At 45.3% G+C, this 72,089-nt stretch overlaps 1 protein-coding gene and 1 pseudogene across 2 annotated transcripts; one reads left to right on the top strand and one right to left on the bottom strand.

Moving 5' to 3' along the window:
- Positions 1-25,057: 25,057 nt before the first annotated feature.
- On the top strand, positions 25,058-31,563 carry LOC123125355 (cytosolic sulfotransferase 5-like; annotated as a pseudogene).
- A 13,245-nt stretch (positions 31,564-44,808) lies between these two features.
- On the bottom strand, positions 44,809-49,876 carry LOC123122504 (O-fucosyltransferase 6). Of its 2 annotated transcripts, none has more exons than XM_044542702.1 (9): positions 49,530-49,876; positions 48,997-49,084; positions 48,759-48,859; positions 48,026-48,114; positions 47,729-47,912; positions 46,584-46,765; positions 46,398-46,500; positions 45,984-46,315; positions 44,809-45,769 (listed from the first exon to the last, which is right to left on the bottom strand). In XM_044542702.1, exons 1-9 carry the CDS (start codon positions 49,698-49,700, stop codon positions 45,253-45,255), a joined length of 1,767 nt encoding a protein of 588 aa, XP_044398637.1. In that variant the 5' UTR covers positions 49,701-49,876; the 3' UTR covers positions 44,809-45,252. The 2 variants fall into 2 exon arrangements, with proteins under 2 accessions (XP_044398637.1, XP_044398638.1); XM_044542703.1 differs by having other exon boundaries at positions 48,764-48,840; positions 49,530-49,875.
- Positions 49,877-72,089: the final 22,213 nt, after the last annotated feature.

Here is a 72,089-nt window from a genome sequence, read left to right as displayed (position 1 = left end):
TCCTTGAATATCCATAGTACTAATGATGATTACACTAGTTATGATGAAAATGTCTCCTATAAACATGTCAATTTTTGTGGAGTGCATTGGGTTTGCAAGTACACACCAAATAGGGAAGATAGATATTGCAAGAGGCATAAGCACTTAGAAACTAAATGGTTGCAAGAGAGGCTAGATGTTTGTGCTGAAAATTTAAACTTTCTTAGCCGTACTTGTGAACTTTGCAATGAACGTGATCATTTCAGTACCCAATGCAAATTGTTTCATGATCGTATCGTGTCCAAAAATTGTGATGAGTTGATTTTAGTTTGCTCTTGGGTTATGAAGAAATGAAACGTATAACTAAGGACATTCCAGAATTTGCCCTTGATAGAGTTCTTCATTTTGATCTAGAGTAAATTTATATGTATTACACGGTGAATTGCATTGAAAATCCTTATATTGCCAACCACATAAAGAAAAGAAAACAAATAGAAGATGAAGAGAATGCTAACAAAAGGGAAGAGACTTCCAAATATTCTCCTATTATTTCTTATGATGAATCAGGTAACGAGGAGGAGCCTTCTATTCAACCAATCTCATTAATAAGGAGCTCCAAAAAGAGGATTGAACCCACACATGAGGTGAAGAAGAAGAAAAGAAAAAGGAAGAGAGGTAAAAAGATATCTCTCCCAAATAATGTTGCTCCTATTATTGTTGTGCCTCATGAAAATGAAGATGATGCACTTGATGATGATCTCGTTATGCCTATTGCTTGTTGTGATGATTATGATTGGGAAGATAATGATACTCCTTATGATCTTGAAAATCTTTTTGGCACTTGCTTGGAAGAATATGATAATTGCTATACTATTGGTGCTATCCATACTATTAATGATGAGAGTGATTATGCTTATGATATGAAAAGGCCCAAGCTTGGGGATGCTATGTTTGAGGAGTATGATGTTTTTGAGAATATATTTGCTGCAATTAATGTTTGTCCCAAGCTTGGGGATGCTACGTTTAATGAAGATGATATTTTTAGTCTCCCAAGTTTTGATATGCAAATTTATAATGATGATAGCATGCCTTCTACCTATGATGATTATATTGATGAAAGTGGGTTTGGAAGAGTGTCAACTTTAGGAAGTAATGATCCCGCTATTTTGGAGGATGTTGAATCTTATAATATTTATGAAAGTGGATTTGGAGAGGTCATGACTTTATTTAGTGATGTATCCACTATTTCGGAAGAGGTTTCAATTGATTATGATGAGAACAAAGTTGCTACTTATGATGATTATTGTGATGAAACTTATGCTATAAAGAGTAGTGATGATTATATTTATAAAACTTGTCATAATTATGAGTACCCTTTCTCTGAACATTACTCTTTTTAATGTGGAAACAATTTATAGTATTCAAGTCTCTTATGATACTCCCACTATTCCAAATGAGAAGAATTTTGCTTATGTGGAGAGTAATAAAATTTCTATGCTAGTAGATCATGAAAAGAATGCTTTAGGTGCTGGTTATATTGTTGAATTCATTCATGATGCTACTGAAAACTATTATGAGGGAGGAATATATACTTGTAGGAATTGCAATAATATCAAGTTTCCTCTCTATGTGCTTAAAATTTTAAAGTTATGCTTGTTTTGCCTACCTATGCTAGTTGATTATTGTTCCCATAAGTTGTTTGCTCACAAAATCCCTATGCATAGGAAGTGGGTTAGACTTAAATGTGCTAGTCATATTCTTCATGATGCTCTCTCCATGTTTCAATTCTTATCTTTTATGTGAGCATCATTGAAATCATCATGCCTAGCTAGGGGCGTTAAACGTTAGCGCTTGTTGGGAGGCAACCAAATTTTATTTTAGTTTCTTGCTTTTTGGTTCTGTTTAGTAATAAATAATCCATCTAGATTCTGTTTAGATGTGGTTTTATGTTTTAATTAGTGTTTGTGCCAAGTTAAACCTATAGGATCTTCTTGGATGATAGTTATTTGATCTTGCTGAAAATTCCAGAAACTTTCTGTTCACGAAAAATTTTGTTAAAAATCACCAGAACGTGATAAAATATTGATTCCAATTGCAGAAGATCAATAAACAAATTATTTAGGTCATCCTATTTTTTCTGGATTTTTTGAGTTCCAGAAGTTTGCGTTAGTTACAGATTACTACAGACTGTTCTGTTTTTGACAAATTCTGTTTTTCGTGTGTTGTTTGCTTATTTTGATGAATCTATGGCTAGTAAAATAGTTTATAAACCATAGAGAAGTTGGAATACAGTAGATTTAACACAAATACAAATAAAGAATGAGTTCATTACAGTACCTTGAAGTGGTGTTTTGTTTTCTTTCGCTAACGGAGCTCACGAGATTTTCTGTTAAGTTTTGTGTTGTGAAGTTTTCAAGTTTTGGGTAAAGATTCGATGGACTATGGAATAAGGAGTGGCAAGAGCCTAAGCTTGGGGATGCCCAAGGCACCCCAAGGTAATATTCAAGGACAACCAAGAGCCTAAGCTTGGGGATGCCCCGGAACGCATCCCCTCTTTCGTCTTCGTTCATCGGTAACTTTACTTGGAGCTATATTTTTATTCACCACATGATATGTGTTTTGCTTGGAGTGTCATTTTATTTTCTTTAGCTTTGCTTGCTGTTTGAATAAAATACCAAGATCTGAAATTCTTAAATAAGAGAGAGTCTTCACATAGCTACATAATTATTTAATTACTCATTGATCTTCACTTATATCTTTTTGGAGTAGTTTGTCTTTTACTCGTGTGCTTCACTTATATCCTATGAGTAAATGGTTGAATAATTTGAATGTCATAAATCTGAAATTATATATGTTTCATATGCTTATCCCATGGGGAGTAATACCTTCACATATAAGAAGTAGAGGTGGTAAATTTATTGAAGGTTAGCAAACATTGTATTGGTCACTTGAACAATTCATGAAGAATATTGAAGGAAGAAAGATTACACATATAAATATACTATCTTGGATATCTTCTATGATTGTGAGCCCCATTAATTATTTTCAAACCTGAGCAAATTCATTGAAGTTGGACAAGGAAGACAACATAATGAAATATGCTTGGGTATATTTGTATAAGTTATATTGTTTTGGATCCTCTAACATGTGGTGCTTGCTATTTAGAATCCTTTGCTAGCCAAAATATCTGTACTAAGCGGGAATACTGCTTGTGCATCCAAATCCCTTGAACCAAGTTTCTTCCATGAGTGTCCACCATATCTACCTATATGCGGTATTTACCTGCCGTTCCAAGTAAATTTGCATCTGCCAAACTCTAAACCTTCAAATAATAATCTGTTTTGTATGCCCGAATCGCTCATGTAGCGACTAGGGGCTAGCAGTATCTTCCATGCTAGGTTGGTTATTCTCACGATGAGTGGACTCCGCTCATCATTCACGAGAAAAAGGCTGGTAACTGGGATGCCCAGTCCCATGATCAAAAGATCGAAATCAAATCAAAATAATTGCAAACAAAACTCCCCCAGGATTGATGTTAGTTGGAGGCACCCGTTGTTTCGGGCAAGCCATGGATTGATGATTGTTGGTGGAGGGGGAGTAAAATCTTTACCTTTCTGTTTGGGAACCGCCTATAATGTATGTAGTATGGAAGATATCAGGAACTCTTGGTCGTTATGTTGACAATGAAACCATACCTCTCAAAATTATTTTCATCTCTGTTTTTGCTTCGAGCTCTGGCACCTCTGCAAATCCCTGCTTCCCTCTACGAAGGGCCTATCTTTTACTTTTATGCAAGAGTCAGTAGTATTCCTTCTCATTCCAACCTACTCTTTAGTTGGCAAGCATCATGTGATGGAAAGATCTAAGCATATATGGCCATTCAAATATATTTGAGCATGAATTATTATTGTTGACATTACCCTTGAGGTAAAAGGTTGGGAGGCGAAACATGGGGGAAATACTACTACTGATATGGTGGTCTACTAGAAATTTTGATCAGTCGAAGACTCCATGATATCTGCTCCAGCTTCATCAACAAAGTCATTTTCACTGGGGTCCGAGTCGGTGTCGTCGATGATGATGTAGTTATCCGGGCAAGTAGAATCGTCATCTTCTCCTCCTGGTGCTGGGTCTCCCATGAATACTCCGATCTTCTTTATCAGGTCGTCATTCTTTTCCAACAACGTGGCGATCTCCTCCTCATATCCATCGCGCGTAGACTTGAGTTCTTCCTCCAACTCCGTGATCTTGGTCAATGCCTTCTTCAGATCTATCATGTCTGTGCAGATCTGGTTCTCCTGGCGACGAATGTGTTGGTTTTGCTCCTGGATGAAAGCTGCAATTGATCCATACTTCTTGGTGCTGATCATCTCCCATTGCTCATCTCGGCGTCCACAAATCTGATAAATAGTATCCTTAAGCTCCCTGTGGTAGACTTCTGCAATGCGTCCCATAGAGATGTGGGCTGCCATGCTCTTCCCTAAACTCCAGGTTGGTGCATCAAAGGAAAACTCTCTAGGTTCAGTGACTGGCGTAAACGTCCTTCCTGGAACTTGAACTTGAATCTTCCAGCCCTCCTCTTCTGGTAGTGTGGCTTTGTAAGTCCCGATGAAGCTTGGTATTCCAATGTTCAGGTACTTAGTGACTTCCTTCAAGTGTTGTCCAAAAGGTGTATCTTCATCCGGTTGCATGAACTTGGTCCTTGCATCCGCCATTCCTAAAAGAGTAGAAAGTGGAGAGGAGTCAGAAATGAGAAGAGAGTAGTGTTCTAGGGTTTAAGCTTAGTGGTCGTGTCCTACAGTCAGCGTGTGCTCTGATACCATCTTTGTAGCGACCAGACCTCAAACAGTCTGTGCTGCTGTGCACCAGTGTCATCCCGGGATCAGTAATGCTGACACGCACAGTACAAATGGAGGATTTATAACAGAGTAGCAATCACACACTTATTACAACGAGTATCTCAAGAGAGAAATAAGTATGACAAATATGGCTTAAGGCCATCTAAAAACGATAACAGCGGAAGACTTGGAAGATGAGTGAGTCGATCAACTCCAATGGCATCACTGAGTATAAGACCACGACCTAAGGCACCTTACTCGTCGTCTGAAAAGTCTGCAACATGAAACGTTGCAGCCCGAAAACGGGTCAGCACATGGAATATGCTGGCAATGTAACACATAGAGAGTAATGAACAGAATGATGCTATCACTACATGCATATATGGCTGGTAGAAGGCTCTATGGTTACAGTTTTGCGAAAGCCAATTTTTCCCTACTGCAAAGGAATAAATTTTATTTAACTATCATGGTGGTTGTTAAACATTGAGAATGGTTGACAGCATTCCCAATCCCAATTAAGTATCATCATTAACCCAACAGAATTAATTAGAGTAACATGATGAGATTCACATGATAATCCAAATACTAGATACTCAAGATATCCATAACGAAAAACAAGCTAAAAGATAAACTAAAACGAAAAACACATCAGAAATCGCGATCTGGGAAATCGCGGAAAATCCGACGAAAAAGAAAACTGACGAACCGTCAAACGAACGGACGTTCGTTAACTGCGGCTAACCGGTGAACACGTTCGTTAAAACGAACGGATCGGTGAACGTTCACTAAGTAACTAAACCGAAAAAAATAAACCGATCTATAAAAAAATCTAGGGTTTCAAAAAATAAATAAACCGAGGCGGTTTTTAAACAAAACCGGACGGTTCGGCGGCGGCTGCGGCTACCTCGTCGGGGCAACTCCGGCGGGGCTCGGGACGGGCTCCGGCGGGGCTCGGGAGGTGCGGCGAGGGGCAGCGGGGCTCAGGGAGGCGACGGGCGACGGCGAGGGGCGGCGGGCGGCGGCGTCAGGGCTTCCCGAGGCGGCGGTGATAGGCGGCTCCGGCGCGGCTCCTCCGGGCGGCGTCGGGTGCGGGGCGGGGTCGGGATGAGGTGAGGTTAGGGCGGCGGGGCTGGGGAGTATATAAGGAGGGGGGTGCCGTAGGGAAGGGGTAAGGCGGCGGCGGCGTCGTCCCCGACCGGGACTCGGGCGGCGGCGGGAGCTAGGTCTCCAGGAGGGAGACGGCTCGGGCGGGGCAGCTGGGCCGTCGGCTGGGCTTCAGCCCAGTCGGCGCGCTCGGGATCGTTTTTTAAAAATAATTTCGCCGAACCTAAGAAAAATCATAGAAAAATAAATAAAAATCCAAAAATGCCAAAACAAATTTTCGCCGTCTAATTAAAATAATTAGAACGAGATGAACATTTTCTTGGCCCAAAAATGCAGTTTTGAAAACATGCAATTTTCTAATGCAATTAAAATTGCAAATAAAATCCGAATAAAATCAAATATTTGATTTTAATATTTTTCCTCCAATATTTCAATTATTTTGGAGAAGTCATATTTTCTCCTCTCATTTATTTTAACATGAAATATTTTTCGGAGAGAAAAATAAATTAAACCAAAAATCCTCGTTTCATTATTTGATAAAAATCAAATATGAAAACCGCGAAAAATTCCCCAACTCTCTCCGAGGGTCCTTGAGTTGCTTAGGATTTTCGAGGATTTTGCCAAAATGCAATAAAATATGCTATGCAATGATGATCTAATGTATAACATTCCAAATTGAAAATTTAGGATGTTACAAACCTACCCCCCTTAAGATGAATCTCGCCCTCGAGATTCGGGTTGGCTAGAAAATAGGTGAGAGTGGTTCTTCCGTAGATCTTCCTCTCGCTCCCAGGTGGCTTCGTCCTCGGTATGGTGACTCCACTGAACTTTGCAAAACTTGATAACCTTGCTGCGGGTGACTCGGCTGGCATACTCAAGAATCTTAACTGGTTTCTCTTCATAGGTCAAGTCACTATCCAGCTGAATCGCTTCCAATGGCACCGTATCTCTCAGTGGTATCTCAGCCATCCCTGCGTGGCACTTCTTCAACTAGGAAACGTGAAATACATCATGAACTCCTGACAATCCTTCAGGCAATTCCAGTTTGTAAGCAACTTCTCCCATACGCTCCAAAATTTTGTATGGTCCGACAAAACGTGGCGCTAACTTTCCTTTAACTCCAAAGCGCTTCACTCCTCGAAGTGGTGATACACGAAGATAAACTCTCTCTCCGACTTCATGAACTGTCTCCTTGCGTTTAGAATCCGCATAACTCTTCTGCCTGGACTGGGCTACCTTGAGCCTATCGCGAATCAACTTCACTTTCCGTTCAGACTCTTTAATCAAATCTGGTCCAAACAACTGGCGGTCTCCAACTTCGTTCCACAACAAGGATGTTCTGCACCTCCTTCCGTACAAAGCTTCGAAAGGGGTCATCTTCAAACTGGATTGGTAACTGTTGTTGTAAGAAAACTCTGCATACGGCAAATTGTCGTCCCAACTAGATCCATAATCTAGCGCACAAGCTCTCAGCATATCTTCCAAAATCTGATTGACTCTCTCGGTCTGTCCGTCTGTCTGTGGATGAAAGGCTGTACTAAACTCTAGCCTGGTACCCAAAGTTTCATGTAACTGATTCCAAAACTTTGAAGTAAACTGGGTTCCTCTATCTGATACAATGGTCCTCGGAACTCCATGCAGACATACGATCCTGGTCATGTATATCTTTGCCAACTTAGCACTGGTGTAAGTGGTCTTCACTGGGATGAAATGAGCTACTTTCGTCAAATGATCGACTACAACCCATATTGAGTCATAGCCTGAACGAGTCCTAGGCAATCCCGTGATAAAATCCATGCCTAGTTTATCCCACTTCCATTCGGGTATCGGCAATGGCTGTAGCAATCCTGCTGGCTTCTGATGCTCTGCCTTCACTCTCTGACATACATCGCAAACTGCTACATACTCTGCAATATCTTTCTTCATTCCGGTCCACCAGAAAATATCCTTCAAATCCAAATACATCTTGGTATTTCCTGGGTGAATCGAATACGGTGAATCATGGGCCTCTTGCAAGATCAACTTCCTGATCTCCGGATCATTGGGCACATAAACGCGGTCCTCAAACCATAAGGTATCGTGCTCATCCTCACGAAATCCCTTGGCTTTTCCTTTGCTCATCCTTTCCTTTATCTCGTCAATCTCCTTGTCTGTCTTCTGAGCTTTTCTGATCTTTTCCATCAAGGTAGACTGAATCTCCAACGTTGCTAAATAGCCTCTTGGAACTATCTCCAAACATAGCTCGCGAAGATCCTTGGCTAATAATTTTGGTAACTCTCCGGTCACGAGTGTGTTGACATGGCTCTTGCGGCTCAACGCATCTGCTACTACGTTAGCCTTACTGGGGTGATAATGCAATCTCATATCATAATCCTTAATGAGCTCCAACCATCTCCTTTGCCTGAGATTCAACTCCTTTTGCGTGAAAATGTACTTCAAACTCTTGTGATCCGTGTACACCTCACAGTGGTTTCCGATGAGAAAATGTCTCCATGTCTTCAATGCATGCACTACGGCTGCTAACTCCAAATCATGGGTGGCATAATTCTTCTCATGGGGTTTAAGTTGTCGTGAAGCATATGAAACAACTCTTCCCTCCTGCATTAGCACTGCTCCAAGTCCTCGACGTGAAGCGTCGCAATATACTTCATAATCCTTGCGTTGATCTGGCAGAATCGCCACTGGTGATGTAACCAAATGTTTCTTCAACTCTTGGAAACTAGCTACGCATTCCTCAGTCCAATTGAATTTGGTGTCCTTCTTTAACAGCTCTGTCATGGGCTTAGCAATCCTCGAGAAATTCTCAATGAACCTCCGGTAGTATCCTGCAAGTCCAAGAAAACTCCGGATCTCTCCAACTGATGCGGATGATTCCCAGTTTGTCACAGTGTCGACTTTGGTGGGGTCTACTGCTATTCCTTCTCCGGATATAACATGTCCGAGGAATCCAACTTCCTTCAACCAAAACTCACATTTGCTGAATTTGGCGTATAACTGATGTTCTCTGAGCTTCTCAAGTACCAAACGCAAATGTTCCTTATGCTCCTCTTCATTCTTTGAGTAGACCAAAATATCATCAATGAACACTACGACGAACTTATCCAAAAACTCCATAAACACTTTGTTCATCAGGTTCATGAAATAGGCAGGTGCATTAGTCAGACCAAATGACATAACGGTATACTCATATAGCCCATACCTGGTGGTAAAAGCCGTCTTAGGTATATTCTGCTCTCGAATCTTTAACTGATGGTATCCTGATCGTAGATCGATCTTGGAAAATACCTTAGCTCCTTGTAATCGGTCAAACAAATCATTGATCATCGGCAGTGCGTACTTGTTCTTGATGGTCACTTCATTCAATCCTCGATAATCAACAACCATCCTCAACGATCCATCTTTCTTCTCCACTAGAAGTACGGTGATCCCCCAGGTGAAGAACTTGGGCGAATATAGCCTTTATCCAGTAACTCCTTAATCTGCTTCTTAATTTCTTCCAAATCCTTAGCGGGCATCCTGTACGGTCTCTTAGATATCGGCCCTGTGCCTGGCAAAAGTTCAATCAAAAACTCTATGTCTCTATCTGGTGGCATGCCTGGCAACTCTTCTGGAAATACATCCGGGTAATCCTTCACCACTGGTACTTTTTCCTGTACAACTCCTGATAAGGAATTTACTTGAGTCCTCTTCGGCACATGCCGGGATACATACTTAATCCTTCTCCCTTCTGGGGTGGTAAGCATAATCGTCTTACTGGCGCAATCGATGTTTCCCCCATACATCGATAGCCAATCCATACCCAATATTACATCCAAACCTTGCGACTCCAAGATTAACAAGTCTGAGGGGAAAACATGCCTACCTATGGCCAATGGCATCTGAAAACATCCTTGGCTTGCCATATACTCTGCTCCTGGCGAGGTTACTAACATAGGTGTTTTGAGAACTTTGGTGGGCAACTTAAACTTATCCACAAATCCCCTTGATATGTATGAATGCGATGCACCAGTATCAAAAAGAACGATTGCAGTAAATGACTTAACCAAAAACTTACCTATTACTGCATCTGGCTGAGCTTCAACCTCCTCCACGCTAACGTGGTTCACATGTCCTTTGTTGAAAGGGTTCGGCTTCTTCCCAGAGCTTCCATTGCCATTTCCATTCTGGGCTTCAGGACATTCATTGGCATAATGTCCAGTCTTCTGGCACTTAAAGCAAGTGACTTGGCTCAGGTCTCTCTTAGCTGGGGTTGAAGGGTTGGTACGGTTCTGGCCGTTGCTTCCTCCATTCCCATTACCATTCTTGGGGCCATTATGGTTGTGCGAACTACCTCCTCCATGGGTATGCTGAAACTGTCCTCCCGATTTCGGGGTAAAACGTGGCTTCTGCTGAGCTCCAGAATTGTACTTCCCTTGTCCATACTTCCTCTTACGGTTTTCAATCTGCTGTTGCTTCCCTTCAATCATGAGAGCTCTATCTACCAATTCCTGGTAGTTGTTGAAGGTTGCTACCATCAACTGCATACTCAGCTCATCATTCAGTCCTTCCAGAAACTTCTCCTGCTTGGCTGCATCTGTAGCAACGTCATCTGGAGCATAACGTGCTAACTTACTAAAGTCCTCCACATACTGGCCTACGGTGCGTCCTCCTTGGCGTAGGTTGCGAAACTCACGCTTCTTCATGGCCATAGCTCCTGCTGAAACATGGGCAGTACGGAAAGCTTGCTGAAACTGGTCCCATGTGACAGTGTCAATAGGGTGTGTGGCTGTGTAATTCTCCCACCATGATGCTGCGGGTCCATCAAGCTGATGTGCGGCAAATCGCACTCTCTCCGCATCTGTGCATCCTGCAGTGGTCAACTCCCTTCCAACTTTGCGGAGCCAATCATCTGCAACAATCGGCTCGGTGCTGCTGGAAAACACCGGCGGATTTAGCCTCAAGAAACGGGCTAAGTGATCAACAGGTGGTGGTGGATTGTTGTTGTTGTTGCCTTGGTTCTGTACTAATACTTGCATCAGGGCATTCTGCTGCTGAATCAACTGAGTGATCTCCGGTGGGAAAACAAATCCGGTGTCGCGTCTCGGAGGCATCTGATAGGTTTAGAAAAGATGAGAATTTAGAATAGAATGAGGTCTAGAGGGAAAACACTACCCATATGCATATGAGACAAACACAAACAATATCACTCAATCAAACAAGGCATACAATCGATCTAACTATCGTTACAAAGTGCTCGGACTATACTATATACATGGGGGAAATACTACTACTGATTATGGGGGTCTACTAGAAATTTTGATCGGTCGAAGACTCCATGATATCTGCTCCAGCTTCATCAACAAAGTCATCTTCACTGGGGTCCGAGTCGGTGTCGTCGATGATGATGTAGTTATCCGGGCAAGTAGAATCGTCATCTTCTCCTCCTGGTGCTGGGTCTCCCATGAATACTCCGATCTTCTTTATCAGGTCGTCATTCTTTTCCAACAACGTGGCGATCTCCTCCTCATATCCATCGCGCGTAGACTTGAGTTCTTCCTCCAACTCCGTGATCTTGGTCAATGCCTTCTTCAGATCTATCATGTCTGCGCACATCTGGTTCTCCTGGCGACGAATGTGTTGGTTTTGCTCCTGGATGAAAGCTGCAATTGATCCATCCTTCTTGGTGCTGATCATCTCCCATTGCTCATCTCGGCGTCCACAAATCTGATAAATAGTATCCTTAAGCTCCCTGTGGTAGACTTCTCCAATGCGTCCCATAGAGATGTGGGCTGCCATGCTCTTCCCTAAACTCCAGGTTGGTGCATCAAAGGAAAACTCTATAGGTTCAGTGACTGGCGTAAACGTCCTTCCTGGAACTTGAACTTGAATCTTCCAGCGCTCCTCTTCTGGTAGTGTGGCTTTGTAAGTCCCGGTGAAGCTTGGTATTCCAATGTTCAGGTACTTAGTGACTTCCTTCAAGTGTCGTCCAAAAGGTGTATCTTCATCCGGTTGCATGAACTTGTTCCTTGCATCCGCCATTCCTAAAAGAGTAGAAAGTGGAGAGGAGTCAGAAATGAGAAGAGAGTAGTGTTCTAGGGTTTAAGCTTAGTGGTCATGTCCTACAGTCAGCGTGTGCTCTGATACCACCTTTGTAGCGACCAGACCTCAAACAGTCTGTGCTGCTGTGCACCAGTGTCATCCCTGGATCAGTAATGCTGACACGCACAGTACAAATGGAGGATTTATAACAGAGTAGCAATCACACACTTATTACAACGAGTATCTCAAGAGAGAAATAAGTATGACAAACATGGCTTAAGGCCATCTAAAAACGATAACAGCGGAAGACTTGGAAGGTAAGTGAGTCCATCAACTCCAACGGCATCACTGAGTATAAGACCACGACCTAAGGCACCTTACTCGTCGTCTGAAAAGTCTGCAACATGAAATGTTGCAGCCCGAAAACGGGTCAGCACATGGAATATGCTGGCAATGTAACACATAGAGAGTAATGAATATAATAATGCTATCACTACATGCATATTTGGCTGGTAGAAGGCTCTATGGTTACAGTTTTGCGAAAAGCCAATTTTCCCTACTGCAAAGGAATAAATTTTATTTAACTATCATGGTGGTTGTTAAACATTGAGATGGTTGACAGCATCTCAATCCCAATTAAGTATCATCATTAACCCAACAAAATTAATTAAAGTAACATGATGAGATTCACATGATAATCCAAATACTAGATACTCAAGATATCCATAACCGGGGACACGGCTAATCATGATTAGTTTGTACACTCTGCAGAGGTTTGTGCACTTTTCCCCACAAGACTCGATCGCCTCTGCTTGATTCTCGCACTACATGATGTTTGAGAAACGGATGATCGAGACACAGTCTTTCAGAAGCGTTAGCACCTTACGATGGGTAGACCGGTACACCTACATCCCCTACATCTGCTAGTCTACCACTGTAAGAGTTCACACAACTTAATCAACTATGCTAGAGCCCATAATAGCTTGTGGCTGCACACGGAAGTTTCTAGCATGAATAATCTCATGATCCCTTTGAACCTGGGTGGCGGTCCAAAAGAAAAACAGGCAATCCTGGAATACCCAGGTACCTCAATCCACCCAGATGTGAGTTTTAGTTGCCACCTTAAGGTTGACCATTAATTAACAATCTCACATCTGTCATGGTAACACTCAAACCCAATCCACGTCTACTAGCATAGCATAGCAATATGAGCAAACGTAGAAGTAACTCCCAAGGTTTGATAACAAAACAGGTAATAGGTACTACCTCAACTACTTCCCAATACCCACAATTTAATTAGATCCTAATCATGCAATTGTTTGAGGATTTGTCTAATGCAATAAAACTGGGTAGTAAAAGAGGTATGATCAAAGTGTTACTTGCCTTGCTGATGATCCGTGAAAGTTAGAGATTCGAAGTAGCAAGCGGCGCACTCCGGGTACTCTATTGCAAACAAACAAGCAAACAATAAGCACTAATCTAATGCACAGGTAAAACTCAAATAAAGATCTAACCAGAAAGTTCAACTTAAGAAATCCGGTTTGCAAAAAGAATCGAATCAAATGAAGCAACGAAAGTCAAACGGCGAAAGAAACAGGCTTCGTCCTGGATCTAAGTCAAATTTTACAGTAGCAAAAACTTGTTTGAATAGGTTAAATGGAAAGAGAATTTCGAGACGAAACTCTAGGCGCTTGAATCGCCTGATTCCGATAAACAAGCTAAAAGATAAACTAAAACGAAAAACACATCAGAAATCGCGATCTGGGAAATCGCGGAAAATCCGACGAAAAAGAAAACTGACGAACGGACGTTCGTTAACTGCGGCTAACCGGTGAACACGTTCGTTAAAACGAACGGATCGGTGAACGTTCACTAAGTAACTAAACCGAAAAAAATAAACCGATCTATAAAAAAATCTAGGGTTTCAAAAAATAAATAAACCGAGGCGGTTTTTAAACAAAACCGGACGGTTCGGCGGCGGCTGCGGCTACCTCGTCGGGGCAACTCCGGCGGGGCTCGGGACGGGCTCCGGCGGGGCTCGGGAGGTGCGGCGAGGGACGGCGGGGCTCGGGGAGGCGACGGGCGGCGGCGTCGGGGCTTCCCGAGGCGGCGGCGATAGGCGGCTCCGGTGCGGCTCCTCCGGGCGGCGTCGGGTGCGGGGCGGGGTCGGGATGAGGTGAGGAGAGGGCGGCGGGGCTGGGGAGTATATAAGGAGGGGGGTGCCGTGCGGAAGGGGTAAGGCGGCGGCGGCGTCGTCCCCGACCGGGACTCGGGCGGCGGCGGGAGCTAGGTCTCCGGGAGGAAGACGGCTCGGGCGGGGTAGCTGGGCCGTCGGCTGGGCTTCGGCCCAGTCGGCGCTCTCGGGATGTTTTTTTTAAAAATAATTTCGCCGAACCTATGAAAAATCGTAAAAAAATAAATAAAAATCCAAAAATGCCAATACAAATTTTCACCGTCTAATTAAAATAATTAGAACGAGATGAACATTTTCTTGGCCCAAAAATGCAGTTTTGAAAACATGCAATTTTTGTAATGCAATTAAAATTGCTAATAAAATCCGAATAAAATCAAATATTTGATTTTAATATTTTTTCTCCAATATTTCAATTATTTTGGAGAAGTCATATTTTCTCCTCTCATTTATTTTAATATGAAATATTTTTCGGAGAGAAAAATAAATTAAACCAAAAATCCTCGTTTCATTATTTGATAAAAATCAAATATGAAAACCGCGAAAAATTCCCCAACTCTCTCCGAGGGTCCTTGAGTTGCTTAGGATTTTCAAGGATTTTGCCAAAATGAAATAAAATATGCTATGCAATGATGATCTAATCTATAACATTCCAAATTGAAAATTTGGGATGTTACAGATCATGTTTTGTAAAAGTTATCGGCAACTAGCAGGAGCCTTATGGTTGTCACTTTATTGTATGAAATGCAATCACCATGTAATTGCTTTACTTTATCACTAAGCGGTAGCGATAGTCGTAGAAGCAATAGTTGGCGAGACGACAACGATTCTTCGATGGAGATTAAGGTGTCAAGCCGGTGACGATGGAGATCATAACGGTGCTTTGGAGATGGAGATCAAAGGCACAAGATGATGTTGGCCATGTCATATCACTTATATTGATTGCATGTGATGTTTATCCTTTATGCATCTTATTTTGCTTAGTTCGGCGGTAGCATTATAAGATGATCTCTCACTAAATTTCAAGGTATAAGTGTTCTCCCTGAGTATGCACCGTTGCGACAGTTCGTCGTGCCGAGACACCACGTGATGATCGGGTGTGATAAGCTCTACGTTCACATACAACGGGTGCAAGCCAGTTTTGCACACGCAGAATACTCGGGTTAAACTTGACGAGCCTAGCATATGTAGATATGGCCTCGGAACACTGAGACCGAAAGGTCGAGCGTGAATCATATAGTAGATATGATCAACATAGTGATGTTCACCATTGAAAACTACTCCATCTCACGTGATAATTGGACATGGTTTAGTTGATTTGGATCACGTGATCACTTAGATGATTAGAGGGATGTCTATCTAAGTGGGAGTTCTTAAGTAATATGATTAATTGAACTTTAATTTATCATGAACTTAGTACCTGATAGTATTTTGCATGTCTAAGTTGTTGTAAATCAATGGCCCGTGCTACTGTTCCTTCGAATTTTAATGCGTTCCTAGAGAAAGCTAAGTTGAAAGATGATGGTAGCAACTACACGGACTGGGTCCGTAACTTGAGGATTATCCTCATTGCTGCACAGAAGAATTACGTCCTGGAAGCACCGCTAGGTGCAAGACCCGCTGCAGGAGCAACGCCGGGCGTTATGAACGTCTGGCAGAGCAAAGCTGATGACTACTCGATAGTTCAGTGTGCCATGCTTTACGGCTTAGAACCGGGACTTCAACGACGTTTTGAACGTCATGGAGCATATGAGATGTTCCAGGAGTTGAAGTTGATATCTCAAGGAAATGCCCGGATTGAGAGATATGAAGTCTCCAATAAGTTTTACAGCTGCAAAATGGAGGAGAATAGTTCTGTCAGTGAACATATACTCAAAATGTCTGGGTACCACAATCACTTGACTCAACTGGGAGTTAATCTTTCGGTTGATAGTGTCATTGACAGAGTTCTTCAATCACTGCCACCAAGCTACAAAAGCTTCGTGATGAACTATAATATGCAAGGGATGGATAAGACAATTCCCGAGCTCTTCGTGATGCTAAAGGCTGCGGAGGTAGAAATCAAGAAGGAGCATCAAGTGTTGATGGTAAAAAAGACCACTAGTTTCAAGAAAAAGGGTAAAGGGAAGAAAGGAAACTTCAAGAAGAATGGCAAGAAAGTTGCTGCTCAAGTGAAGAAGCCCAAATCTGGACCTAAGCCTGAGACTGAGTGCTTCTACTACAAAGGGACTGGTCACTGGAAGCGGAACTGCCCCAAGTATTTGGCGGATAAGAAGGATGGCAAAGTGAAAGGTATATTTGATATACATGTTATTGATGTGTACCTTACTAATGCTCGCAGTAGTGCCTGGGTATTTGATACTGGTTCTGTTGCTAATATTTGCAACTCGAAACAGGGGCTACGGATTAAGCGAAGATTGGCTAAGGACAAGGTGACGATGCGCGTGGGAAATGGTTCCAAAGTCTATGTGATCGCCGTCGGCACGCTACCTCTACATCTACCGTCGGGATTAGTTTTAGACCTGAATAATTGTTATTTGGTGCCAGTGTTAAACATGAACATTATATCTGGATCTTGTTTGATGCAAGACGGTTATTCATTTAAATCAGAGAATAATGGTTGTTCTATTTATATGAGTAATATCTTTTATGGTCATGCACCCTTGATGAGTGGTCTATTTTTGTTGAATCTCGATAGTAGTGACACACATATTCATAGTATTGAAGCTAAAAGATGCAAAGTTGATAATGATAGTGCAACTTATTTGTGGCACTGCCGTTTGGGTCATATTGGTGTAAAGCCCATGAAGAAACTCCATACCGATGGACTTTTGGAATCACATGGTACTTGCGAACCATGCCTCTTGGGCAAGATGACTAAAACTCCATTCTCCGGAACAATGGAGCGAGCAACAGATTTATTGGAAATAATACATACTGATGTATGCCGTCCGATGAATGTTGAGGCTCGCGGCGGGTATCGTTATTTTCTGACCTTCACAGATGATTTGAGCAGATATGGGTATATCTACTTGATGAAACATAAGTCTGAAACATTTGAGAAGTTCAAAGAATTTCAGAGTGAAGTGGAAAATCATCGTAACAAGGAAATAAAGTTTCTACGATCTGATTGTGGAGGAGAATATTTGAGTTACGAGTTTGGTCTTCATTTGAAACAATGCGGAATAGTTTCGCAACTGACGCCACCCGGAACACCACAACGTAACAGTGTGTCCGAACGTCGTAACTGCACTTTATTAGATATGGTGCGATCTATGATGTCTCTTTTACCGCTATCGTTTTGGGGTTATGCTTTAGAGACGGCTGCATTCACGTTAAATAGGGCACCATCTAAATCCGTTGAGACGACACCTTATGAACTGTGGTTTGGCAAGAAGCCCAAGTTGTCGTTTCTTAAAGTTTGGGGCTGCGATGCTTATGTGAAAAAGCTTCAACCTGATAAGCTCGAACCCAAATCGGAGAAATGTGTCTTCATAGGATACCCAAAGAAAACTGTTGGGTACACCTTCTATCACAGATCCAAAGGCAAGATATTCGTTGCTAAGAATGAATCCTTTCTAGAGAAGGAGTTTCTCTCGAAAGAAGTGAGTGGGAGGAAAGTAGAAATTGATGAGGTAACTGTACCTGCTCCCTTATTGGAAAGTAGTTCATCACAGAAATCAGTTCCTGTGATCCCTACACCAATTAGTGAGGAAGCTAATGATGATTGATACGTCTCCAACGTATCTATAATTTTTGATTGTTCCATGCTATTATATTATCTGTTTTGGATGTTTAATGGGCTTTAATATGCTCTTTTATATTATTTTTGGGACTAACTTATTAACCGAAGGCCCAGTGCCAGTTTCTGTTTTTTTTGCCTATTTCAGTGTTTTGCAGATAAAGAAATCAAACGGAGTCCAAACAGAATGAAACTTTCGCGAGGATCTTTCTTGGAACAAACACAATCCAGAAGACTTGGAGTTGAAGTCTGGAACTCCGTGAGGCAGGAGGGCGCGCCCAGGGGGGTAGGCGCGGCCCCACCCTCATGGGCCCCACGGAGCTCCACCGATGTACTTCTTTCACCTATATATACTCTTATACCATAAAAACATTGGGGAGAGCCACGAAACCACTTTTCCACCGCCGCAACCTTTTGTACCCATGAGATCCCATCTTGCGGCCTTTTTCGGCGCTCCGCCGGAGGGGGAATCGATCACGGAGGGCTTATACATCAACACCATAGCCTCTCCGATGATGTGTGAGTAGTTTACTACAGACCTTCGGGTCCATATTTATTAGCTAGATGGCTTCTTCTCTCTCTTTGATTCTCAATACAAAGTTCTCCTCGATGTTCTTGGAGATCTATTCGATGTAATACTCTTTGCGGTGTGTTTGCCGAGATCCGATGAATTGTGGATTTATGATCAAGTTTATCTATGAACAATATTTGGTTCTTCTCTGAATTCTTATATGCATGATTTGATATCTTCGCAAGTCTCTTCGAATTATCGGTTTAGTTTGGCCTACTAGATTGATCTTTCTTGCAATGGGAGAAGTGCGTAGCTTTGGGTTCAATCTTGCGGTATCCTTTCCCAGTGACAGTAGGGGCAGCAAGACACGTATTTTATTGTTGCCATCGAGGATAAAAAGATGGGGTTTATATCATATTGCTTGAGTTTATCCCTCTACATCATGTCATCTTGCTTAATGCATTACTCTGTTCTTATGAACTTAATACTCTAGATGCATGCTGGATAGCGGTCGATGTGTGGAGTAATAGTAGTAGATGCAGAATCGTTTCGGTCTACTTGACACGGACGTGATGCCTATATTCATGATCATGCCTAGATATTCTCATAATTATGCGCTTTTCTATCAATTGCTCGGCAGTAATTTGTTCACCCACCGTATTATATGCTATCTTGAGAGAAGCCACTAGTGAAACCTGTGGCCCCAGGTCTCTTTCCTATTATATTGCATATCTTTTATTTACATCGCATCTCGTTTACTATTGCAATCTTTACTTTCCAATCTATACAACAAAAATACCAAAAATATTATCCTACTATCTTTATTAGATCTCACTTTTGCGAGTGACCGTGAAGGGATTGACAACCCCTTTATCGCGTTGGTTGCAAGGTTCTTGATTGTTTGTGCAGGTACTAGGTGACTTGTGTGTTATCTCCTTCTGGATTGATACATTGGTTCTCAAAAACTGAGGGAAATACTTACGCTACTTTGCTGCATCACCCTTTCCACTTCAAGGGAAAACCAACGCATGCTCAAGAGGTAGCAATGATGATCATGTAACTTCAGATCAAGTTACTACCAAACCTCGTAGGTCAACCACAGTAAGATCCGCACCAGAGTGGTACGGTAATCCTGTTCTTTAGGTCATGTTACTTGACCATGACGAACATACGAACTATGAGGAAGCGATGATGAGCCCAGATTCCGTGAAATGGCTTGAGGCCATGAAATCTGAGATGGGATCCATGTATGAGAACAAAGTATGGACTTTGGTTGACTTGCCCGATGATTGGCAAGCCATAGAGAATAAATGGATCTACAAGAAGAAGACTGACACTGACGGTAATGTTACTGTCTACAAAGCTCGACTTGTTGTGAAAGGTTTTCGACAAGTTCAAGGAGTTGACTACAATGAGACCTTCTCACCCGTAGCGATGCTTAAGTCTGTCTGAATCATGTTAGCAGTTGCCGCATTTTATGATTATCAAATTTGGCAAATGGATGTCAAAACTGCATTCCGGAATGGATTTCTGGAAGAAGAGTTGTATATGATGCAACCCGAAGGTTTTATCGATCCAAAGGATGCTAACAAAGTGTGCAAGATCCGGCGATCCATTTATGGACTGGTGCAAGCATCTCGGAGTTGGAATAAACGTTTTGATAGTGTGATAAAAGCAAATGGTTTTATACAGACTTTTGGAGAAGCCTGTATTTACAAGAAAGTGAGTGGGAGCTCTGTAGCATTTCTAATATTATATGTGGATGACATATTGTTGATTGGAAATGATGTAGAATTTCTGGATGGCATAAAAGGATACTTGAATAAGAGTTTTTCAATGAAAGACCTTAGTGAAGCTGCTTATATATTGGGCATCAAGATCTATAGAGATGGATCAAGACTCTTAATTGGAATTTCACAAAGCACATACCTTGATAAAGTTTTGAAGAAGTTCAAAATGGATCAAGCAAAGAAAGGGTTCTTGCCTGTGTTACAAGGTGTGAAGTTGAGTCAGACTCAATGCCCGACCACTGCAGAAGATAGAGAGAAAATGAAAGTCATTCCCTATGCTTCAGCCATAGGTTCTATCATGTATGCAATGCTGTGTACCAGACCTGATGTGTGCCTTCCTATTAGTTTAGTAGGGAGGTACCAAAGTAATCCAGGAGTGGATCACTGGACAGCGGTCAAGAACATCCTGAAATACCTGAAAAGGACTAAGGATATGTTTCTCGTTTATGGAGGTGACAAATAACTCGTTATAAATGGTTACGTCGATGCAAGCTTTAACACTGATCCGGATGACTCTAAGTCACAAACCGGATACGTATTTATATTGAACGGTGGAGCTGTCAGTTGGTGTAGTTCTAAGCAAAGCGTCGTGGCGGGATCTACGTGTGACGCAGAGTACATAGCTGCTTCGGAAGCAGCAGATGAAGGAGTCTGGATGAAGGAGTTCATATCCGATCTAGGTGTCATACCTAGTGCATCGGGTCCAAGGAAAATCTTCTGTGACAATACTGGAGCAATTGCCTTGGCAAAGGAATCCAGATTTCACAAGAGAACCAAACACATCAAGAAACACTTCAATTCCATCCGCGATCAAGTCAAGGAGGGAGACATAGAGATTTGCAAAATACATACGGATCTGAATGTTGCAGACCCGTTGACTAAGCCTCTCTCACGAGCAAAACATGATCAACACCAAGACTCCATGGGTGTTAGAATCATTACTATGTAATCTAGATTATTGACTCTAGTGCAAGTGGGAGACTAAAGAAAATATGCCCCAGAGGCAATAATAAATTTGATATTTATATTTCCTTATATCATGATAAATGTTTATTATTCATGCTAGAATTGTATTAACCGGAAACTTAGTACATGTGTGAATACATAGACAAACAGAGTGTCCCTAGTATGCCTCTACTTGACTAGCTCGTTATGGTTAAGTTTCCTAGCCATAGACATGAGTTGTCATTTGATGAACGGGATCACACCATTAGAGAATGATGTGATGGACAAGACCCATCCGTTAGCATAGCACTATGATCGTTTAGTTTATCGCTATTGCTTTCTTCATGACTTATATATGTTCCTATGACTATGAGATTATGCAACTCCCAAATACCGGAGGAACACTTAGTGTGCTATCAAACGTCACAACGTAACTGGGTGATTATAAAGATGCTCTACAGGTGTCTCCGATGGTGTTTGTTGAGTTGGCATAGATCGAGATTAGGATTTGTCACTCCGATTTTCGGAGAGGTATCTCTGGGCCCTCTCGGTAATGCACATCACTATAAGCCTTGCAAGCAATGTAACTCATGAGTTAGTTGCGGGATGATGCATTACGAAACGAGTAAAGAGACTTGCCGGTAACAAGATTGAACTAGGTATGGTGATACCGACGATCGAATCTCGGGCAAGTAACATACCGATGACAAAGGGAACAACTTATGTTGTTATGCAGTTTGACCGATAAAGATCTTCGTAGAATATGTAGGAGCCAATATGAGCATCCAGGTTCCGCTATTGGTTATTGACCGGAGATGAGTCTCGGTCATGTCTACATAGTTCTCGAACCCGTAGGGTCCGCATGCTTAACGTTCGATGACGATCGATATTATGAGTTTATGTGTTTTGATGTACCGAAGGTTGTTCGGAGTCCCAGATGAGATCACGGACATGACGAGGAGTCTCAAAATGGTCGAGACAAGAAGATTGATATATTGGACCATGTTATTCGGACACCGGAAATGTTCCGGATGGTTTCGGGTCAAACCGGAGTGCCGAAGGGGTTACTAGAACCCCCGGGGTAATTAATGGGCCACCATGGGCCTCATTGGACAGAGCGGAGGGGAGCTAGGGCAGGCTGCGCGCCCCCCTTGCAGTCCGAGTTGGACAAGGGAAGGGGGGGCGGCGCCCCCATTTCCTTCCCCCTCTCTCCCTCTCCTTCCTTCCCCCTCTCTCCCTCTTGGTGGATTCCTACTAGGACTTGGAGTCCTAGTAGGATTCCCCTCTTGGGGCGCGCCCTAGGGGCCGGTCGGCCCTCCCCTCCTCCCTCCTTTATATACGTGGGGGGGGGGCACCCTAGAACACACAAGTTGATTTCTTAGCCGTGTGCGGTGCCCCCTCCACAGATTTACACCTTGGTCATATCGTCGTAGTGCTTAGGCGAAGCCCTGCGCCGGTAACTTCATCATCACCGTCACCACACCGTCGTGCTGACGGAACTCTCCCTTGGTCTCAGCTGGATCAAGAGTTCGAGGGACGTCACTGAGCTGAACGTGTGCAGATCGCGGAGGTGCCGTCCGTTCGGTACTTGATCGGTTGGATCGCGAAGACGTTCGACTACATCAACCACGTTACTTAACGCTTCCGCTTCCGGTCTACGAGGGTACGTGGACACACTCTCCCGCTCGTTGCTATGCATCACCTAGATAGATCTCGCGTGTTCGTAGGATTTTTTTTTTAAATTACTGCGTTTCCCAACAGCCACAATTTTCCCTTTGTTTTAAAATTGGTGAAGTGGCAATTACACAGTGGTGATTTGGCTTACATGTAGACGCCACATTAGTTAGAGCAGAGTTAGAACTTTTGAAATCAATTAAGCAAATATAATAGTGGGCAATAAGCTTGTTTATGTGTCACTTTTGCCTATTTACAGTAGAGAGACAAGAAAAAGAAGGACGCAAGAGCCGGTCTACAAATGCTCCTAGGTAAGAGCAAGGATAATAGTAGAGCCAGCTGTTGACTATATCTTATTGTCATATTTTTAATAGCCAACACAATAGCCAACATGTATATATAGTAGCTAACATTAAAAATGTACTAATTTATTAATACCTAACTCACTCACAAACCTACATACTTTCTTGGAGTTTGTAGGAAAAAGAAATCTTACAGTGCCCTTTGGTTTGTAGGAATGGATTCCTATTCGTATGTATGATAGGTTTCTATCCTTCACATTGCAAAGGATTTTTTTTAGCTTAGGCTTCCCTTGGTTCATAGGATAGGAGTATCATAGGAATAGGAAACTTGTAGGGAACAAGATGACATGAATCCCAAGTCCTATGAATAGGAATAGGAAAAGATATGTCATTTGGTTCACATGGTAGGATTTTTTTCCATTGAGTCCACACTAATGTTTATTTTTCTTTAAAATGTGTAGGATAGGAACCAATCCTACATATGAATGTGAATCAATTCCTATAAACCAGAAGGGCTTCAAAGGAAAATTTCGTATAGCAATCCTATCCTTTAGAGTTCTTGCGAGATACCTCCAAACCAAAGGAGGCCTCAGACCTAATGGAAAAATTCCTTTCCTGTGAACCAAGTGACATCTCTTTTTCTATAGGAACCGAGATACATGTCATCATTTCGTATGATTTTCCTATTTCTATGAATTTTCTATCCTATGACCAAAGCAAGCCTTACTCTAAGAAGCGTAAATGAGAGGAACAAGAAATAGAGAAAGTGAAAAAAAACCAATACCCTTAGAGCCAATCATATTATATGAAGTGATTAATATTGCTAGCTCTGGATGGCATGATAGTCTTATACAACCAGCTGCTGGCTATATTATTGACCTTGCTCTGAGAGAGACCAAAGCACATGGCATTTACTCCCTCCTTCCTGGTTTATTAGTCCCTTCGTATCTTGTGTCAAATTGTGATCATAAACTTAACTAACGAAATGTTAATGCATGGCACCAAAAATTATATCATTGAATTTGTATTTGAACATAGTTTCTAATGATATAATTTTTTATGACATGCATTGACATTTTGTTAGTTAAATCTATGGTCTAAATTTGACACTAAATACGAAGGGACCCAATAAACCAGGACGGAGATAGTAAGAGTTGAATGGTAAAAGTATTTCACTATTTCATTTAGATTTTTTTAATAAATAACGCTTTTATTAACTTAAAATGTAGTATCAAGTGGATACAAAACACTTCATTTTAGAGTTGATAGGCCAAATCTTCACTCCACAAATTGTTGAGTATTTTAATGTCCAAATTAACAACCTTTATGCAAGTAGAGGATATAGTATACGGGGTAGACCAGGGCATAACAAAATGACGACCTGCCAATTTGTTCTCTATACTATGGGAAAATATGTCTTACATGCCCACATGGAGTATATATCTTTGTAATCATCTGGTCAACTTTGCTTAGCAAAGCGCGTAATACATTTTTTTTTGCACCGAACACAGGCTTAACAGTGAGTTGTACTTGCCTAATAACAGTATAAAAGAATTGTTGTACGATACACATTATGTTGCTATCGTTAAGGTGTTCAGGGTACTAAGTAGTAAAGGAAAACACACACACCAAAGGGTTACAAGAAATACTCCATGTGCATTTAACGACCATGTCCAGAAGATAATGGACATTGTTTGAAATGTGGCCAACTTTTTGTTCGAAGCGTGAGCTAATTTTGGTACAGTTTATTTTGTGTGAATTTCTTCAGATTTATGTAGGAGTGTGAAAACTTATATGTATAAGAACTTAAATTAATTTTGGCGCAAAAAATTACAAAATGTCTGAGCGGCAAATGTTAGTATTGAATTGGGAATCTCAAAACAGAATTGAGGTGGATGGCTGAACCAATTCAGTCTAGTCGCTACAACACGAACAGACCTTCACTAGAGAACTAAGAAATTCCATGGCGTCCTCTCTCCCATCCTCGTCGTCGTCTGCACCCAAAGCCGACGACGAGGCAGCGTCCCACAAAGAAATTTACGACCAACTCCGAGAGGTCGTGTCCACGTACCCGACGACTCCGAGGCTCAGCGGCATCGGCCGCCCGTACGTCTGCCACCCGGACGGCTGGTACGCGTTCACGCCGGGGGTGCTGAACGCCATGGTGATCAAACGGCACCTCGAGGCGCGCGACACCGACGTCCTCCTCGCCACCTTCCCCAAGTCCGGCACCACCTGGCTCAAGGCGCTCCTGTTCGCGGCCCTCCACCGTACCGCCGACGGCGCGACCGTCTCGCGGCCCACAGCCCCCACCAGCTTGTCTCCCCTTAACTCTAGCTTGATCGTGAGAGAGAGAATTCAGAGAGGAAGAACACACAGAGACACTGAAGTTTTTCTGTGCTGCGCTCAACACCTGCAGCCTTTTGTTTTCCTCTTCTTATTCATCAAGAGTACACCAACGTGCCCGAGCAACGTGCTCCACTACTGATCACGTCCATCCCCATGATCCGAGCTTCGTGCTGGGCCTACTACGACTGAGCCAAGGCGCACAAAACGCAACCAATTGGCGAGAAAAAACGCTAACAGAAAAACAACTAGCTACTGTCGAAACTGAATGTGTCTAGCGACACTTATCTGAAGAAAAAACCAACTAAATTCAGAGAAAGCCGAGGGAGACAGGGTTTAAGCCAACAATCTCCCCCTCAACCCTTGGCGAACGAGCTTGACGTCGACGATCCCAATCTTGCCAAGCAGCTCCTGGAAGCGAACACGGCTCAACGGCTTCGTCAGTATGTCTGCTTTCTGCTCCCTTGTACCGATGAACTCCACGGCCACCCATCTCTTCTCAACATAATCACGAATGAAATGATATCGAAGGTCGATGTGCTTACTGCGATCATGGAGAACTGGGTTCTTGCAGAGGGAGATCGCAGACTTGTTGTCAATGAACAGAGAGAACGGCGCCGCTGGTTGATTCATCAGCTCGCCGAAGAGACGCGCAAGCCAAATGCCTTGGCAAGCCGCCGTCGCCGCCGCGATGTACTCCGCCTCGCAAGATGAGATTGCGACGACCTTTTGCTTCTGAGATTGCCAGCTGACGGGGCTTTCACCAAGAAAGAACAGCACGCCAGAAGTGCTCTTCCTGGTGTCCACGTCGCCGGCGTGATCGGAGTCGCTGAAGCCTGTCAGGGACTCGCCGTCGCCGTTGCGGTACACGCAGCCGTAGCTCAGCGTGCCTGCTATGTATCGAAGGAGGTGCTTCACTGCTGCATAGTGGTCTACTGCTGGCGCCTCCATGAACCTGCTCAGGAAACCCACGGCGAACGAAATGTCCGGGCGAGTGTGTACAAGGTACCTCAGGCTGCCGATCACGCTGCGGTAGAGCGTTGCATCCACCGCGGCTTCCTTGCTTTCCTTTCTCAACGGGCACCGTGGCTCCATAGGAGTGCGAGTTGGATAGCATCCTGTCAGCCCAGTTTTGTCGAGCAGCTTGAAGGCGTACGCTGGCTGTGTGATCGTGGTGCGTCCACGCTCCTGCTTCACTTCTAAGCCAAGGTAGTAGCGAAGCAGGCCCAGGTCGCTCATGGAGAAGAGCTGCTTCATCTCCTCTTTGAACCCGAGGACCTCCTGTTCCTTTGCGTCGGTGATCACCAGATCGTCGATGTACACCCCGACGATGAGCAGGCTCTCGCCGGTTCCACGCGCGTACATGTCGTGCTCTGCGACGCTGCGCGTGAACCCGAGAGATGTGAGACTAGCATCCAGCTTGTCGTTCCACGCTCTTGGAGCTTCACATAGACCATACAGAGCTTTGATCAGCCTGTACACAGCCTGCTCACGCCCCTCCGCGACGAATCCAGGTGGCTGGGACACATAGACCACTTCCTTGAGGTCGCCGTTCAAGAACGCCGATTTGACGTCCATATGGTGCACTTGCCAGCCACGGTGCGCCGCCAGCGCCAGGATGAGCCGCACGGACTCCAGTCTGGTCACCGGCGCGAACACCTCCTCGAAGTCCACGCCAGGGCGCTGCACGTAGCCTTTAGCAACGAGGCGGGCTTTGTGCTTGACGACGTTCCCTTCCTCATCCTTCTTCAGCTTGTACACCCATTTGAGGCCGATCGCTTGATGACCTGCAGGGAGCGTGGTGAGCGTCTAGGTGTTGTTGTCGTCGATGGACTACAGCTCGTCGAGCATCGCCCGGCGCCAACAGTCCTCGTGCTCGGCTTCGGCGAATGATGCTGGTTCCTCCCCCGTCACTAGATGCAGCTCCTCATCATCACCACTGTCCTCCGATGGCGGGGGGCTCTCAGCACCTCCTGGTACATCAGAGGTTGAGCCGAGCAGCTCCTTGACCAGGCGATATCGATGTGGTGCAGAGACATTGTCCGCGTTGTCGAACAAGTCCGGCTGTACCGCCGGTGGTGACACGAAGGGCACCGGCGTGGTCTCTGGCGTGACCGCATCCGCTCCTCTCCCACGCGTGGGCGGCGACGTGGCCGCGGGCGTGTCGGGGACGATGCTGCCTGCAGCAGACGAGGCACGAGACGAACTTGCAGAGGTAGGTGACGACGCTGCTCTTTCTGTTGCAGCGGCCTTGGTGAAGCCGGTTCTTGCGGCGTACGCAGGTACTCGACGGTAAAGGAGCTGCTCACCGGCGACTCCCCCGGCGCCTCCCAGTTCCAGCGCGCCTCCTCGTCGAATACCACGTCTCTGGACACGTGCAGGCGCTTCGTCACTGGATCGTACATGCGGTACGCCTTGGACCCGATCTCATAGCCGATGAAGACCATCGGCATGCTCCTGTCGTCCAGCTTGCGCAGATGTGATCCAGCTGCCTTGACATGGCCAACGCAACCAAAGATGTGCAGGAACCTCACATCAGGCTTTCTGCCGTACCACGCCTCGCACGGTGTCATGCCAGCGACGGAGCGTGTGAAGCTGCGGTTGAGGATGAAGGCAGCGGTGAGCACGGCCTCCCCCCAAAATAGGTTGGGCACCTGCTTCGCCTTGAGCATGCTCCTCGCCATCCCCAGGAGCGTCTGGTTACGCCGTTCGACGACGCCATTCTGCTGCGGCGTGTACGGCGCAGTCAGGTGCCGCTGCACACCGCTCTCCTCGCAGTGTTTGTAGAATGTGGCCGAGGTGAACTCTCCGCCACGATCGGTGCGGAGCACGCGAAGCTTGTGCCCGGACTCCAGCTCGGCTGCGGCCTGGAACTTGACGATGGCGCGCGCGGCTTCATCCTTCGTCTTGAGCAGCTCCACCCACATGAAGCGACTGCGATCGTCGATCAGCACGAGCACGTAACGCCGCCCCCCAGGTGTTGGTGGAGAGACAGGGCCGCACAGGTCACCGTGCACAAGCTCCAGTGGTGCCGTCGCCCTGTACTTGGCCTTCTGCGGGAATGGAATGCCACGCTGTTTCCCTGCGAGACAGGCCTCGCACAGCTCCTCGGCGTGAGCAATGTGCGGGAGCCCGCGCACCAGCTCTTTCTTGGCCATCTTCTCCAGGCCGTCGAAGTGCAGGTGGCCGAGCCTTGCGTGCCAGCGCCAGGCGTTAGAGAGCGCCCCCGCAGCAAGGCACACTGGATGCGCAGGCATGAAGACGAGTTTGTACAGGCGATTGGTGGAGCGTGATACCTTGACGAGGAGCTGCCCGCGATCATCGCGGATGGTGAGCACGCCACGCCGGATGTGCACATCGTACCAGCTCTCATCCAGCTGTCCTAGGCTGACCACGTTGTTCTTCAGTGCAGGTATGTAGTACACCTGAGTGAAAGCGTTGTGATCACCCGTCTCGGCGGCGAACACCACCGTCCCACGGCCGCAAATCTTCACCATTGATCCGTCAGCAAAGCGCACTGTGCCAGACACTGACCTGTCCAGCTCCGCGAAGGACTCCAGGGAGCCTGTCATGTGATTCGTGGCTCCAGTGTCAAGGAACCACGACTGCCGCCCCTGATCGCCGTCGAGGGAGGGCGTGATGACGGCCTTCTCTTCGTTCAGAAAGACTTGGCCGCCGTTGTGCACCGCAGAGTTGCACGACGCGGTCACCAGTGTTGATGCAGGGGTGGCCACGTGATCCATGCCCTCGCACACTTCCTCGACACACGCCATCATGAGGCCAGGACCGCCGTCCTCCTCTGCCTCGGCGAGGTTTGCGGCGGCGCCGACGGTGCTGCACCTACCTTGGCAGCCTCGTCGCGCTTCTTCTTGCGGCAGTTTTTGGCCCAGTGACCTTTCTTGCGGCAGTAACGGCACTGGTCCTTGTCCACGCCTTGAGCCGAGCCAGGCGGAGTCGAGGTAGGAGGCGGCTGGCCACTCCTCTTGCCGCGGTCGTCGTTCTTGATGCCAGAACCACCGCCACGGGGCTGGCGCTTGCGTGCCTCCCACTGTTCCTCCGTGAGGAGCACCTGCCCGCCTGCGGAGCCGCTGCCCTGGTCACCATCCATGTGCTCCTCGATCGCGCGCAGATGGCCCGTGACCTCCTCGACGGTCAACGATGCAGGGTCGAGGAGGGTTTCCATCGAGAAGGCGATCTGTGCAAAGCACGAAGGAACTACTGAAAGGAATTTTCTCACTATTTTTTCTTCGTTGACGACGTCCCCCAGTGAACGCAGTGCAGCGGCGAGGTTGGAGATGCGGATGGCGAAATCCTGGATCTTCTCGCCGTCCGTGAACGCCACGGTCTCGAACTCAGTTCGGAGACGCCGCAGTCGTCCGTCGCGCACACAATTAGGTCCCTGGTACTGGACCCAGATCGCCTCCCACGCCGCTTTAGCCGATCCCTTCCCGATCAACATGCAGTACATGTCGGCCGGCGTCGATCGGAGCAGCGCCGCCAGGGTCTTCTTGTCGTCGACGTGAGGGACTGTATCGTCCTCGATCGCGTCCCAGAGCGACGCGGCCTGGAGGTTTACCTCCATGACCATCGCCCAGTGCGTGTACCCGCCACGCGTCAGCATCGGGAACTGCAGATTTGCGACGGAGCCACTGCTGGACTCGCGCACGACCTGCTGCACGACCACCTCGCCGCCACCACGTCGAACTCTACTCCTGCCGCGGCTGGGCGAGCGCCGTCGCTGCTTCGCGGGCGGAGGAGTTCGCGACTAGCGCGGCGTGCCGCTCTGCGACATGGCCACAGGATCTAACCGGTCTGATGCCAATTGTCTCCCCTAAACTCTAGCTCGATCGTGAGAGAGAGAGAATTCAGAGAGGAAGAACACACAGAGACACTGAAGTTTTTGTGTGCTGCGCTCAACACCTGCCGCTTTTTGTTTTCCTCTTCTTATTCATCAAGAGTACACCAACGTGCCCGAGCAACGTGCTCCACTACTAACCACGTCCATCCCCATGATCCGAGCTTCGTGGTGGGCCTACTACGACTGAGCCAAGGCGCACAAAACGCAACCAATTGGCGAGAAAAAACGCTAACAAAAAAACGACTAGCTACTGTCGAAACTGAATGTGTCTAGCGACACTTATCTGAAGAAAAACCAACTAAATTCAGAGAAAGCCGAGGGAGACAGGGTTTAAGCCAACACAGCTCGTCCCATTCCTGGAGGCCCGAGTCTTCACCAACGGCCGGATCCCCGACCTGAGCTCCCTCCCGGCGCCGCGGCTGCTGATGACGCACATCCCGTCCGTGTCGCTGCCGGAGTCCGTGGCCGCATCCGGCTGCAAGGTGGTGTACCGTGTACCTGTGCCGGGACCCCAAGGACTGCCTCGTGTCGCTCTGGCACTTCTGGAACGGGCTCGCGCCCGCACCGTGGGACCTGGTCGAGGCGTTCCGGCAGTTCTGCGACGGCGTGTCGCTGTTCGGGCCGTTCTGGGAGCACGCGCTGGGGTACTGGCGCTGGCACTTGGAGAGGCCGGCGCAGGTGCTGTTCCTGACCTACGAGGAGCTCGCCGCGGACACGCTCGGCCAGCTGAGGCGCCTCGCGGGGTTCGTCGGACGCCCGTTCACGGCGGAGGAGCGGGAGGCGGGGGTGGACAGGGGGATCGTGGAGGCCTGCGCCATGGAGAGCCTGGCGGGGCTGGAGGTGAACCGGTCTGGGAAGACCGACATGGCCGAGTCGTCGGTGCCCAACAACGTTTTCTTCAGGCGCGACGTCGTTGGGGATTGCAAGAACCACCTGACGCCGGAGATGGCGAGGAGGCTCGATGAAATCACCGAGAGCAAGTTCAGGGGCTCTGGCTTGGTGTTGCCACGGGCAACCACACATCTGGGGCGTGTTTGGTTAGTTTCTCCATCAGGCCTGGCTAGGAGAGCAAAAACGAGCCAGGCTGAGCAGGGTCTGGGTAAAGAAAAACAAGGCCAAAAACGTAGATGATCAGTTGATTGGTTGCCTGCATTAGTTGTCTTGTCATCGGGATGCAATTTTCACGCGGCGTTTGGTTACATACATGCATATGATTAGGAGTTAACAACAAAGCTTAACACCCTCCAGGTTTGGCATCTCATTTCGTCGAACACGTTGAGCGCGCCCGAGGTTCCTCTGCCCATCATGTCCACCGCCAGCTCCTGTCAGCATCAGCGCGAACCCCAGTGGGAACTTCCCCGGCGGGACGGTGCTGTTGATCCCATCCGAGCCGTGGCTCACGCCGAGAGTTCCATGGCCGGCCGGCGCCACCTCCACACGCGCCGGCGCGCTCGTCCTCGTCCGAGGAACCGCCAGGGAGCAGCGCCCCGGGCGTGACGCCGTTCGCGAGTCCCAGTACGGCGCCCGCGGCTGCTCGATGGCGAGGCCACCAGCGAGCTGGGCAGCGGGAGGCCGAGGGCCACGAGGAGGCGACGCGTGCCTGTCCTCGGCGAAGGCGGCGGTGTCGGCAGGGGTCGGCGAGGGAAGAGGCCCGACAGCCGTATTCACATCCACGACCGCGTAGCTGAGGGCGGCCGACGCGCTGCGGAGAAAGTGAGCAGCACGGCGGAGTTGAGGCTAGCTAGGGAGAGATCAGCGTCGTTCCTTCCGGCCATGGCGACCACCACGCGCAAGGAGGAGGGGCCGGACAAGCGCGTGAAGCAGCAGCAGCAGGGGGGCACCAAGCTCTACTCTAGGATGCTCTCCAAGGACGTGGCCATCGCCGTGCCGTCCTTCCGGGTGTACTACGGCGTCGCCTCGGCCGGCTCAGTGCCCTTCCTGTGGGAGTCGCAGCCGGGCACGCCCAAGAGCTCGCCCTCCGTCCGCGGTCGTGGTGGCCTTTGGGCGGCGCCCGAAGTAGAGGAGCAGCGGGATGGCGAGCGGCGTGCCGCAGGACTAAACCACCATGGCCATCCACAAGCTGCCGCCGCCCTGGTGTGGGGGAAGCGCTCGCGCCGCCGCTCTCCGGCATCGTCATCCGCGGCAGGGGGAAGGCGAGGTGCGTCCGGTCCAGCCCGGCCTCGCCGCTGGACTACAGCGCCGGCTCCGCCTCCCTCCACTCCGGCGCGTCCACCAGCGGCGGCGAGAACGGCGCCTTCTGCTTGCCGTGGCACGGCCGCACGGGCACCGCGCTGGCGACGACGACGAAGGTGCCTGCTGCCGCCCCCCGCTTTGCTTTGGGTGGATCCGCTCTCCCATGCTCCCATGGCGGACGGGATCGCACTGGAGTGGAGTAGAGGGAGAGAGGGGAGGGAGGATTAGGGAGAGAGAGGGGGATTAACTCGAGACACACGTCTTGAGAGAGCCACCCACGTGCGCCTCGATGCATCGCTCGGGCCTGGCTCTCGGGAAACTGCCGATTCGGCCGTTTTCAACGGGCCAGGCCTAGGGGTGCTTTAAGAACCGTGCTATGCAGGCTGAACAGTGTTTGCAGGCAACCAAACAACCGAGGCCCAAAAAGATGCTGCACCGAGCGGGCCTGGTTGGGCTCGATGCGGGCAACCAAACACGCCCCTAAAGATCTGAACTAGTGGATTCATCAACATCTACCAAAAATATTCCTCTTCATAGTCCACATCTCCACACCTCTCCATTTTCCACTCTGCTTGATTTCTTGATATCAACAACATATTTTCAATAGCTGCATTCTTAACGGCCAAAGTAAAGATTAACAACATATTTAAACTTAGGGTGTAGACTCACCACCTGTGTTCGATCCGCTGCCGCTTCAATTAGAGCATCCCCAGCCGGCCTTCTCAAATCCTTACACAAACACACCCAGCCGATGACCGGACAGGAGAGAGAGAAAAAATGTCTCAGTTAGATCTCTCGTATTATCCTTATACGTCTGAGCTGTCCGTGAACCTTCATATTGAGACTAAATGTACGGAGGATACGAGGGCTCGCGGACGCAACCGAACGCGTTCGGTCAGTACGCCACGTAGGACGCGGCCCACCCAGGACCACATTTTCTCTTTCTTTATTCTTTTTTCTTCCTTCTCTTCATCTCCACCAATCACATGTATGAGCATCTACAACCGGATATGTCAAATATGGCCCCTCAAACGCCCGCGGATGTGTCCGCGGGAAGTGACCGGGCAGGCCTCAAATTTCACTTGTTGCATCCGGGCATCTCATACTAGATTCTTAAATCCATACAAAGACATGCAAACGAAATAACCTACGTACTACGTCGATCACCTAGCTACTCATCGTCGGAGATGTCGACGATCTCCGTGCGCGGCTCCGGCAGGATTGACGCAGCTGCAGTTCTGGCTCCTCCGGCTGCTCCGCTCAGGCCTCCTCTGCCTCTATCTTCGCGTTGGGTTCGGCGAAGAGCGCGTCGGACTCCGCCTGCTCCCGCCGGAGGAACGCCCTGTTCGCCTCCACATAGGCCTCATCCTGGATGGACTCCAGGATGGCCTGCTGCTCCGCCATCTCGTCAGACTGGTCGACGGCGAACTCCGCCTCCGCATGGTCCATGTTGAAGCTTGGCAGCTACTGCTCCGCCTCGTCCGCCTTCTCCACCTCCATCGGAGCCAGCTCCTCCTCCTCCTCCTCCTTTGGCTCCGGCGAGTGCGGAGGCAACCCGACAGCGATGCGGGCTGCGCGCGCGGCTTGTCTCGCCCGGATCTCCTACTGGATCTCGGCGCGACGCTCCAACATGAGCATCGCATAGTAGGTTATCTTACTCCGAACCATGGCGGATCACCGGAGCATGGGCAGAGCGCCGGAGCGGGAGAGGGAGGAGGTGGATGGTTTCGGACTGGCGGCGCGGAGAGGGGGGAGGTGGATGGACTAGGGTTGCGGGACTCCGGCCGGGTTAAATAGGCGCATTTGCTCTCGAGCGGCGAGCCGGAGTGGCGCCATGCGGCGTTCACACCATGGCGATAGAGGAGGCGTCCATCGGACCGCCAGGTTTTCGGGCGAGTCCACATGGGACCCCTTCGTCATTCCTACGTGGCCATCTAGGTCACAAAAACGTGACCGGCTAGTGACCGGGCGGCCCGCCCGGGCGTATAAGGCGGGTTTGGGGCGGCGGCTATAGATGCTCTAAGTGACCGGACATATAAGAAAGAAAATAAGAAATATGGTTGCATTGACGGGCAAATAAGAGTTCAAAACGGATATGCCTAGACACAAACTTTGAGGGATAAGATTTGTTCGTTGGGGCTGTAGATGCCCTTAAGGGATGTATCGTTCTTTCTTTAGGTCCTCTTAGATTTAAAGGATTTCTAATGTATTTTCGAAGGATTCTAATCTTACGGATTTTTTGTCCTTCGAGGGTTGTTTGATACATAGGATTGGATTACAATCAATATGAATTCATAGGATTTACTTGTACTAGTTTTCATAGCTAAAAATTCATCCACTCCACCCCATGTGAAAAATCCTACGATTTTCCTGCATACAATCAAACGCTCATACTAATTATGTAGGATTCAGAATGACATGTCACTCTATTCCTCTGGTTTTCCTATTCCCGCAGTTTACAAATCCTGTGATCAAAGAGGCCCTTGACCATTTTTTGGGTGGACTCTTGTCTTTACCGTTCTCTCACACAAAACTCTAAAGCTCACACATCTAAACCCCTCAATGATGCATTTATTGAGTAGATCCAGTATGGAGAAAATTACGCATTTCATCCTTGAACTCTCTGGCGCACAATAGTTTGGTACTTCAACTCGAGAAACATTACAATACGGTCTCTATATACATGAAAATACGTAACATGTGCAGTCAAATATACAGTTCCCTTCGATGGTCCATTGCTCTTGTGCCGTCACGTGGCACAACTCTTTTGCGGAAAACCCTCTTGTTTCTTTTGGAAATCAACCCACACTCCACTGTGGCCCCCATGCATGGCCTTTTATCATCGATCCCAGCTCTACATGCCATCGTGCAGCGCGGGTGGCTGATTAGACTCACGCGCGACGTGTTGTGCAGGCAACTGGTTGGAATCTACAAGATGCCTCGCGTCGGCCCTGACGACGGCGACGGTGGAGTCGTTGACCTGGATGGGAGGGAAGAGGAGTAGTTAGTTTTTTAACGAGTTTCGTTCAAAACTTTGTAAAAAACCAAAATTTTGAATGTTTGAATGAATTGTGGAATGTTTTGAATTATTTGTTTGAATGCCATGTTTTGAATGAGTACTCGTGTCGTCGTGCGTGTGTTTTGGAGTTAGACAGGCCTGAAGGCACCTGAATGTGTAACTACCAATAAATTTAGTGATCATCATAACTATATATCATTCATCACAGCAAGTAAATAAATACAATTTGAACTAATTAAACATACATCAGGTCTTAACATTACATAGATCAGGGGCTGCCATCAAAAGTGGCACACATCAGGTTTTACCAATGTCAAAGGTAGGCCCTAGTTAATTAATTTGCATGCTCTTTCACATCTTCAATCCATCAGCTTGCAGTGGTAACCAAAACATCCTTGTTCAATTTTCATCTGTAAAACAATGCAGCTATCTCCCAGCTTTTCATCATACTTAGGGCTACCGAGGCTGAACTATTGCCACTGTGTCATAATACATATTATCAAACTTCAGTGCTACAATAATATTATAAAAATGCAATGTTTTCTTACTGCTACAAAGGTATGTGATTCACAATACTAATAATATTACTAAACATTAGCTAAGTGCACTATCTTTGGGGTTTACTAAGATTAACATTCAAAATTTAGTACACTCAATACTAATAATACTAGTAATATAAAAAATGACAAAAATGCAATGCTTCTTTCTAAGATTAGCTAAGGCCATTAACATTGGGGTTTGCTAAATCCTACGTAAATTTTTTCTAGATACGATATCAATGAAAGACTAGCTAACTACATTAACATTGGGTTTACTAAACCCTACCTACAAATTGTCTAGATAAGATGTCTATGAGGAATAAGAAGATATCTCTACCGCGCAACGATGGAGCCTGCAATCCTCAAAGAGCAGCGGGGGAAGCGGGGATAGCGACGAGGCAGGGCTACCTCCCTTGCATGCAGCCTCTTCCTTCACTGATTGGCTGGCACCGGCGTGTCCTCCTCGTGACCAACCACATCGCCATGACCAGTCGTGCCATGGCCAGCCAGTGCTGTGGGCCATCGCCAGCGCTGTGGCTGCCCTGAACCGCGCCATGACCCATGCCACAAGCCGCGCCATGAGTCGTGCCCTGTCTGGCGCCATGACCGGCGCCATCACCATACATGCGAGACTTGTAGGCCCTCTAGTGATGTCTCTGCACCGAATTGTTGCTTTTCTTCTCCATCATCGCCCAATAGACGATCTCCACCGGAAGAGCGCCCGCCGCGAGCACTCTGGGCTTCTCCTCTCTATGACACAACCAGCAATGCCAACTGCCTCCTCGTGGATCATCGACTGGTGAGGGAACCACGAGCATATCTTGCACAGTCGGGCAAGTTTCTACACACCATCGGCGGCCACCTAAACGGGGATTGCCGCCAACAAATGAGTGATCTGCATTGTGCCTTGGAGATTGGATGGCGACATATGGGTGATCTATCGACGAGGGTTAGGGATTTGGGCGAGCTCGGGTTAGGGATTTGCGTGAGATGAGGGGTTTTGGGTGAGAGAAAGATGAGGATGCGACGATACAAAGAGAGAGGAGTGGTGGAGTGGAGGCGACTAGCTTATTGAATAAGGCTGCAGCGATTTGACTATTAGACGTGTGCGACTGACATGTGGGCCCAAGACGATGACGCTGGCACGTGGGGCCATGGTGGACCATGGGTGGATTTCCAAAAAGTGAGGGGGTTTTCCGCAAAAGAGCACGCGGCGGCACTAAATAGATCGACCATCGGGGGGACCATACATGTTACATATTTTCATGTATAGGAACCATATTGTAGTGTTTCTCGAGTCGGGGTACAAAACTTTTAGGCGCGAGAGAATTCAAGGACGAAACGTGTATTTTTCTCTCCAGTATGGTATTATTTGGCTTTGTAAAGCTATGCTTATGCTGATTTACACTGTATCTCCTTCTTGAAGCATCTTTCCTGTCAAACAAACTTTGCAAAGTGACAAAAGCGGAAGCAAATCTACTCACCCCAACCTTAGGCCCTTCCTAGTGCTCCACGGTGGACAGGTGCTAAGCATGCTAAATAAACGAAAAAATGACATGACACAATAATTAAGGAGGAGAGAGAGCACTTTGATGACCCCAGAAAGAACCAATGCCCAAGCACGTTAACCTAGGAAACCACTTAAATGAAAGAAACTGACCAATGCTTGAAAGAGTTTAGGTGCTAAATCATTAAATAAAGTGAGCTTAGTAACAACAAGTAAGCACCTATGCATTGGGGGTTGAATTGCTAACCTATTTAATGCACTTAGCACCTCATATAAGCACCTTTGCATTTATGATATCTCTCCTCTTGTAGCAATCCTTATCAATGCCATAGTCTTGTGATATACATAGATGAAGATGGCAAGTTTCTTTGTTTGATCTATCACCCGCTCGTACGGCTTGACCGGCAAGCCCGTGGCTTCGGCCTCTTGCTCCATCTGGTTTTGGACCTTCAGTGGGCTAAATTTCGTGTTTTGATCCTTTTGTCAAACAAAATCAAGATCTGACACCGGTTTGAAATATTTTCGCGATTTGACCCTTTTGCTACCGCCAGGGGTACTGGCGGTAGGGTTAGACAGGCTACCGCCGGAGTCCCTGGCGGTAGGGTGTGACGGAGGGGGACGGCGGCCGTCACCGCGTGCTGACGTGGATAAGTACCTTACCGCCAGGGACCCTTGCGGTAGACTGTCTAACCCTACCGCCAGAGGTCCTGGCGGTAAGGTGTGGCAGGGGTTTTGCCGTACAGACACTCTGTAACGAAATATGCAAGGGCCTTGGCGGTAGGTTCACCCTACCGCCAACCCCCATGGCGGTAGGATCCTCTGTTTTGTTTTTTCAAGTTCATTTGGTTGCTTGTTTTCAAATTCAATATGAAAACAATATCACAGCAAGTTTCACAAATATGACAGCAATATCATAGATTTTAAACAATTAAACTTGGGCATCACATAGATCCATATTAAGATAACTTCAACTAATCAGTAAACGGAGTTCCACATAGTAGCAAACACATAGATCCACAAATACCAAACACATAGTTCCACGCAGTTTCACAACCACTAGACAAGTTCAACCAACGAAGTTCAACCAAACTAAAAGAGCCAAGTAGCGAAGAGCATAATCAGTTGCTCCTTCCCCTCTTGGAGGTACGGTCCTCGTTACTCTTTGAACGAGTCTCTTTGGTCTTCTTCTTGAGCCGTCGAGGAACCGGTCTCTGGAAAGGGTCCGGACTCAGCAAATCCTTCTTCTTCGGATTCCTCTTCGGCAGCTGAGATGTTTGAGTTGGTGGAGGTCCATGATCTTCATCGTACTCCTCCTCCCCGTTGCTCTCATCCTCCTCCTCCTCCCCTTCTTCATGTGTGGCCTCCTCCTCCTCCTCCTCCTCCTCCCCAACCAACCTAGACGACGAGGGAGCATGGCTCGATGAGCCGATGAGACCCTGTGTGGCTACAGGCTGATAAACTTCAACTGACCCAGCTCCAGCACACCCAAGCAGCCCTACCAGCTTGCGACAATGCTTCACGAACTTCTGCACTCATAATGAAACAAGGGCATAATAAGTATCAGATCGTCTGATTGCAAGTGAACAAGATGCATCTATTCCGAGGAGGCTGTAATTGTACCTTCATCGCCCCCCTCACTTTGTTCTCAGATTGTACGCTCCCGGGGAGATCACCTAGTGCATCTGAGGCTTCAAAGATGCGTCTGTTCAGCTCACCAGACTGCAATGACATAAGTCAATCACGATGACGAATAAACTAATTTAAATACAACCGTTGGTTCAAACTTACCACTCTGTTGATGAGGGGTGCAAACTCCCTAAATCCACTGTGCATGTCTCTGATGCCGGTCTGGTAGGCCTCTTCCTCGGGGTCATCCCTCTTCAGCTCCGTGATGCCTTCCGCCGTCCACCGAGGCCTGAGACAAAGACGGTGCTTCTGGCCATCATCGTACCACCTCATGTGTCGGCCCAGGTAAGCATCCCAGTCAGTCACTTTACTCTCCACGTCTTTACGATACCTCCGTCGGTCCCACTCTGTCACATGAGTCTTATGCTCCTCTCCCCAGTCTGTGATCGACTGATTCTTCTGCCGGCTCATCCTGCAAGGCATAACCAACAAGAATCATCATAAGCGCAATGAGATCATCATAAGCAACAAGAAACATGATAAGCGTAATGAAATCATGGGCACGGAGAACAAAGCGCTCACAGGTGGAGCGCGTGGCCGCCGGTATCGGCGGGCTGGCCCGGTGGGGTATGCTGATAAATCCCAAACTGCGTGGCCACGCGGTGTGGCAAGTGCCACTCGACGGCGTACACACAGATCATGGGCACGATGCACCGCCAGACACCACGGTCCGCATCGCACATCACGTTCAGATCAAAGTCCCACTCTCGGTCTTGTCGATACGGTCACCGGTTTACCTATTACATATACATTGGTAAGTTCCCACTCTTGGTCAAAAGTGGAATCAAAGAGAAAGGTGTTGAGCGAGTTCATATACATGCGTATGCGTCAAAGCATCCAACTCGTTGGTGTAGGTCTTGTACGAAGTCTTGTTTAGGCCCGTGTAGAGTTTGACAACGTCCCACTCGTAAGCTACGGTGGGGTTTTGAGTCTCGTCGCCGTCTTTGCTATAGTCTTCCCATGGGCGTGTTGGCATCTTCTCCGGACGCCCCACCGGCAGCCGCTCCCACATCCGAATGGAGAAGGCCCAGACAAAGCCACCCATATTGGACTTGTCTCCCGTCCTCTGCGTTGCGTCGTCAAGCTGCAAAACATCAAATGAGGATCAGATATAAGAAATGTCATAGACACACTTTCGTAGGTAGGTAGGCAATTAGACACTCTCTTACCGAACGGTATAGGTAGGCGAGAGATGCGGTCCCCCAACTGTACCCTGCATCCTAGTCCGCTAGGAAGAACAGATACGCCCAGTTGGCAGAGTTCCCGGAGCTGTCTGGAAACACGATCTCCGAGAGAATATACCACAGATAGGCCCTCGCGTACAACTCCACAATCGCCTCATCTGCGCCTTGGGGGCATGTCTTCCGGTGCTCCGAGAGCCAGCTCAACGGGACACCGGATGTACGGTTACTCTTGGCAACGAGGCAGTCACCGATGAGGGTGGTAACCCTCTGCTGTCAGTTGGTCCTCTCCACTCGACCGGTGAGTGCATGACCCTCGATCGGCATGGCAGTAATCATCCCCCAGTCCTCGAGGGTCACCGTCATCTCCCCGCATGGCAGATGGAAAGAACGGGTCTCCGGTCGCCACCGGTCAATCAGAGCTGTGAGAGTTGCGTGGACAAGCGTCGGCGGCTGACGCTTGAACTGCAACACGAAACCCAACAGACGGGCTTTCTTGAAGAACGGCGCGTAGCGATCGTCGTAGTCCATATGCCCATGAACACCGTGACCCCTCATGCGCATTGGCTGGAGCATCTGTCAAAAAGTGAACGCCAAAAGTTAGGAAATCATTTTCATCAATCCGAAAACTTTGATCAATATTTCATTCATATTACTTCCTCTCCGTTCTCTATGAAACGGGCACGATGACCCTTGTCGAATGCCCAGTCCAGCATGGAGTAGCGTTGGCCGATGTTGTCCGCAAGAGGTGGCCGCCTTAATAGAATTTCATAAACAAAAACAGCATAAGCATAAGCATACATAAACAAACAACGAAATCAAATCATATCAAAATCATATCAACATGCATGATATGAACAAAAAATCTTAAGCATATTCCTCCAACAACATCTACTACACATGATGGATCAAATCATATCAACATGCATCATGTAAAAAAATCCTCCAACATACATCATATCATCATATTTTTAAATATTTTTTTCCAAACAGCATCTTCATATCATCATATCAACATGCATCATCAAACTAGGGTTCATCTTCACACTAGATCATATCATCATATCAACATGCATCATCAAACTAGGGTTCATCCTCATATCAACATTACATCATAATTTTTTTAACAAAAAAAATTATGAACTAGGGTTCATCTTCAAACTAACATATGAACTATTCATTAGAGTTCATATCCAATACCACTAGTTACTAAAGAACTAAGAACTACAACTACAATCAATCTTAGGTGAAAAAAATCCAATCTAAGTTCAAAAATATGAGGGATTTCAAGCAAATAATGCGTCGAATCGGAAGCAAGTTTGCAAAAACTAATTGGAGGGATTGGAGCAGCTTACGTTTCTCTCTTCGGGGCCATCTCGATCCACAAAAACGGTGAAGAATCGGTGAAGATCCGAGGGGGAGAGTGGAGGAGAAGAGAGAGGGAGAGAGGGGCGACTTGGGCGACTTGGGGGGAAACTGCCGACGGGGGGAGGGGGAGGGGTGGGGAGATGGGAAGGGGCGCGGGGTCTCGGGCAGAATAACTGCCCGGACCCTACCGCCAGGGGTCCTGGCGGTAGGGTTAGACAGGCTACCGCCCGACCCCCTGGCAGTAGGGTGCGACGGAGGGGAACGGCGGTCGTAACCGCGTGCTGACGTGGATAAGTACCCTACCGCCAGGGGCCCGCCGGTAGCCTGTCTAACCCTACCGCCAGATACCCTGGCGGTAGGAAAAAGGGTCAAATCCCAAAAATCTTTCAAACCGGGGTCAGATCTTGATTTTGTTTGACAAAAGGGTCAAAACATGAAATTTTGCCACTTCAGGGTGGAAGCCCGCACTCCTTGATTGGTGGTCGTGCGCTCTGATGGTGTCACACCGGCCGCTGGCTTTTGCGGCAGGGCTCGACAAGCGACCGGATCTGGCCAGACTCGGGTGGATTTGGCTTGCTGGCTATCTTTGGCCGGCGCCGATGATTGGGGTAGCTCCCACTTGGTCATGGCGCGGTGACTGCACGGGAGGCGTGTGGGCCAGCAGAGGCGTGGGTAGGCTGCACGGGGAGGTTGCCGTTTTGCTCAAAGCGAAGGCCTGGTTGCCTTTTTGTCGGCCGATGGTTGCAACGTCCGTGGGCGTCGTTGTTCTCCTTGGAGGCACCACCGTGGAGATTTGTGACCCTGACCCTGGATCTTGTTCTTCGGGCGAAAGCCTAAGGCCCGGTGTTGGGTCGGGGGATGACGTCGTTTCCTACATCGCTCCCCCTTTGGGGCGTCGCCTTGAAGATCTTCGATCCCATTCACGCTCTCTAGGGGTTGGACATTCGCGACATTGTGATCGGCAGGCGCCCGTCCGACAATGAGGTTTGGCGTGTGGTGTCAAGTTTTGCAACGATGATGATGATTAGCTAAGCAGGGTCGCGGCAAGGCTTCGGTAGTCGTCTCTTTTCGGCGTGTTCAACAAGTTTCGTCTTTGTCTCGCCAAGCTGTCGCGGAGTCGGAGCTGCCTAGGTGGCGGCGATAACAGGTGATTGGTGGTCTTTGAGGAGGGCGCCCCTATATCTCGCATTCAGCGAGACGGGTGGTACCCTCGCTGAAGTGTGGCATGAGTTGGGCCGGCCCATGCACGCGGGAACAACAACCTCGGTTTTTGTTTTTGTTTTCATTTTTTGCTTTCCTTTTCTACTTTTGTTTATACTTCCAGATATTCTAAATAAATATATTACAAAACCTACTGTACATAAAAATATTTGAAAAATATTGACCAAGCATTTGAAAAATGTTGAATGTGTATAGAGAAAATGTTTATCGTATATACAAAAAATGTATACAAAATGTAAAATGTGTATGAAACAATTTGATCATGTACTAAAAAAATATTAATCAAGCATTTGAATAAAATGTTGAACAAGCGTTTCAAAATTGTTAATCAAGCAAGCATTTGGAAAATGTCAAAAGTGTACAGAAAAAATGTTGATAATGTATTAAAAAACTGATGAAAAAAAATCTGATCAAGTATATAGAAATGTTAATCAACCATTTAATTTTTTAAGAAGTATTGAAAAATGTTAATCAAGCATTTGAAAAATCTTAAATGTGTATAGAAAAATGTTGATTAGGTATTTAAAGAATGATGGAAAATTTTGATCATGTATATAATTATTTTAGTCAAGCATATGAACTTTTTGGAACAAGTATATGAAAAATGTGAATCAAGCATTTTAAAAATGTTAAATCTGTTTAGAAAACAATATTGACCATGTGTTATAAAAATGTTAATATTGCATTTAGAAAATTTTAAATGTGCATAGAAAAATGTTAACCATGTATTAGAAAATGCTATCTTGTAGTTGAAAAATGTTAATCAAGCATTAAAGAAATAAAATGTGTATGTATTGAAAATGTTAAATTTTGTATTGAAAAAAATGTTAAACGTGTATTAGAAAAATATTGTTAACATATTCAAAAAATCTAGAATGAAAACCAAAAGAAACAAAGAAAACAAAAAAATGAAAACAAAAAAGAAACAAAATAAACCAAATCAAAAAGAAATAAAAAATGAATAAAAATGCAAAAAGAATGAAAAAAACAGAGAAGGAAAAAATAGAAAAATAAAGAAACAAATAAAGGAAACCAAAGAAAAACAACAAAAAAAATGAAAACGGAGAAAACCCGGTGAAAAACCATAAAAACAAAACGAAAAAATCCTGGAAAAAACAAGGAACAACGGAAAACCCGGCTCGTTTCGACTTAAGTAGTCCAGTGGCTAGCCACGCTTGCGTCAACCAGGAGACCAAGGTTGGAATCAACCTGCGCGCCCCCTTTTCTTCTCTATTTTTCCTTTATTGTAGACCCTTCAGCGAGACGTCCTAGCATCTCGCTTAATGCGGGATATAGTCGCCGCGCTTTGAGGATGCCTTGGTTGGCGCGAGCTCTGCATATTTCTCCTGTGTTTGGCGGTCTTCAAGTCAGAGCTATCTAGGCGTCAACACGGGTGGTCGACTGTTTGGCATGAGCTGACATTGGTTCTGGCGTTTGTTGCGACGAGGACTTCGTTGATGAAGTCGATGGTGAAATTGGAGTCGCTGTCTCGTGTAGGAGTGATGACGATGGCACTTGGTGACAACCTCGATTATGGGTTTCTTCTCTCTGTGACGTGTGTATCATCATGTTGGTGGCCAGATAATAATAATTCAATTCTGGTTTGTGGTTCTATGCTACTTGAAAAGCACACATTAAAAAGGCAAGGGCTTGTATGCCGGGTGCAGTAGAAACATTCGATGCAGTAGAAAACACTGCGATGGAAAACGCTACAGTAGTAGAAATGCACGAATGAATGTTTACTCAAATCTTACAGAGCGAACATGCACACCTTAGCAAAACATGACAAAGTATAGTGCAAAGAACAATTCAGCACTGTATCACAGTATCAGTTCATAATATTTACGGTAACAACACATGAGATTTTTTCTTTTTAGAGGAACAACACAAGAGATTGAAGATGGCACATGTACGAAAGCTTGGCCAGGAGAAGAGGACAGAAATTCGAAAGCAGAACGAACACATTCCGACGAGCTACAAACAACGGCGCAAATGTTAGGAACTCTAAATAGAACTACTACTGGAGAGGCCAAATTGAGGCCACCCTTGTTGGGCCAGGAGGGGAGGGGAGAGGATGTACAGCTTCAGTCCACCACAAGATCTATATGTACACCAGAGGCAGCCGACCAGCTCTACTCTGGACTCTGGAGGGGTCAATGCGCATCAGTTTCTACCACATACAACACTTGTATTGTATGCAAATAACTTGACTAATTCCTCCAAGCTGGATAGCAACTCGGCTAATCCGAAAGGATCTCCTCCAGCTCGGAACCCTCCTGTCTGACCGAAGAACCATCGTCGGCCTCAGCTTCGGTATCAATTACCTCTTCTGTCACAGTGGGGTCGTCTTCAGTGACCATCTCTTCTCCAGCGGCAGGATCGTCTTCAGTAATCACCACTTCTTCTCCTGTCCCTGTGGGATCGTCTTCAGTGTCAGATCCATCCGCCTCTTCATCGGTGTAGACAGGATATGCTGGTTCGCCGATGGCCTTCCTTATTCCCGTGCGGTTAACAATTTCCTGATTACTACCGGGGTTCGATTTATTTTCGTCCGTCTTTTCGCATATACACGCAGCAGGGTAGGCATGGAATTCGCCTCTTCCTGGCTTGACTTCCATGGGATCTCCTATAAATCCTTTCTGGACTTTTCGCACCTGCGACGAGAATTTGTCCCATGACATATTTCCCCTGTTTGTAAATAAGTGGTAGAGCTGTTTGGCATTTGGCCGGATTGTTCTCCTGTGGCCAAAATATCTCCTGCGAGGAGCAGCATCACACGGTCAGAATTCAGAAATGTACTAAGGGCGTGTTCGGGAGCCCTCCCCAGCCACAAAATCCTCAACTCCGCCGCCGCCTGCCAACAGCCAGCTTCCATCACAGACAAAGCTGGAGGGTCCCGAACACGCCCTAAGATGAACAAAAAATACAAATGGCCAACAGAGATATACAACAGAAAGAACAGAAGCATCACCTCCGCCCAGCAAGTATTTTGGCCATGTTGCCATTATTGTTAGTCACAAAAGCATCACTTCCATCACAGACAATGAAATCAATTGCAGCCATGCGGGATGAGTGTGCCAAGAATGGAGTCAACTCATCTTTTCTTGACAATGATTCTTTTGTATGGTAATTTGGGAAGAGCGCTTTGAGGGGTGCCAAAGTTTCTTCCCCTCCATATATCTCACCAGAAGCAGCATAGATATGGACATCGCTTCCATAGCCTAATGCCCTCAACAGCAGCCCTACCTCCTCCGGAGTTAGTGGGCATCTACCTTGCCTTCTTCCTTTCTCTGGGTTACTTGTCTGAAATTTAAGAACACAACAGGTTAGCAATAGGTAGCTTTAGCTCACTATCTAAGTAACTGAGACATGAAACTGTTCATACATGCAAGGTTTTCCATCGCTTGCGAATGGCACCTAGATCTCTTCTCTCCTTTTCTCCACCACCATAGTAACACCCAGAAAAGGCAAGCATGTCACTTTCAAATCTGCCATAAAGGAGTGAACTTAGATAGATAAAATTATGACCAAAGGAAATGTGTAGATCAAGGACAGCTTCAACTAGCTGTACCTCAGATGAAGAGCAATAAAATATCTGCTCTTCTCTCGCATTCGCTGTATTAGCCTTTTACCCAACTCTTGTATTGGATCAGTAAATCTCAAAGCATGGTAATTTACTCTGCAGCGCAGTTTTTGTAGGTCAGTGTCCAACTTATTTGAGAGCCTATAGTCATATTTAGTCAGTCGAAGAGCCTGCAACACGAGATACATAGTAAATAAGCTATGTTAGTGCGGATTTTTCATTTACTGAAATCTATCAAAATTAACCTGATCCACAAAATGAGCTAAAAGAGAAATCAAACTACAGACAGGCATAGAAAGCAACACAATGTACCAAGAAGTTACAGAATGAATAGAATGCCAGCATAAATGGAAAACACCCCTACATAGGTAAATTCGGTAAAGGTTGTCTAAGTTACTAGAAAAAAAATCAACTGTCAGAGTATCAGGTAAAATAACTGGCCAGTTAATCTAACGAACGTCCATAAATGCTTAACTTTTTTTTTGAAAAGGAGGTTGAAACCCCCAACCTCTGCATCATTATGATGCACACGGCCATTTGTTATTATAGTCAACGCAAGGCAACAATGCCAAAAAAATCAACAAACAGAGTGCACAACATAGGCAACCACGGCCGAACCATTACAAGGCATGAAATTAACACCTATGACCAAAGTCAACTTCTTCCACAGCAACGCCTCCAAGAAGGAATAAACACCCTCATGTCCTCATCGCCATGTCTGGCCGGAATGGCATGGACAAGGATTTTCATCCTGATAGCTGAGAACAGCTAATGAAGGCCAGCGCAACAGCAAGGAGACACCGCCTTCAACAAGGTAACGAAGCAAGTTCATCGCTGCTGAGCCGATCAATAAAGGCCAGGACTAGAGTTTTCACCCCGAACCCTGAAGCGGTGCTCCATCATAATCTTGGTGCTGGATATTCCGATAGTTGCACAAGCCAATACTCCCCGCCAGGCCAGGAAGGCACTAGCAAATAAGTGGGACGTCTTTTAACGGAGTTTAATATGTTGACATGTTGTGGATGACAAGAAATCAGGAGAATTTCGTATAGAACATATAAAGCAGAGTGATGAGGGCTCCTACCTCTTTCTAAAATGAGGGTTCCTAGTAAGCCAAAAGGCCAACAACTTACATGTTTCTTCAGAAGTGCAGGCAAGACACGCTTCAAGTAACATTGTGGAGTACACTTTCGGGGTATACGCATTTTATAAGGTCGCACAGCTTTACCTCCTTTTTGTGGAGGTTCTTTGATAATTTTGACATCCTTCGCAAGAAATGAAATGAACCAGTCGATATCAAAGATTTCGGAAAAATTGCTGCAGCAGATATTGCATTAATTATAGAACAAGTGCAATTGGTTCACCTTAAACAATCGAACAGTCATAGAAGACCATGAGTTCAAATTTGGGAGCACTCACGAATTGCATACCTTGAATCTTTCCAGAAAGATGTTTGGTCCAATTTGGGAACAACCAGTGTAGCGTTTAAAATGCGCGCAGCAACTACAGCATCAACTATCTGAAAATAAGCAAATGCCATGACTTGACTGATACACACAGTCCAAAGGTACAAGACAGAAAAAAACACGCACACTTTAGAGTTGCAAGTAATGTACAAAGCATGAGTGCTGCGGTAAATTCTTATTCTGTGTAACTCATGAATGAGGATGGAAACTATCAACTCTATAGCCACAAGGAAAAGAAATAAGGCTCAAGAAACAAAGGAAGCTGGTGTCACATAGCATACTGGCAAATAGATCTGCTCTTCGTTTTTTTTGTTGAATGAATGAACTACGTTGGTGATTTCTTTAATGGAAATGGACAGGAGAGCCCATTGTTTCAAAAAAAAAACTGCTAAATAAATACCACATGCTTCTAATGTGTAGGTCTAGTCCGGTCCAAAAAAAAGTGTAGTTCTAGCCCAACAGAAACTTCTCAAATGTATTACGGCATTGTATCAGAAGAATGGTATTTTGATATTTTCTTGGACAAATAACACTCAGAAGGGCACAAAAACAAATTTAGATACTGCAAATATTTGAAGGAGACCCTGATGAAATATCTTAGACAATCAGTGAAGATGGGGTTAGTGCTTTTTAATCATATCCATTCACGCGCATGAGAGCATATTCATACAAGGGAGGGAGGTCGGGACAGGTGCACCTCACCCCTGTTCTCTGCTGATTCAGACCTCCACTTGTAACAATAAGCAAATATCGATCTGGTTGCGTGACAACACTGGAATCTGCAGGATTTTAAAAAGGCTTTAGGAGGGAATTAGTAAAGTTGTCGTAATACAAAGATGACACCTCAAAACTATTCCCAAAATGTAGCACTCTACAAGCACTGATACACACACAGAGAGATATTCATCATCCACACCATGTACACAAGGGCTCACCGAGAAATTTTCTGCTAGAGTGACTGCAACCATAGAAGTTGCTAGCGAGCTCCGAACCCCACAGATCTCTCGTAGTCCATCGACTTGTCTACATTTGGGTAACACGACAACAACCAATTAATCAATCAGTTATATACTGAGGTTAAACACCGCCTGCTGCTTTCATCAATCAATCAATCAGTTATATCCAGTTTAAAACATATTAACACAATGAGAATTCGAAGAAGAGTGACCGAAGGAGCCGGTGCATTCAAGACTAAACCCTCCACGGATCAAACCAGCTATGGTAGGACTAGACCAGGTTACAATCATCAATCCATATTCCATATCTATCAAACAATCCATCCGATAAATGAATCACGATTAAATCCTCGCATTGCCGGAGACGTCGCCGCCCGCCCTCTTAGCCCTGCGTTTTCCGCAGCCGAGCTGTTCGGGTGCGCACTCGCGCACAGAGAGCAAAACAAGACATCGAATCGAACTGCGCGAAGGGGCGAGGGATTGGGGGGAAGAGCCGGAGCTGGCGTCCGTACCGGAGGGTGTCGGAGGGATCGGCGGGAGATGCCGGGGTGGCGGTCCGCGAGCGGCGGCGCGGAGATGGCGATGGAGAGGAGCGAGACGGCGAGGAAGAGCAGGAGGAGCGCCGCCATCGCCGGCAGCAGGGCGCCGCGGCGCGGGTGGGCGCGGCGCCTCGGGTAGCCCATCTCCGGTCGGGGGCAAGGGGAGACGGGCGGCGGACGACACGGGTGACGCGGCGGGGCGGTCGCCGGAGCGGCGGCGGCGACATAGATCAGGGGCTATGGCATCGGCGTCGGGGATTTGGGGCTCGCGGCATTTTTGTCCCTAGCGCACCTTGCCGGAAATGGAGATTTCTATTTGAATATTGGCACGCCTGTTTTTTTTTTAATAAAGCGCTTATTAAACGTGGCCTGGCCTTGTGAGTGGAAATGCAATGGTGCTTTACTACAAACGAAAAAAGTGCCACAATGAATTCTTCTTAAACAGTGCCACAAAAAGAAAATGCACCACATGTAATATTCATTTATACGCAACGGACTTTCATTAATTCTGCTTCGAGTTGATATGTTGACGAAAAAGTTACCACCTTAATCAAATCGACGCCCAATGGCGATGTTGGGGACTCTCGACTGATAACGAGGGGTGGCCGAGATGTCGACATGTTGAGGTGATGAGGGCATGAGGTGTAAGAAAAAAAAGGAAGTGGTGAATGAAAGCGGCGACACAAATGGGAGTAGTGTGGTCCCGCAAAGATGGGTGGTCGAGACGGGGAAGCAATAGACTTAGGAGGTGAGTATCGACAATAGGGAAGGGAGTAAGAGAAAACAAATTGCACGTGTGAGTAGGGCGTTTTGGTGCTCAGGCTCATTTGCACCCGGTTAGAAAAAAATGTAAAAATTTCAAAACGAAATCAAAAAGTTCAGACAATTTGATGCGTGAGGCCCGCTACAAATTTCAAGTCATTTGAACATCTAAGTAGCTCTCAGCAAAAAAGACAAATCAGGCCACAACAGTACATGAACAGTAAACATTTTTACAGACCCCCAATTTGTCTTTTTTGCTGAGAGCTCCTCAGATATCTAAATGGTTTGAAAATTGGAGTGGACCTCACGCATCAAATTTTCTACCACACAAAAAATTGGAATATTTTGAATTTTTCTAGTATTTGTTTTGATTTTTTTCGTCAGCGCGGGTGCAGATAAGCTCGGGTGCAGAGATGGATTTTCTGGATGTTATTGAGTTTTTTTATGTATGTATGGGTGCATTTAAGAAAAGAAATTTTGATTCAAGGGGCTCCAGGCTCCCAATTTCATAGAAATGAAGTTGATAATATACCGTTCGAAATGAGCCACACAAGTTGATCACAGCCAAAACTAGTTGTGCTACCACATTTGTTAAGGTAGCACATCTACTACGATAACTAAGATGCAAAGGCAACTTGTAGATGCTACTCCCAGCACATAAACCCCTTACTATCGGGTCACTAGAAACAGAGATGAAGCTAGAAAGAAAGTTTGAACGGGTCATGTCTATGACAGTGGGGTCATCTTCAATTAATGGACAATTATTAGTACTAAACTAATGAATGATTACCTAATTTCATTGGGGTCAATTGACCCCAATGCTTACATGGGAGCTCTGTCCCTGACTAGAAAAAACACACTGGAACATAACACAAAACCACTTCAAAACACTATAACTCGAAAGAGCCACACTCAGGAGCTTCCCCAACCAGCTTCAATATCTAGGATCACCAGACCCAAAACCTGCCTATGATGAAACAATTCACTGGCCATCAATGTTAGCCCATTTGTTTCTTGGCGACAGTGTCTTGAGGCCTCTTGTCTCTACAAGTTAGACTGATATGACAACCAATACAAAATCATAAAAACAATACTTGTCGGATCATGTGGCAAGGTACAATTAAAACATGTGTTTTTGAATTTTCAAGCCCACAACACAACACACATAATAAAGGCAATCACATTTTTATAACTAACGGGAAACATTGAATCTGGCCTGGTATATCATCTTCAAAAATATGAGTCATGTGCAGACGGAATGCACATTTAGTGTGTTGTGTATAGGCGCCAGGGGAAGGAAGGGGGAGGTGGAACCCCCTTTCCTTTCTCCCTTGAGGAGGGGAAGGAAGGAGGGACTTGCCCTCCCTCTTTTCCTTTCCCTAGGGCTGGCCCCTAGTGGAGGGGTGCACCAGCCCCTTGTGGGCTGGTCTGCCCCTCCCTTGGCTCATTAAGCCCATATCTTTGCCTGGGGTGCCCAGAACCCCTTCCAGTGACCCTATATGTACCCGGTACCCTCCGGAACACTTCCGGTGTCTGAATACCATGGTCCTATATATCAATCTTTATCTCTCGACCATTTCGAGACTCCTCGTCATGTCCGTGATCTCATCCGGGACTCCGAACAACATTCGGTCACCAAATCACATAACTCACATAATACTAAATTGTCATCGAACGTTAAGCGTGCGGACCCTACGGGTTCGATAACTATGTAGACATGACCGATCGAGACACCTCTCCGGTCAATAACCAATAGTAGAACTTGGATGCTCATATTGGCTCCTAAATATTCTACGAAGATCTTTATCGGTCGAACCGTTATGACAACATACGTTATTCCCTTTGTCCTCGGTATGTTACTTGCCCGAGATTCGATCGTCGGTATCCACATACCTAGTTCAATCTCATTACCGGCAAGTCTCTTTACTCGTTCCGTAATACATCATCTTGTAACTAACTCATTAATCACTTTTCTTGCAAGGCTTCTTATGATGTGCATTACCGAGAGGGCCCAGAGATACCTCTCCAATACTCGGAGTGACAAATCCCAATCTCGATCTATGCCAACCCAACAAACACCTTCGGAGATACCTGTAGAGCATCTTTATAATCACCCAGTTACGTTGTGACGTTTGATAGCACACAAGGTATTCCTCCGTTATCCGGGAGTTGCATAATCTCATAGTCGAAGGAATATGTATTTGACATGAAGAAAGCAATAGCAATAAAACTGAACGATCAATATGCTAAGCTAACGAATGGGTCATGTCCATCACATCATTCTCCTAATGATGTGATCCCGTTCATGAAATGACAACACATGTAGTTTTATCCTTAGTAGCAACTATACATACGTGTCGGTTCCCCTTCTGTCACTGGGATCAAGCACCGTAAGATCGAACCCACTACAAAGCACCTCTTCCCATTGCAAGATAAATATATCAAGTTGGCCAAACAAAACCCAAATATCGGAGAAGAAATACGAGGCTATAATAAATCATGCATATAAAAGTTCAAAGAAACTCAAATAACTTTCATGGATATAAAAAGATAGATCTGATCATAAACTCAAAGTTCATCCGATCCCAACAAACACACCGCAAAAAGAGTTACATCATATGGATCTGCAAGATAGCGTTGTATTGAGAATTCAGAGAGAGAGAGGAAGCCATCTAGCTACTAACTACGGCCCCGAAGGTCTACAAAGAACTACTCATGCATCATCGGAGAGGCACCAATGGAAGTGGTGAACCCCTCCGTGATGGTGTCTGGATTTGATCTGGTGGTTCTGGACTCTGTGGCGACTGGAATTGATTTTCGTCGACTCCCCTAGGGTTTCTGGAATATTGGGGTATTTATAGAGAAAAGAGGCGGTCCGGGGGGCACCCGAGGTGGGCACAACCCACCAGGGCGCTCCTGGGTCTCCTGGCGCGCCCTGGTGGGTTGTGCTCTCCTCGGAGCCCCCCCCAGGCGCAGCCTTCGCCCATTAGGTGTCTTCTGGTCCATACACTACTAGGGAAAACCTTATACACAGAATTTTACCAGCAGCATTGTTTAAAAATAGACGCTACTACTAATTAGCAGTAGCAAGCTTCAGTCGACCGCGCTACTAATAGCCCAGTAGCAGTAGTGCGCTAGTTGAAAAGAGCGCTACTACTATAATTGCCAGGGCGTTGCCTCCAGGCTCGGTATAGTAGTAGCGCCCTTCTCACGGCCGCGCTACTACTAAAGTACTTAGTAGCAGCGCATTTCTCCAACACTCGCTGCTGCTAAGTATCATCCCCTCTTGCAACTAATTAAGTTTAGTCCCATACTGCTAAGCGAACAGGGTGTTTACCACCTTAAATATGTTACTTCTCAAACTATCACGAGCACTTGGTCTTCATTGAACTGTATGTGTAGGATTTGTGGCTGCAATATGAATCTTCACCTGTGCCTATACAAGTATGGTGAGGATTCATGTTGACTATTTAGATTCTACACAAAAAGATCAATGATGACCAATGTATATTTTTGATGTTTTTTTACATGATTAGCCTTATCAGTAGCGTTTTTCAGGAAAAAGCGCTACTGATATTTGGCTTAGCAGTAGCGCGCTCCCTGTTCCTGCGCTACTGCTACAGCAACAGAAAACACGCGGGCCGACCCCCCGCACGCGCTCATCTCTCAATCGTCCCCCTCCGCCCGAGGCCGGCAGCTGTGGTTAGGGTTTCTCCTTCACCACCGCGCGCCACCACCACCGCCGCCGCAGGTAATGCTCCTCCCCCCTCTCGCCCCCCTCCGCTGCTCCTCCACCCTCTCGCCGCCCACTCTGTCGCCGCTCGCGAGCTCTGGCCGGGCGCCTTTGGCCGACCGCCTTTGGCCGACCGCCCTCGATCCCCTCGCCGGCCGCTGTCGTCGCCCCCTCTCGTAGGAAAGTCACCGGCCTTCCCCTAGTCAGCACCCTCGAACGAGGTCACCATGCCATCCCCCCTCCTCGTCAGCACCCCCCGAGGGCTGCCCTAGCTAGATGCTGCGAGGGCTTACGAATTTCATATGGATAACTAGATGCTTTTGTTTTTCTGTAATAAGTTATTTTTTGGCAAAAGGTAGGTGCCAATTTAGTTGAAATGCTTTGGTAGGTGGTACCGTGATCTGCTAGATATTGGTTTTGATACAAGTATTTGGTTTGCAAGTGCTAAGTTAATCCCAATTAAATTTGCCACTTGTTTTTTTAATTAGTTATCTTAGGCAATAGTGGCCAAATTAGATGAAATGTCTTGGTAGGTGGTACCCTGACTTGGTAGATATTTGTGAAAAGTTTTTTCGGCAATAGGTGCCACTGAAATGCTTTGGTAGGTGATACCTCGTCATCTTATATGTTACTAGATCTTAGGATTATAATTGTCTGTCAAATTACTTCTCGCGGAAGAATCTCTTCATCTAGAGATATTGGTGATATATAAACAAGATTTGGCATTTGCAACCCCTCCCTCCTCCATCCACAACCCCTTCTCCCTGCTACATCTTGATTTAGTAGGCTAGTTCATATGCAACATTTTTATTTAGTTGATATGATTTACTTGATTTAGTAGGCTAGTTGATTTAGTAGATTTAGAACATTTTGATTTAGTTGATTTAGTAGGCTAGTTGATATGCAACATTTAGAGAGAGAGACAGAGAGAGAGATATGATAGTTGATATTTTTAGTTTAGAATAGTCGATGCTAGTTTGCTATCTTGGTTTGCATGTTGAGCTTGATGATCATCCCATGCTAAGTTATTGTTTTCTTTGCTCATATTGTTTTAGGAAAATGGCGCGACCACCATCACCACCATGTCGACTGTGCAAGTCAAGGTGCGCCAGCAGCCTTGCAACTGGCAAGCTGTTCGGCATCTACTTCCATTCGAGTTTTCGTCATGCGGCGGTAAGAAATTATGTGAAATGTAACAACTATTTTGTTTTTAGTGTTGGCATTAATGCATTTTGTCATTTTGCTTTTTGTACACAGATCGTCCCATGAAATGTGAGGTTGAAATTCAACAAGCTGACAGGAGACGTTGTGACATTTGAGGCTCCTGGGGGGCCGTACACTATGGAGGTCGAGAAAGGACGCAATATGTCGCAGATTAGAGGAGATGGATGGGCCCGTTTCCTCGCCCGCATGCGTCTTACTGGTGGTGAGTTGATCAGCTTCTCTTTCAGAGTAGAAAGACCCAAGATGGCTGTCATTTATATCAACCTGGTGGAAGATGACGAAGATGATGAAGATGATGAGGATCCACTTCATGAAGCCATCTTAGCTCAAAGAATGAGGCTGAGCGAGGAGGAGGTGTGCAACCTATGGGACATAATTCCGCCACGTGATGACTTTGTCGGGGTGCCATTCGTGACCCGCCTGACAAGTACCATGGTCGACCGGCATGATATGGTATGTTATAGTTACAAATGCAAATTATCCGATGATATGCTTAGTGTAGAGTCCAATGATATGCTGTGTGGAATCTAGTCGATGATATGCTTTAGTGTAGAGTCCGATCACATGCTTATTAGTGTAGAATCCAAGGAACTATTAATAGTGTAGATAACCCATATATACTTATTAGTAGAATTCATATTTAGTACAAATGTGTAGTACTGTGTCTTTTGATAGTGTAGAAATCTATACTTAATATAAATATATTTGCAAGAGTATGTGCGAGGCTATTTATTAATTGATAAGTTTTTCTTATTCAGAAATTGCCAAAGAGCCTATCTGTGAGTTGTGGTATCGAGCCTGATGAAGAAGGCTCAGCTGGACTACGCCTTACCGCAAGGGGCTCCGTCACCACCTGTACTTACCGCATGGACACGGATGGTCGCACACACTTAAACTCGGTTGGGTGAAAGAGATTCCTCGTTGGCATGAATCTTCGTGTTGGACAGGCCATCCTAATTACTATCAGGAAGACCCACCGCCCAGGCTTGAGGATGATGATCGTCGTCGATATCATCTAGAACTACATATGTGTGTGTGGCTATATCATCTAGAACTACATATGATGGTCGTCGTCGATATCATCTAGAACTACATATGATGATCGTCGTCGATATCATCTAGAACTATATATGATGATCGTCGTCGATATCACCTAGTACTGCTTGAGGATGCATGTTGACTATAATGAAATTGTTATCTAGTACTCCCTCCGTTCCAAATTACTCGTCGTGGTTTTAGTTCAAATTTGAACTAAAACCATGATACGTCTCCAACGTATCTATAATTTTTGATTGTTCCATGCTATTATATTATCTGTTTTGGATGTTTAATGGGCTTTATTATACACTTTTATATTATTTTTGGGACTAACCTACTAACCAAAGGCCCAGTGCAAATTGTTGTTTTTTTGCCTATTTCAGTGTTTCACAGAAAAGGAATATCAAATGGAATCCAAACGGAATGAAACCTTCAGGAGAGTGATTTTTGGAACAAACGCAATCCAGGAGACTTGGAGTGGACGTCAAGCAAGCAACGAGAAAGCCAGGAGGCAGGGAGGCGCGCCCAGTGGGGTAGGCGCACCCCCACCCTCGTGGGCCCCTCGTGGCTCCCCTGACCGACTTCTTTCGCCTATATATACTCATATACCCCGAAAACATCCAGGAGCACCACGAAACCCTATTTCCACCGCCGCAACCTTCTGTACTCGTGAGATCCCATCTTGGGGCCTTTTCCGGCGCTCCGACGAAGGGGGAATCGATCACAGAGGGCTTCTACATCAACACCATAGCCTCTCCGATGATGTGTGAGTAGTTTACCACAGACCTTCCGGTCCATAGTTATTAGCTAGATGGCTTCTTATCTCTCTTTGGATCTCAATACAAAGTTCTCCTCGATTCTCTTGGAGATCTATTCGATGTAATTCTTTTTGCGGTGTGTTTGCCGAGATCCGATGAATTGTGGGTTTATGATCAAGATTATCTATGAACAATATTTGAATCTCCTCTGAATTCTTTTATGTATGATTTGATATCTTTGCAAGTCTCTTTGAATTATCAGTTTGGTTTGGCCTACTAGATTGATCTTTCTTGCCATGGGAGAAGTGCTTAGCTTTGGGTTCAATCTTGCGGTGTCCTGTCCCAGTGACAGTAGGGGCAGCAAGGCACGTATTGTATTGTTGCCATCGAGGATAAAAAGATGGGGTTTATATCATATTGCTTGAGTTTATCCCTCTACATCATGTCATCTTGCCTAATGCGTTACTCTGTTCTTATGAACTTAATACTCTAGATGCATGCTGGATAGCGGTCGATGTGTGGAGTAATAGTAGTAGATGCAGAATCATTTCGGTCTACTTGTCACCGACGTGATGCCTATATACATGATCATGCCTAGATATTCTCATAACTATGCGCTTTTCTATCAATTGCTCAACAGTAATTTGTTCACCCACCGTAGATGCTATCTTGAGAGAAGCCACTAGTGAAACCTATGGCCCCCCGGGTCTATTTTCCATCATATAAGTTTCCAATCTATTTTACTTTGCAATCTTTACTTTCAATCTATATCATAAAAATACCAAAAATATTTATCTTATTATCTCTATCAGATCTCACTTTTGCAAGTGGCCGTGAAGGGATTGACAAACCCTTTATCGCGTAGGTTGCAAGGTTCTTATTTGTTTGTGTAGGTACAAGGCGACTTGCGTGTAGTCTCCTACTGGATTGATACCTTGGTTCTCAAACACTGAGGGAAATACTTACGCTACTTTGCTGCATCACCCTTTCCTCTTCAAGGGAAAACCAACGCAGTGCTCAAGAGTTAGCAAACCACGACGAGTAATTTGGAACGGAGGGAGTACTACCTAATACCTATAATGCTTTATGAAATTGATATCTAGTAGTACCTAGTATGTGGAAATTGTAGTTTATTGAAACTGAAACGGGGTAGGAGGCGGGAGGCGGGGGAAAATGATGAAAGATATAGCAGTAGCGCGGGGCTAGGAAAGCGCTACAGCTAACTAATAGTAGCGCGTTCTGGAAAAGCGCTGCTGATATAGTCAATAGTAGTAGCGCGGGCACAGACCGCGCTACTACTAACAGTTAGCTGTAGCGCCGTACTAGTAGGCGGCTGCCCGCGCTGCTGATAGCCTCAAAACCCGCGCTACTACTAGGGTTTTCCCTAGTAGTGATAAAAAATCTCCGTGAAGTTTCGTTGCATTTGGACTCCGTTTGGTATTGATTTCATGCGATGTAAAAAACATGCAGAAAACAACAACTGGAAGTTGGCACTATGTCAATAGGTTAGTACCAAAAATGATGTAAACTGACTATAAAATGATTATAAAACATCCAAGATTGATAATATAATAGCATGTAACAATCAAAAATTATAGATACGTTGGATACGTATCAACAACATACGTTATTACCTTTGTCAGATGTCTTTCCAATCGACCAGCCAGAGGCATAAGGTCTTGAATCCTGGGCTTAGTTGTCCCAATTGGCACTCCAAGGTAAGTGAATGGAAGAGTTCCAATGGAGCACCCAAACACAGAAGCTACCCTGTCTGCCTCATCATCACTAACATTGAGAGGGACCATCATTGATTTATGAAAATTTACTTTCAAACCAGTTGAAGCATAGAAGACATGCAACATGTCCTTGATAGCAATCAGTTGGAACTCATCAGCAGGCAGCAACATTATTGTATCATCAACATATTGGATGATAGGAAAGTTCTGATCACTAGAAGGTATTGGAAGAGAGATGGACCCATCAAGCAGCATTTTATTGACCACAGATTGTAGCAAGTCAGCTGCAAGAACAAAAGTAGAGGAGAAAATGGATCTCCCTGCCTCACTCCCCTCTTGCATTGGAATTGCTTCCCAGGCACCCATTGAGCAAGACAGAGGATGAACCAGAAGACAAAATCTCCCTGACCCACCCAATCCAATGATCATTAAAACCCTTGGCTTTCAGAATCTGTAAGATGGCATCATGCTCAATAGAATCAAAAGCTTTAGCAAAATCAAGCTTCAAAATGAGGATAGGCCTTCGAGACTATTTGCACTGATGAATATACTCAAAAGCCCAAGCTAAGCAGTCATGTATAGATCTAGAACGCAAAAACCCATACTGATTTTTATGAATGTACTTAAGAATAACCTTTTGCAGCCAATTTGCCAATAATTTAGTGAGGAATTTAAGACAAGTGTTGTCAAAGATATTGGCCTAAAAACATTAGGACCTTCTGGCTTTAACATTTTAGGGATCAGAGTGATGAAGGAGGCATTAATTCCTTGCAAACTAAGATTACCCTGGGCAAACTCCTCAATCAACTGCAAGAAATCCTTCTCAATGATGCTCCAACACTTTTTCACAAAGAGGCCATTAAAACCATCCGGCCCAGGAGCCCAGTCAGTATGCAGATCCTTAAGAACAACAACAATTTCATCTTGGGTAAAAGGTTGACTCAAATCATCCAGACCATCAACTCTATCAAGCAAATCTTCAAGGTTAAAGCCCATTTGTACTCCCTGGGCCTGGCCCATTCTGTTTTTGAAAGAGGTCCAAAGCATTCCCGCCATCTGATCGTGGTCAGTGACCGCAATATCATCCTCAGATCGAAGGCTAGCTATAGAATTCTTCCTCATTCTCTCCGCTGCCATAGCATGGAAGAATTTAGAGTTTTCCTCGCCAACCTTAATGTACCTGACTGTGCACCTCTGTTTCCAATAAATATACTGTAATCGGAGCAGATCCTCATAATGCAGCTTCACAATCTTCCTAAAGTTGAATTCAGGTACAGTAAGAGGACGCAATTCCTCAAGAGAGTCAAACCCAAGAACCACCATAGAATATTGCTGAATAAGTTTCTTGATGGAAGACAAGTTGACACGCCATCTCTTCAAATCATACCTCAAACGTTTAAACTTTTTGGAAATAGTGGCAGTGGCAGAAACCCCCATCATACCAAGCAGAGCTGACCAAGACTTAGCAACACAATCCATAAAGCCGACATATGCACCCAGTACTTCTCAAACCTGAAGATTTTGGACTTAGGAATGGTTGTGTCAATAGAAACCACGCAAGGCACATGATCCGAGGATTGCGAGCAAGCAGAAGAACAACAGTATTCGGGTACATGGTTATCCAAGTGCTAGAAGTAAAAAACCAATCAAGCTGCTTGAGCAGCGGTTGTTCTTGCATGTTGGACCATGTGAAAGCACGACCTTTAAGGGGTAGCTCAAGAAAGCCAAGGTGGCCAATTATTTCACTGAACAAGAAAATGTCATTTATATCTCCACTTGGCCGGTTTCTGTTGTCTAATGATCTAATAAAATTAAAATCACCCAGGAATAACCACTTGTCATCAATGGGGATCTGAAGATGATATAGCCAATGAAAAAATTCATCTCTTAACTAACCCTGACAGGGGCCATAAACAGTGTCTAGGGTCCAAGATTCAAAGTTGTGAACTGAGGTAAAACGAATGATGAGCCCATAAGATTTAACCTCAATTAATTGCCCTGTGAAAAAAGAAGAACTCCACACATCCGAAATGCCCCTGGAGGCACCAACCGATGGGGAGAAAGTATAATTATCAAAGTGTCGAGGACAGGACTGACGAATCGCATGAGTATCAAACATATCACATTTGGTTTCTTGTAGGCAGGCTATAGTGCAGTTACTTTCCTTGATTTCTGCTCGAACATCTCTCTGACGGCTTTCAGAGTTTAAGCCATGAACATTCCAACACAACACATGCCAATTACGATAGATTGTACTATCCATGGACATAAAAGAAGTAGAAGCAAAATAACTTCAATGCATAACAGAGAAGTACCACATCACCCAATAAGTTCAGATTGCCCAAAGTCCTATAGCAAGACGGTAAGTTCAGACACAAACCAGACCCACAAAGTTCAGAAAGGACTAACAAATAATAAACTAAAAAAACAAACTTCTTGGCTTGCCAGGAGACCAAGAACTCCAGCAGACTATGATGACCACTTTTTATTGGAACTATTCGTCTGCGCGTCATCATCAGAGGAAGCCATAGGTTTCTCCACGGTCAGCTTCTCAGGAGAGATACCCAACGAGGCCCCAAGATCTTGCATCATGCGAATTGGCGTGGGAGGAGGTGGATCAACAACAGCATCAGAGCGCGGCGTAGCAGAGGACGAGGCCGGAACATGATCGCCTAGCCTTGCTATCTTGGAATGAGGCCTGCGCAAAGATGAAGGCTTGAGAGGGATAGCTGAAGTGGGCTTAAATCCACTCTTTTTAGCACAACTACGCGTCATCCTGCGTGTGGAGAAATCATCATTAGGTTGAACCACAGTCACTGGCTTCTTTCCACGGCCACGTTTCCCAAGCCTCGACGGCCTAACAGAAGAAAACTCCATGGTCTCACAAGCAGAACCAAACTAAAATTTTAAAGCAGAGTCTTCAGAAGAAGACTGAACATGGCTGTTGGCAGTAGCAGAACAAGCTAGAACCAACTCCTCAATGACTGACAAAAACTCTGGTACAACATCATCAGTTCCACAGCAAACTCCATCATCCAACGAAGAAATCAATTGGGGAAGAGAAAGACCAACAGAGGCAGAAAACAACAGCTCTATTTCAGCAGACCAAAACCTTGTTGGAAAGATACCTGGGGGCAGGGCTGCAAATTTCAGACTTGGCGGCATAACTCTGACTGACAGCTCAGGTATCAGATCTTTGAAAGTTCTTTCCCAAAGCATAGCCGTAGGCAGAACTTGACCATAGAAAACTCTGACAATTCCCAGATGGATAGGCTCTAATTGAACTAATGGGGGTGGTATGGAACAATTGCCAGGTTCTGTTGAACCACATCCTCATTATTGGCTTCAGACGAATCAGAAGAGTCCATAGAAGGATTAAGAACCATGGAGTGTTGATCCTGAGCAGGCTGAACCACAGGTTCATCGGCTTGCACATTGTTGGCAGCTGCGTCTTCCCAGGGTCCCCAACCATTGTCGCCCTGATTGTTAGGTGGCTACTAAAAATTGCCCCAAGCATTGGCAACATTGTTTGCCTGTTGATTTTGCCCTGGTGGTACAGCATTCCAACCAAGAGCTGGGTATGGCGGCATTGCCCAGAATGGCTGAGGCGGGTCATGTCCTGGCATGGGGTGTGGGTTGCTATCTAGAGGCATTGTGTCTTCATCAGCGCCAAGAAACTGCAGCTGTCCATGAAACGATAGTGCCACCCCAGTTTGCAAACTCACGAAAAACCACACTCTGAGGAACAAGTATATCTTCAGGGAACGAAGCATAGACTAATGATCGAACCCTATGCCTATCAGTGTGCTCCCAATAGTGAAACTGCCCAAAAGTGCCAGTCACCTCTGATAGGTAGTTGGTGTTGCGATAATCCAAAGGAACACCTATGAACATTAGCCAGCCAGTTCTATGGCCATGAAGAGCCCTAAATCCCTCTACTTGATTATGCGGAATAAATCTGACAAAGAACTCCTCCCCATCATCATCTAAACCCAGAACAAACGGTGGATGCTGAGTGAAAGAGGATTTGACTACAAGGTTCTCCATCTCGAACAAACCAACACCCTGAAACCAAGTTTGAGCAGATCGGACAATAACCTGTTGGTCGACGGTGAGGAAGTGCAACACTTGCTCCCGCGAGCGGCAACCAGGTGCGGCGGTGGCCATGGCTCGACGATGGCCACCATAAATTCCTCGTGGAGCCGAGGCGGAGCTTGGGACGGCGAGTAGTATGTCTGAGGGAGGCGGTCCTCGCCACCGTCGATGATATCCTGCCCCGCGGGCAGAAAACGTCGAGGATCGATAGCAAAAACTGCCATGGGGTCTTTGATCGGTGGTGGTGGTGAGGGAGCAGGCACCGGCGGTGGAGAAGATTGGGGTTTTTCTGGTGTAGTTGGAAGAGCAGGGGAAGAAGGCAGCGAACCCGAAGAGATGGGCAGGGACTCTGAGATGGCACGAGGCTCGAAACCTGGTGATGGGACTTTAGGCACCCAAACTTCCAACGAGTCATAATTACCAGGCAGTTTTTCTTTTTATGGCCAGAACGAAAACATAGTCTGGAATGAATCCTATTCATGCACGTATCAGCAGTATGTTTCATACCAAGGCAATTCTGACAGTCCCAATATTTAGCTGCCATCTCTTCAATCATCTCGTCAAAGCTTTGAACTTGCTCCACAATTTTACTTGGAGAAGGAATTGGTGAAGAAATAACCGGCAAACCATCATCTGAGATATCAATTGGGGAGTCTTGAGAGCCCAGAGAGCCCATGGAGGCCATATGAGATCGGCCCGAATCACACAACATGGGCTGAGGCGTGAGTGGGCTGTCCAAAAGAATTATGGTTTTGGGCTTATACGAATCAAAACAAATCCCAGAGAATTTGCGCTTGCCACCCAAGAAAGGTGGACTTTTCGGTGACGTAGGCAACGAACCAAACTGGATCGAGGGCAAGGAAATCAGAGAAACCGGAACTGCCGCCGGTGGGGTCGCCGGAGAGTTCACCGGTGAGGTCACCGAGGAAGTCACTAGAGAGGACAACAACGGCAAAGCCGAGGAAGAAGAAGCAGCCGAAGCCTCAGCAGGATCAACATGATACCCATCCTCTCGTACTGTTAAAACATCCACAACAGAGGGGCCATAACTATAGCCTTTGCGAGCAGGATAATTGAGAAAAGTAGAAAAGCGTAGCTTCTTCCTAGAGGTAGGCTTAGATCCATTTGACCTTAAAGAAGATTTAACAGGAGCATGACTCAAAGCTTCAAGACCTAAATGTGCCCGACGCTTGGATGGACTAACCAGGATGCATTCTTGTTGACACTCAGATTGCCACAACCGAAACTCTTTCCCCCAGTCCGGGCCCCCATGGCCCCAAAGATGGAAAACACATTTGAATTGGGAGCAAACAAAGCTACGTTGGTGAACAATGAAAAACCACACTTACTTGCATGAAACGTTGAAAGAAAACACCCGATCACTGAGAAACGATACCTTGAGTTGTGAATAATAACTTTCGATCGCTGATTCTAATGCAAGGCCAACATTCTCCTCAGATAACCAGAAAGAATGACGTGCAAATGGGACCACCATTGTGAAGTGGCCAGATCCATCCGAAGGGTGCACCGATCTATGCAAGGTGCGCTTGATCTCCTGCGTGAGGCCCATCCTAGGGGAAAATCCAACCCCAGGGAGATGGACGCATGAACAACCATGAAGAAAACCAACAGCGTAGATGGCAGAGGACGCCGGAGGGGATGGCACGATCAGAAAGCCAATCTCACGACTAGAGGTGGAGATCGCTGACGGTGGAGAGGACTAGGGTTAGGGTGGCGGCGGATGGGAGGTGGGAGCCATCTAACCTAGACCCTCTTACAAATCTTTTACAAAAGGATGTTCCATTTGTTTTTGATGTTGATTGTGTAGAAGCCTTTGAAACACTTAAGAAAGCCTTAACTTTTGCACCTATAGTACAACCACATGATTGGAACTTGCCTCTTGAAATTATGTGTGATGCTAGTTATTATGCTGTTGGTGCTGTTCTAGGACAAAGAGTTGATAAAAAGTTAAATGTTATCCACTATGCTAGTAAAACTCTAGACAGTGCTCAACGAAATTATGCTACCACTGAAAAATAATTTTTAGCAGTTATGTTTGCTTGTGATAAATTAAGATCTTGTATTGTTGATTCTAAAGTAACTGTTCACACCGATCATGCTGCAATAAAATATCTTATGGAAAAGAAAGATGCTAAACCTAGACTCATTAGGTGGGTTCTCTTGCTACAAGAATTTGACTTACATATTACTGATAGAAAAGGAGCTGAGAACCCCGTAGCTAATAACTTGTCTAGGCTAAAAAATATTCTTGATGGCCCACTACCTATTGATGATAGTTTTCCAGATGAAAAACTAGCTGCAATAAATGTCTCTCATAACACTCCTTGGTATGCTGACTATGCTAATTACATTGTTGATAAATATATACCACCTAGTTTCACATACCAACAAAAGAAAAAAATTCTTCTATGATTTAAGACATTACTTTTGGGATGACCCACATCTTTACAAAGAAGGAGTAGATGCTATTATCAGACGTTGTGTACCCGAGCATGAACAGGAACAAATCCTATGGAAATGCACTCTGAAGCTTATGGAGGACATCATGCGGGAGATAGAACTGCTCACAAGGTATTGCAATCTAGTTTTTATTGGCCTACTCTCTTCAAGGATTCCTGTAAGTTTGTTTTATCTTGTCATGAATGTCAAAGAATTGGTAATATTAGTAAGCGTCAAGGAATACCTATGAAGTATTCTCTTGCTGTTGAACCATTTGATGTTTGGGGTTTTGATTACATGAGACCTTTTCTTTCGTCTAATGGGTATACACATATTTTGGTTGCTGTTGATTATGTTACTAAGTGGGTAGAAGCTATTCCAACTAGTAGTGCTGATCACAACACCTCTATTAAAATGCTTAAGGAAGTTATTTTCCCAAGGTTTGGAGACCCTAGATATTTAATAACTGATGGTGGTTCACACTTTATTCATGGTGCTTTCCGAAAAATGCTTGCTAAGTATGATGTTAACCATAGAATTGCATCACCCTATCATCCTCAGTCTAGTGGTCAAGCTGAACTTAGTAATAGAGAAATAAATTAATTTTACAAAAAACTGTCAATAGGTTCCGAAAGAATTGGTCTAAGAAATTAGATGATGCACTTTGGGCTTACCGAACAGCCTATAAAAATCCTATGGGTATGTCTCCTTATAGAATGGTTTATGGAAAAGTTTGTCATTTGCCTCTTGAGTTAGAACATAAAGCATATTGGGAAATTAAAGAACTCAACTATGATTTCAAACTTGCTGGTGAAAAGAGGTTATTTGATATTAGCTCACTAGATGAGTGGAGAATCCAAGCTTACGAAAATGCCAAATTATTTAAAGAAAAAGTTAAAAGATGGCATGATAAAAGAATTCAAAAGCGTGAGTTCAAAGTGGGTGAATATGTCCTTTTGTACAACTCTTATTCCAGATTCTTTGCAGGAAAACTTCTCTCCAAATGGGAAGGACCTTATGTTATCGAAGAAGTTTATCGTTCTCGAGCTATCAAAATAAATAATGCCGAAGGTACTAACCCGAAGGTTGTTAATGGGCAAAGAATTAAAAACTATATCTCAGGTACGCCTATTAATGTTGAAAGCAATACTATTCAAACCATGACACTGGAGGAACACATAAAAGAAACCTTTCGGAACACTCCAGAGTCGTGAAAAAAAGAGGAGGCACGTGATACGGTAAGCAAACGGACTCCGAAAAATCTGCAAAAATATTTTTATCAGTTTTGGAATATTTAAAAAATTAGGAAAATAATAAAAAACCAGGAAGGCAACCCTGGTGGGCACATGACACCAGGGCGCGCTTGGCTTGCCAGGCGCGCCCAGGTGAGTTGTGCCCACCTCGGGTACCTTCCGGACTCCGTTTTTCTCCCGTTTGCTTGTTTCCCAAGATAAAAAATCTTTATATACCCCCGAACCTATTGACCACTATATCACAGAGAAATCTTCTGTTCTTCTTTCTTGCTGTTTTCTGACAGATCTAGATCGCCATGGCCGCTTAGAGCTCCTCCAAGGACAAGTTCTTCGAGAACGTCATCAACCCATATTTGCGGGAGGTGATGCAGCACCCTCAAGCCATTGAGATGCGTGAGGGGGTGCTCCACATCCGTGACGTCCAAGGTCCCAAAGGGACGGGAACCATGGATGCTAGGCGTGAAGCTATGGAGCAAGAGGTCTTCAAGTGCAAGGGGATGGTGGAACATGGACTCAATGCCAATCACCTCATGATCGCGGACTATACCCGTGATCTTAAGGTGGATGGAAAATCCATCAAGGACATCATATTCACCTTCAACAAGCAAATCAACTTTCTGCAAAGCCAAATCTATGATCACCAAAACCAAGTCTTTGAATACGAAGCAAGGTTTAAAGCTATGAGCTTGGCTACGAGCTGCAGGACTCACGAGACTCACACCTCCTCTTATGATGGTGAGCCTTTGCCATGGAAACCTGAAGATAAGATCGCTAATACCTCATGACCACCACCTTCTTCATCCCCAAAGGAGACTTGAGTATTGGGTATGGGCACTCCCCTTGGCTTGTGCCAAGCTTGGGGAGGTGCCCCGGTATCGTATCACCACCACTATCTTTTGCCTTTATTTATTTTAGTTCGATCCTAAGTTATCTTTTGATTTAGTAGAATAAAAATTTAGTTTGATCTTTCTTTGAGAGTTTGTTTAGTGATCTATCTATCCTTGTAATCGTGTGCGAGATATATAATAAAGTTTAGTTTGAGTTTCTCTCTCTTTACCTTGATGTTCCAATAAAAAGAAAGGAAAAATAAATGAAAAAGATCATATGCTAATGTTATGATAAGTAATGACATCACATAAGGAAGAGTATAAGTAGTAAAATTTATTGGAGATTGACAAACATAGCATTGGTCAATGATGCAATTCATGAAAGAATTAGTAAAGGAAGAGAAGATTCACATGCAAACACACTATCTTGGACATCTTTTATGATTGTGAGCCCCCATCAAAATATTAGATGCCAAAATTGTTGACGTTGGACAAGGAAGACAACGTAATGATTTATGCTTGTTCATATTCACATAGAAGTTATATTGTCATAGATCCTTTAACATGTGGTGATTGCCCCCTATCTTTGCTAGCCAAATTTTTTGCATTAAGTAGAAATACTACTTATGCATCCAAAAACCCTTAAACCCAAATCTTGCTTTGAGAGTCCACCATACCTACCTATGGATTGAGTAAGATCCTTCAAGTAAGTTGTCATCGGTGCAATAAGGCAATAAAAGTTGCTTCTAAATGTGTTAGATCATTTAGTGTAAGAGAAAATTGAGCGTTGTACGAACTTGTGATGGCAAAATAATAAAGACGACATACTGCATAATAAAGGTTGCTATCATAAGGGGAAATATAACGTGACGTTCTTTGCACTAAGAGATTGAGCATACAACCAAAAAAGGTGCATGGCAACCTCTGCTTCCCTCTGCGAAGGGCCTATCTTTTACTTTTATGTATTTACTTTTATGCAAGAATCAAAGTATTCTTCCCTATTCCTTTTTTATTTTCTCTTTTGCAAGCATCATGTGGTGAGGAAAGATATATGCACATATATCCAGTTGAAAATGGGTGGGCATGAGTTATTATTGTTGACATCACCCTTGAGGTGAATACGTTGGGAGGCGAAACTATAAGCCCCTATCTTCCTATGTGTTCGGTCGAAACTTTTTGCTCATGGGTATGCGTTGAGTGTTAGCAATCATAGAAGACTATATAATGGTTGAGTATGTGGACTTGTCAAAAGGCTCCGATACGATATCCTTCTTTAAAAGATGATGAATTGTAGTTGCAAAGTTGACTGAGAACATAGTTTGTTGGTTTTCAATAGAGTTTATGCTTTATACTTCGATGTTGTGGTGAATTGTTACTTGTTTATAAGAAGTTTAAGATAAAAGTTATGTGATAAAAGTTCTATGATAAAGTTTGTTGCTGTTATAATAATATACATGATGCTTCTATGTCCGTATTTTGTTTTTATCGACACCTCTCGCTAAGCATGTGGACATGTTTTTCAATATCGGTTTTTTGCTTGAGGACAAGCGAGGTCTAAGCTTGGGGGAGTTGATACGTCCATTTTGCATCATGTTTACATACTGTTATTTACTATGGTTTTATTCATAATAATGCCTTTTGGACTAATTCTAATGCCTTTTCCCTCATAATATGCAAGGTTTACACAAACAGGGAGAACACCGACAGCTGGAATTCTGGACCTGGAAAAGCTACGTCAGAGTTACCTATTCTGCACATCTCCAAATGAGCTAGAAATTTACGAAGTTTTTTTGGAATATATGAGGAATATTGGAGCAAATAACCACCAGAGGGGCCCCACCAGGTGGGCACAATCCACCTGGGCGTGCCAGGGAGCCCAAGCGCGCCCTGGTGGGTTGTGCCCTCCTCGGCCCATCTTCGGTGCCCCTCTTCTGGTATATAAGTCATTTTGACCTAGAAAAAATAAGGAGAGGACTTTCGGGACGAAGCGCCGCCGTCTCAAGGCGGAACTTGGGCAGGAGCACTTTTGCCCTCCGGCGGAGCGATTCCACTGGGGGAACTTCCCTCCCGGAGGGGGAAATCATCGTCATCATCATCTCTAACAACTCTCCCATCTTGGGGAGGCAATCTTCATCAGCATCTTCAACAACACCATCTCCTCTCAAACCCTACTTCATCTCTTGTGTTCAATCTTTGTACCGGAACTATAGATTGGTACTTGTGGGTGACTAGCAGTGTTGATTACATCTTGTAGTTGATTACTATATGGTTTATTTGGTGAAAGATTATATGTTCAGATCCATTATGCTATTTAATACCCCTTTTATCTTGAGCATGATTATCATTTGTGAGTAGTTACTTTTGTTCTTGAGGTCACGGGAGAAATCTTGTTGCAAGTAATCATGTCAACTTGATATGTGTTTGATATTTTGATGGTATGTATGTTGTGATTCCCTTAGTGATGTGATGTGAACGTCGACTACATGAAACTTCACCATATTTGGGCCTAAGGGAATGCATCGTGGAGTAGTTATTAGATTATGGGTTACTAGAGTGACAGAAGCTTAAACCCTAGTTTATGCGCTATTCCGTAAGGAACCGATTTGGATCCAAAAGTTTAATGCTATGGTTAGATTTTATCTTAATACTTTTTTCATAATTGTGGATACTTGCGAGGGGGTTAATCATAAGTAGGAGGTTTGTTCAAGTAAGAATTGATGGTAGCTAGAACTACGTCGGTATTTCCCCGGAGAGGGAGGGGTGATGTTGCACAACGACGGTAGAGTATTTCCCTCAGTTATGAAACCAAGGTATCGAACCAGTAGGAGGACCAAGAAACACAACATAAATAGCACCTGCACACAAATAACAACACCTCGCAACCCGATGTGTTAAAGGGGTTGTCAATCCCTTTCGGGTAACGGCGCCAGAAATTTGCAAGCGGACGTGAGATAAATTGTAGTAGGTTGAAATAATACATAGCAAATAAATAAAGTGCAACAAGGTATTTTTTGTATTTTTTGGTTTAATAGATCTGAATAAAAATGCAAAGGAAAAGTAGATCACAAGGCAAATATATGAGAAATAAGAACCGGGGGCCGTAGGTTTCACTAGTGGCTTCTCTCGAGAAAAATAGCAAACGGTGGGTAAACAAATTACTGTTGAGAAATTGATAGAACTTCAAATAATTATGATGATATCCAGGCAATGATCATTACATAGGCATCACGTCCAAGATTAGTAGACCGACTCCTCCCTGCATCTACTACTATTACTCCACACATCGACCGCTATCTAGCATGCATCTAGTGTATTAAGTTCATGGAAAAACGGAGTAATGCAATAAGAACGATGACATGATGTAGACAAGATCCATTTATCTATATGGCGGTAGATATAGATCTCGTCTTTTTATCCTTAGTAGCAACAATACGTACGTGTCATTTCCCCTTCTGTCACTGGGATCGAGCACCGTAAGATCGAACCCACTACCAGGCACCTCTTCCCATTGCAAGATAAATAGATCAAGTTGGCCAAACCAAACCCAAATATCGGAGAAGAAATATGAGGCTATAAGAGATCATGCATATAAGAGATCATAGAAACTCAAATAACTTTCATGGATATAAAAAGATATGACTGATCATAAACTCAAAGTTCATCAGATCCCAACAAACACACCGCAAAAGAGTTACATCATATGGATCTCCAAGAGACCATTCTATTGAGAATCCAGCGAGAGAGAGAGATAAAGCCATCTAGCTACTAACTACGGACCCGAAGGTCTACAAAGGACTACTCACGCATCAGCGGAGAGGCACCAATGGAAGTGGTGAACCCCTCCGTGATGGTGTCTAGATTGGATCTGGTGGTTCTGGACTCTGCGACGGCTGGATGAATATTTCGACACTTGTTATAGGGTTTCTGGAATATTGTGGTATTTATAGAGCAAAGAGGCGGTCCGGGGGGCACCCGAGGTGGGCACAACCCACGAGGGCGCGCCCGGGCCTCCTGGCGCGCCCTGGTGGGTTGTGCCCCCCTCGGGGCACCCCCAGGTGCAACCAGGGCCCATTGCCTTTCTTCTGGCCCATAAAAAATCATCGTGACGTTTCGTGGCATTTGGACTCCGTTTGATATTGATTTCCTGCGATGTAAAAAACATGGAAAAAACAGCAACTGGCACCTGGCACTATGTCAATAGGTTAGTACCAAAAAATGATATAAAATGACTATAAAATGATTATAAAACATCCAAGATTGATAATAAAACAACATGGAACAATCAAAAATTATAGATACGTTGGAGACGTATCAGCATCCCCAAGCTTAACTCCTACTCGTCCTCGAGTAGGTAAGTGATAAACATAGAATTTTTGATGTGGAGTGTTGTTCATCAAGTCATAACATATTCTTTTCTTTATAGCATGGACATTTGGACTTTATGTTGTTCAAAGCAATAGTCTAGTTTTGACATAATAATTTAGATACTCAAGCATATCAACAAGCAACCATGCCTTTTAAAATATCAACGTTAAAATAAGTTATCCCTAGCCCACCATGCTCAAACATTGATCCATTCATGAAACACACTCGAATATTAACTACACCCAATACTTGAGCACGATCATATTGCCTCCTAGTTGGTCC

The sequence above is a fragment of the Triticum aestivum genome, chromosome 5D, assembly GCF_018294505.1.
Source record: "Triticum aestivum cultivar Chinese Spring chromosome 5D, IWGSC CS RefSeq v2.1, whole genome shotgun sequence".
Lineage (NCBI taxonomy): Eukaryota > Viridiplantae > Streptophyta > Magnoliopsida > Poales > Poaceae > Triticum > Triticum aestivum.
Note: the sequence above shows the minus strand (reverse complement) of the source record. Positions and strands in the feature narration are given on the sequence as shown.

Excerpts from the sequence above, each read along its gene's own strand:
- LOC123122504 (XM_044542702.1), bottom strand. The coding sequence starts at position 49,700 with ATGGGCTACCCGAGGCGCCGCGCCCACCCGCGCCGCGGCGCCCTGCTG. Across the intron at positions 49,085-49,529 it reads GATCCCTCCGACACCCTCCG|ACAAGTCGATGGACTACGAG; the intron begins GTACGGACGCCA and ends ACCCAAATGTAG. Across the intron at positions 46,766-47,728 it reads CTGCACTTCTGAAGAAACAT|GCTCTTCGACTGACTAAATA; the intron begins GTAAGTTGTTGG and ends CTCGTGTTGCAG.